This window comes from Echeneis naucrates, chromosome 16, assembly GCF_900963305.1.
Source record: "Echeneis naucrates chromosome 16, fEcheNa1.1, whole genome shotgun sequence".
In the NCBI taxonomy this organism is placed as follows: domain Eukaryota; kingdom Metazoa; phylum Chordata; class Actinopteri; order Carangiformes; family Echeneidae; genus Echeneis; species Echeneis naucrates.
Window position 1 is genome coordinate 15,188,605 of NC_042526.1, and position 70,146 is coordinate 15,258,750.

At 41.9% G+C, this 70,146-nt stretch overlaps 4 protein-coding genes and 1 pseudogene across 11 annotated transcripts; 2 read left to right on the top strand and 3 right to left on the bottom strand.

The window, feature by feature from the left end:
• The first annotated feature begins 9,362 nt into the window (after positions 1–9,362).
• tjp1b (tight junction protein 1b) lies at positions 9,363–38,060 on the top strand. 5 transcript variants are annotated; one of them, XM_029523757.1, is made up of 28 exons: positions 9,363–9,480; positions 21,567–21,623; positions 22,199–22,323; positions 22,444–22,546; positions 22,732–23,047; positions 23,422–23,528; positions 24,078–24,246; positions 24,361–24,505; positions 26,710–26,843; positions 27,468–27,573; positions 28,007–28,157; positions 28,796–28,904; positions 28,997–29,216; positions 29,458–29,642; positions 29,738–29,833; positions 29,932–30,014; positions 30,112–30,322; positions 30,416–30,516; positions 30,633–30,983; positions 31,267–31,497; positions 32,551–33,411; positions 33,927–34,018; positions 34,516–34,731; positions 34,822–34,958; positions 35,209–35,674; positions 35,822–36,039; positions 36,558–36,701; positions 37,410–38,060. In XM_029523757.1, the coding sequence occupies exons 2-28, from the start codon at positions 21,576–21,578 to the stop codon at positions 37,502–37,504; spliced, it is 5,220 nt and encodes a 1,739-aa protein (XP_029379617.1). In that variant the 5' UTR covers positions 9,363–9,480; positions 21,567–21,575; the 3' UTR covers positions 37,505–38,060. The 5 variants fall into 5 exon arrangements, with proteins under 5 accessions (XP_029379617.1, XP_029379622.1, XP_029379619.1 ...); XM_029523762.1 differs by having other exon boundaries at positions 9,372–9,504; XM_029523759.1 differs by having other exon boundaries at positions 9,431–9,508.
• A 1,620-nt stretch (positions 38,061–39,680) lies between these two features.
• Positions 39,681–45,557, bottom strand: slc27a2 (solute carrier family 27 member 2). 3 transcript variants are annotated; one of them, XM_029523763.1, is made up of 10 exons: positions 44,458–45,554; positions 43,477–43,686; positions 42,837–42,995; positions 42,607–42,731; positions 42,321–42,515; positions 41,766–41,856; positions 41,319–41,517; positions 40,896–40,993; positions 40,642–40,772; positions 39,683–40,513 (listed from the first exon to the last, which is right to left on the bottom strand). In XM_029523763.1, the coding sequence occupies exons 1-10, from the start codon at positions 44,933–44,935 to the stop codon at positions 40,337–40,339; spliced, it is 1,863 nt and encodes a 620-aa protein (XP_029379623.1). In that variant the 5' UTR covers positions 44,936–45,554; the 3' UTR covers positions 39,683–40,336. The 3 variants fall into 3 exon arrangements, 2 of the variants coding, with proteins under 2 accessions (XP_029379624.1, XP_029379623.1); XR_003841843.1 differs by having other exon boundaries at positions 40,372–40,513; positions 40,924–40,993; positions 44,458–45,557; XM_029523764.1 differs by lacking the exon at positions 42,837–42,995 and having other exon boundaries at positions 39,681–40,513; positions 44,458–45,555.
• A 3,018-nt stretch (positions 45,558–48,575) lies between these two features.
• cep152 (centrosomal protein 152) lies at positions 48,576–61,329 on the bottom strand. 2 transcript variants are annotated; one of them, XM_029522918.1, is made up of 28 exons: positions 61,007–61,329; positions 60,622–60,736; positions 59,123–59,229; positions 58,969–59,029; positions 58,567–58,881; positions 57,902–58,052; positions 57,325–57,465; positions 56,656–56,795; positions 56,297–56,497; positions 56,014–56,161; positions 55,821–55,912; positions 55,556–55,719; positions 55,206–55,407; positions 54,671–54,775; positions 54,451–54,581; positions 54,212–54,340; positions 53,997–54,132; positions 53,622–53,807; positions 53,270–53,530; positions 52,876–53,007; positions 52,128–52,781; positions 51,795–51,870; positions 51,517–51,684; positions 51,346–51,430; positions 50,844–50,926; positions 50,190–50,346; positions 50,003–50,106; positions 48,576–49,915 (listed from the first exon to the last, which is right to left on the bottom strand). In XM_029522918.1, the coding sequence occupies exons 2-28, from the start codon at positions 60,706–60,708 to the stop codon at positions 49,116–49,118; spliced, it is 5,016 nt and encodes a 1,671-aa protein (XP_029378778.1). In that variant the 5' UTR covers positions 60,709–60,736; positions 61,007–61,329; the 3' UTR covers positions 48,576–49,115. The 2 variants fall into 2 exon arrangements, with proteins under 2 accessions (XP_029378778.1, XP_029378777.1); XM_029522917.1 differs by lacking the exons at positions 60,622–60,736; positions 61,007–61,329 and adding an exon at positions 59,623–59,837.
• Positions 61,330–61,735: 406 nt separating this feature from the next.
• galk2 (galactokinase 2) lies at positions 61,736–65,611 on the top strand. Its single transcript, XM_029523352.1, is given in 11 exon segments — positions 61,736–61,924; positions 62,021–62,109; positions 62,604–62,727; positions 62,858–62,951; positions 63,039–63,185; positions 63,605–63,703; positions 63,912–64,064; positions 64,217–64,295; positions 64,298–64,426; positions 64,710–64,911; positions 65,049–65,611. Coding segments are annotated over 11 exon segments (1,374 nt in total). The 5' UTR covers positions 61,736–61,874; the 3' UTR covers positions 65,257–65,611.
• Positions 65,612–67,100: 1,489 nt separating this feature from the next.
• The window catches only part of LOC115056202 (phospholipid-transporting ATPase ID-like), an 8,540-nt pseudogene continuing 5,494 nt past the window's right edge, over positions 67,101–70,146 (bottom strand).

Sequence of the window (70,146 nt, forward strand, 5' to 3'; positions counted from 1 at the left end):
TTCAGTGCTCATCAATACCTTGTCCCATTTCTAAGCAGCAGTATTTACAGTATTTTTTATGCTCCGGAGAAGTTCATTAGTTCACAAAATATTATTTCCTGTATTATTTACAGCCCTAATCTCTAGTATCAGGCTATTCTAAATTACTTTTCTTTGTTGTTCTAAAATAAAGACATTGGGGATTATTGCTATTAATAAACAGCAATCTTTTTCCCGGGAGATTTACCATCATTTTCTTATGTGTTTTGTATGAACTAATGTTGCAATTGCTTATGAATATGCAGTTTATCCTTAAATGTATTATATTTTGTCCACGGGCTGCAGCAGACTTTTCACCGAGGCTGCTCTTTCTTTTTTACGTGCTTTGATTTTGGGAAAGATCTGGTTTTATTGCAGTATTTAGTTTTTCCTGCCCTCTCAGCTGTTTTGGAAAAATGTTTAAGGAATGTTTGCTGCAGAGGCTGTAACCAGGTGAGTCGCAGAGAAACTAAACGCGAATCAGCAGGAGCAGATGCATGTAAGCAAAGATGAAAAGCGCAATTAAATTAATTACTCCTTAACGGATCAGGATCAGTCACCAACTGGGCCTTGATCTCTGCCTTGGTCAAAGTCTTAATCTCTTATTAATTCTGCTTGCCCAATTCCACTCTGTAACTCCCATCCTTAGCTGCAGTCTGGAGCTGTGGACAGAGCCCACCCCAAAAAAAAAAAAAAAAACACCACAAAAAAAGGCCCAGCGTAAGCATTTATTTGCAGCTCAGTCTTCGGAAAGTGCTGCAGATGCATTTACAGAGAGAGCAACTGCAGCTGAATTAACCAATCTGCATATTCAGGGCCTGTTAGCGGGAGATTGTTCCCGTGTGATGAAGGCATGGAGATACACAACATAGGGAGCAGACCTGAGTGAGACACACCACAAAGGCTATGAAACAGACAGAGGGAGTACAAGGAGCAAAGCACAGAAGGGTGGGTGAAGGAAATTTATCACAACTACACACTATAGGAGGCCTTATTGGAAGGTGGAGGGGGAGGGGCCACTGTAGCGGCAACTGATTTTCTTTAGGTATGACAAGTCTGTTATATAAGAACAGAGTCGAAGGACTGATTTTTTTTGTCCTATAGGTGATAAGCACTGGGGGATGGTTGGAGGTGATGGAAGGGCTTTGTGTGCCACTGAGGTGAAGCTGGACATGTGTGCTACGTGTAAAGGTTGCATGGTTTGAGGGGATGGCAGATGTTGGGTCTCTTTCTGGAGGATTTGACTCATGAGCATGGCCTGTCTATTTTTCTGTGATGGGACATATGGCAGGTCACTGTAGGCGCTCTGCACTGTGTGCTTCTAGTATCATCATGTCTCGTAGCAGTGTGTTGATGTGACAGCTTCTGTGGCAAATTTATAAAATGTTACAGAGGAAATAACAGGACTACAAAAAGGGAAATTAATTAAAACTTGTTTTTTATAGGGTAACTACTACTGACTGATTATATTCGTGAGCCAAGGTCAAAATTTAGATTCTTTGTTGTTCTCAGAATCATAATTGGATGATTGTTCATCACTTAAAGGATGCAGGGCGAAGATTAGCATTCTTCAGTTGTCAAATAGGAAGAAAATGACTCGTACCCCTTAATCGGTTTTATGATCAAGCTTATGTCCCTCATCTACAACAAATCATTTCAAGAGTGAACACTCAAACCCATATAAATCCCAATAGCTCTATTGACTTTCCCAGGTGATTTATGACAGGAAGAGAGACCTAGACAGTGAGCACCATCAGCAGCTGAGGATTAGTGGAAACATAACACTAAACCAACAACACATACAATATTTTCCATTCTGGAAATACAGTCTGTATTCTATCAATACCACAATAGAAGCTTTCAATTATGATTTTGGCCTCTTTTCAAAGAGGGCTTGGTGTTCATGTTATCCCACCCATCTGAGCAGCGGAGCATAGGGTCAAGTGAAGGACAACCAGCAGGATGAGGTAATGTTTGTCAGATTCAAGATGGTGGCCATGGTGGGGAAGTCAAGCATAAAGAATGAACCACTAGGATGGCTGTCATAAGGAGATGTAATCATTCACTGGGTTTGATGCGTTTTAAATTATGCATAGAATAATTAGCATGACACACGCTGTATTTCTGGAGGCAATATTTATTTTTATTTTTATTTTATTTTTTTTTGGCCACTGCAACTAAAATGGGATTTTACAGTAAATAAGCTCTGAATATATTAGTTTTTATCTCCTCAAAATTAAATGTCAGATAATATTCATAATATTCAATAGCGGATATATATCTCAGTTGTTATCATCATCAAATAATGCAATGAATACTTTCTTAATTAACTGCATAGTTTGTTGGTCTATATGATTAAAAGATTAAAAGAAGATATTCCACTCCAGAAGATAAGCCAGTCAGAGCTCAAGTTGAAGTCAGAAAATCAACCAACAGACAGATATTCCATTTAAATGTATATATATTTAGGTAGCTTTAAATAACTGTAACTATCATATCAATGTATTGCATATAAACATAATGTCAGATTTAAAAAACTGATCAATTTCATCTAATTGGTTTTGGTAAATCAGACGACAAGTGCTGTGAAGTCAAAGCCACAATACTTCAAAAAAATCCAAATACAGCCAGGTTTAATATCCAAATCGCAGTAACTGCATGTTTTTGTTTTTGTTTTGTTTGTTTACGAAGGTTACACAGATTTTTACAGATAGAGGAATTAACCAATGAAAGCTACATGCTACAGTTCATATTCTCCAGATATAACCAAGCAAACATGCTTCTTTGGTACTCTCGTATCAACTAATTTCCTGATTCATATCAAATCATAAACTGTATCATTATGGTAATTATGACGATATAATAAAAAAAAGGTGGCTTTTATTCAGCCTTATTCAGTCGAAATAAAAAGCAAAAATACTACATAATATATATATATATATATATATAATTTAGCTTTCATTGCAAAATCTCATACCAAAATGCTGACTCTCTCTTTTTGAGCATGAATGAAAGCGTGTATGTGAATTTTGTGCGTTTACTGTGTTCGCTGAGTGTGTGCATGCACGCAAGTGTGTGTATCTTGCAGCCTGCTGTGTTGCTGGACATGTAGGCTATGTGTTGATGCCCAGGGAGGCACCATATGCTGTTTAGACTCAGGAGCATCCCATCACAGCGGGCCCATGGGTGAACAACCCTGGCTCCTTCTTGTGTCTCCCTCCATCAGTTCACATGTGCATCATCAGCCACCAGGGGCTGAAATCACGCATATCCGCTCTCTTCGTGCTTGTTTTCATCCCACCATGAGTAATTTCTTATACAGGGTGTCCATAAAGTCTCTTTACAATTAAAAGAAAAATTATTACAAAGGCAGATTTGTTGCATGTCCTCAGCGGTTATCGAAGATTTTCATCACATTGCATTTGTGTATTTCAGGTACCCTGTGGATGAAATAGGTACTGTAGTAGTAAATGCCCTAACCCTACCCCTTGGAAGGGATGGCCCAATTTCTGGCCTCCTCGTTCACCAGATATCACTCCCCTGGACTTCTTTCTGTGGGGTTATATTAAAGATATCGCATATTGAACAAAGATCACTGATGCCATTGCGGCCACTGATGAGGCTAAGCTACAGTGAACATGGCAAGAAATCAAGTATCGTCTTTATGCGCTTCATGCAACTAATGGTGTCCCTGTAAAGGTGTATGAAACGAGGCAAAAAAAAAAACAAAACAAAACATAAATGTCTACTCGTCATTTTGTAATAATTTCCACATATTTGTCTGTTCCGTTTCTTTTGTAATAAATGTTCTAAGTTGTAAAGAGACTTTATTGACACCCTGTACATAGATTTCCAGAGCTTGACTCACCGACACAGTTGACCAGATAAACAGTGTTCAGATGATGTCCTGCAGAGGGCAGGGTTTACTATCTAAACATGCAGCATTCACGTTTGCATAGGAAGGCAGCTGAGGAAGGAGGGGTTGGGGGTGTGTTGGGGTTGTGTTGGGTTTGGATGAATGTTTAGTTTTCTCAAGAGGTGACAGAAGAAAGGTAGCTTTTTGCCAATATACATTTTACTATTTCAAAAACTGAACACTGACACCATTGGGATGGGAAGACATGTTTGGGATCTGTTGATGTTCATGTGGATGGTGAAACCAAGATGCCAAACAGATTGTTTAACCTCCACTCATTTTATTAGATCTTTATACTTGGAGTAACCTTGCAATGTTTCCTCTGTTCAGTATTATTTAGACTTTTTTTATTGTTCACAACTAGCTTTTTCAATGAGCCAAACCGTAGTTGTGACAACATTTATCTCCAGTTGAATTTAGAAGCAGTATTGTATTCTTTGGCTTCTTTCCGCAGTGCAGTAAATTACCCCAGGGTGATCGCTCTCCCTTTTTCTCCCTGTCTCTGTTACCCCCCACCGCATTGCTAGCCCTCTACAACAGCCCCCACTCTGATCTGAGCAGATCACCTGATCCTGGACCACCAAGACCTCCAATCGATTCACACTCTTCCCAAGCTCCCTCTTTGGAAAAAATCCATGAATGGATGTCCACTTGTGAACTGAACAGTGTTTTAAAAAATGGCAGCCATTTCATTAATGATTTAGCTGATAATGCTCCCTTGTTTAGCATAACTAAAACATTTCTGCTTTTAATTAAAATAGCTTATTAATCATCAATAACCACTTCCAGCTGACTGTGAAATAACGATTGGATTCATCCTGATCCTTCTGCTTCAAAAGCATTCACCCCCCCCCACACACACACCTCTCGCCCGAGGAGATCACTCAAATTAGCTCTGCAGTCTATGTTCTGGGCATGTGTTCAAAGGCAAAAGTCATTCAACTTTCCATTTTGTTCATAAAAAAATTCTCTGCCATACACCTGCATCAACTAATTGGAACCGTTCATCTAGGGCAGCATGGCGGCATAGTGGTTAGCCCTGTTGCACCCACAATCAGAAGGTCATGGGTTTGGTTCCCAGCCTGGGGCCTTTCTGTGTGGAGTTTACATGTTCTCTCCTGCGTGGGTTTCCTCCGGGTACTCTGGTTTCCCCCTACCATCCAAAGACATGCATGTGTGAGTTAATTGGCATCTCTAAATTGCCTGTCGGTTTGAGTGTGAGCGTGGATGGTTGTTCATCTCTGAGTATTGGCCCTGCAATAGACTGGCGACCTGTCCAGGATGTACCCCGCCCTCGCCCAATGTGAGCTGGGATTGCCTCCAGCACCCCCCTTGTGACCCGGAAACAGATAAGCAATAGAAGATGAATGAATGAATTGCTCGTCTTTATTAGTATTTGTACTCCACAACCACTACCCCTCCCCACCCGGGTTATACATACTTAGGTGATTGCTTTTTGCCTACTGTGCATGATGCTGTTGTTTGATCCAGAGAGGATTTGGATGTTAGGGGACTGTCGTCACATGAGCACCAGGCTCAGGACGTGAGGTCATTTTGTTTCACCTGGTATTTCTGAGCTCTCAGCTGTTGGTGGGAAAAATGAGAGAGAGATTATAGGTTCATTTGGGGAATCTTGAAAATATGTATTTTCTCTCTGTACATGGGTTCTGATCCAAGCTCTGACATTTATCAGTAGGTAAACCAGATTTGTGATTTGTCAATCACCGCCCTTATGTTCAGGTTATGTTAGGAGGTGTGTCTCTCCTATTTTTACTGGCTACAGCTGTAAACTATTATTTGCTTACAACATTCATTCATCTGCTTTAAAGGTGGGGATGTTCAAAAGAGTATGTGATGTATGTATGTAATATACATGAATGCAGCTGGAGTCCTTTTTTTCAAATCTATTCTGCACACAAAGAAAGGTTATGGGACTGATAGAATCTGGATGCTTTGTGGATATTTTTGAATGTAATTATTCATACTGATTCACTAGTATCATTCCAGCATTTCTTATTTGAAAATGCAACGCCACAAAAGTCAAACATCCATACCCTAGCAAATATTACCAATACAATTATGAACAAAATACATACATACATACAACTCTTGTCGCATGATGAGCTATTTCTCTTTTTGTGAAACAGGTGGTACAATCACAAGCTGTAAGATTAGCCACTAATAAGCAGGCCAGAACTCAGAGGCTGCAGCCAAACTCCTATCTCCTACATGATTTAACTGCTTTTCACTGCTGCACAACTCTGCTTCATTGAGGTTACACTTCACTCTTCTATAAAGTCCCTTGTGATACATGATTTTGTATTTTTTTTTTTACTGCTGACTTTACAAGATATATCATTCTTCCTACATCATAGACCACTGTCTCTCCCTTCACTGTGCTGCACCGTGTAATCTTGTGGCATTATGAAACATTGTGTGTTGTGTGTTCGAATAATGGGTTGGCTGTCAAGTCAGAGTGTTGCTTTCTCGTGCTAGAGGTCAGTAAACTGACAGAGGACAACACAGAAATCACAGAGATACAAGCCTCCTTGCAGTGGCCAGCCCACCCCATTATGGGATTACACTGATGTACAACAATTTGTAAAACCAAACACTGGATAATAAGATAAGAAGCATAAAGTTTAAAGAGTACCACCTTGCTGCTTTGACAGGGTGCTGTCACATAATATCATTTTTTTTTTTCTCTCTCTCAGCTTCCGGAAAAATACGTTTATTTTTCTCTGCTGCAGTGCTATGTTTAACGTCTGTCATGTCATTTGATAGCTGCAGTCATTAAAGCTCATAGATAGCCACGCCAGCCTTTGCTCAGTCGGCTGTTTTCCTGACCTGTGCAGCTGAGAGGTGACTCACTCGCTGTCAGGGGTAGTGCACTCTGAAAGCCAACCTGCTGTGAATTTCTAATTTGCTTTTCCACTCGTGTGATTTGTTCCTGCAGTCATACTCTGGTTTGGAAGCTGTCTGTGTAGTTAAATGTGCTGATGGGGGAGAAGGGCTGCGTAATTCTGTTGCACGGCATATGAAACTCCCTCTGTGCTGCTGGAGCCAGCGATGTAAAGACCATCGTAGCATTAACAGAGGGTATTTCAAGGGCTTCAACAGAGATACATTAAGCAGCATGAGCCCACATCAAAGCCAATTTCATCACATGTACAGATGGTACAAAAGTTTTGGTTTTCTAAGTAGTTGCTGAAGTACTTGCACATAGATTATGTTTTTATGTTTTTGCCATGCATGACAATGACTAATGATGACAACCGTCATTATCTGAGCATCACTCATTCACAGTGGCACTCTGTATAACATGCTGACATATTGCCAAAGGTTTGTCTGTTATCAGCAATAATTTAGAGGTGCAGGTCACAGAAGATATGTTGTAAATATCGAGTTTCCTCTATATTTACAACATATCCTACTCTTCATCATATTCTGTCTTCCCACAGGATGTCCGTGACTGCCCTTGTTTGTAATTCTTATGACCTTGGCCACCAACTCACATGTTTTCATTCAAGATGCAACCCCCCTCCCAGCCCTCAACCCTACACCCCCCACCCCCATTCTCCTTCTGATCCTCCAATGGAATATGCAGCAAGTCTCCTTACGTCAGCAACATTCCTGGACCTCTGAGCTCCTCCAGCATTACATTCAGCCACGATCTTCTTCTATGTTCATTAGCACCAGAGGTAGAGGTCACAAGAACAGTCACACAATTTCAGACGGATAACATGCAAAATAGAAAGCACTGCAGAGAATTGGGTTCTTGTGAAAAAGCCAGCACAAAAACTAAAATGCGTGCAATAGAGTCCTAAGACTGGGGTTTGGTGCAGTGCACAATTTACATTCTACTGTATATTGATTAAATCTGTATACCCCATGGGAAGGAGTATTGAGCATCGTGACTGTAGGGTGGATTTTAGTTCTATCCTCTGCATTTTAAATGGCTTTATGCAGCATGTCACTTCTACTTAAGAAGCCCACTTCAGTGTTCCCTGTAAAGAGTTTATGTCCGTTATTTAAAAGTGATATCCTTAAGATTTCTTCACACAGTCTTTTGCATTCAAGGGAGTATAATTTCATAGATTCAAAAGCTTCTTATTTTCACATTTGCCAATTATTCAGCAAGCTAAGATTTTAAAGAAAATTCTTCTTCTTTATGCACCAATCCCGGAGACTGCATGGCCACAAGGTATGAAAGATAAACCCCTTAGTGTTGTCCAGTGCTTTGCGTGCTTCAACAGAGATTTGATTCAATTTGTCAAATCAATAGACCTCCTTAACATCACATGGTGGTCTCATGTGTTTTCTTGACATAATTGATAGTGTGCATAAGAATGTGAAGCTGTATGTCTAAAAGAAAAATATATTAAAATATAAATAAGCACTTGGAAAACAGTCCAAACTATTTACATTATCAAATAAAGTGACACTTATAATATAAACAAAAATGTTGAATATCCACCTCTCTAGGTGTAGTAGGTTAATGTCACTGCTCCCTGAAAGCCAACAGCTCTCACCCCTTTCGCCCATTCATTAGCTGTCTATTTGATATGGGTGCATTTAAAAGGTTTTCAAAGATGGTATGTAACAACTCAGGTCAAATGCATTGTGCACAACAGCTTTAATGGCCTACGGCACTTTACCTGTAGAAGTCTACTGAACTTCTACAGGTGGAGCAATGGCACAATTATATTACTTTGAAAGAATGGTTATTTTTTGAAGCCTAATTGGTTTCGGTCTGTTAAATAATAATAATATTAATAAAAAAAAAACAACAACTAATGGTTCAATTGCTGATCAACTTTGAGATACCTTGTTTTCTTTTCTGTTTGCTACTAGCAACAATAAGAAAAAACCTTGAAGATTGAGCTTTTTAATTTTCAGAATTTCACATTTCAAAATTTTAAAGATTACTGGCTTCAATACGTACATCACAAATAGGTTTGTCTTGTGATTTTGTCAAAACCAATAACATGTTATTTTTATGGTCTGGTATTCGCGGTGATTATCAGAGTGCCATCACTTGTCAGTGTGTGATATTATGCAGTGGGACTGTATCAGACATCTGCAAAATTTAAAGATGTGTTTGTTTGTGTGATGGCTAGTTAATGAATTTGATGAGTCGCCTCTAACCCTTCATGTATGTTGAACACTGGAGCTGCCGTTTTTACCCACCGTTCATTCTCACGCTGTTGTGATGGCGCTGGATGCTGCCGGAGATCTGCTGCTGTGGAACCTCAGCCTCTCAGCCTCTCTGCATCCCTGCTGCTCCTCTGTGCTCCCCCCGCGGACAGACCCGAATGGGTTCTTCCAGGCGAACCTGTCACTGTCACCGCGGCGGTGAAGGCAAGCGAAGTGTAAGAGCGCGGGGAGGAGGGGGGGGGGGGTTGGACACGGAAGGCTTCATCCACTGCCTGCCATTGCAGTGCGGCGGCGGCTGCTGCTCTGGAGCCATACCAGGAAGACCTTTCCACTCCTCTGTCTGTGAGATTTCCACAAGCACGCCGTCAAGGAGCATTGCTTTGGCGAAGGTGAATGGGTTTCTCCATCGGTCTGTGAGTACGTTATTTGGGAGCGTGTTTTTTTTTTTCCGCCGTGGCCCCTGGAGCCGCCGGGATGTGTGTGTGTGTGTGTGTGTGGGTCCGTCCCCCGGCGGACACCAGCGAGCGATAACGGTGCAAGCCGAGGAGACCGAGCCGCCTCTCTGCTAGCAGGCTGCATCCCCGCGCTATGCTAACGGTTTAGCTAGTTGCCCACTGCGCTAACGATGTCTTCTCGTCGCAATTGTGAACAACGACGTCCATCGCCGCCGTGTTTCGTGGAGCTTATAACAGCAGTGTTATTGAGTCAGAAAACGCCCTGAGGTCGAGCTGTCATCGGGCGGACGGGCTGTTCCCACGTAAAACACGCCGCGCATCCAGGTAACGTTAGCAAGGATGAGCTAGCCTAGCCGCTGGAACAAAATGTCGGCCAGCTAGGGATTGAATTGTGCAAGAGGGCATAACGGGGGTAAAAGATTTATTAACTGTCAGGCTGCAAGAGGGAAGTATGGGAGAGAAAACGTGACGGCAGCCGCTATGAAATATGACCCGTTTATTCTTAATGGAAGGGAAGGTCATGCGGTGGTTCACCTTGTTTTGATGGTGGTCCGTGGGCAGAGCCGAAGTGGGTCTGTGGTAAAGCTAGGTACAGCTGGCTAATGTTAGCTTGTTAGCCGACAGCTGTTTGATTTGGACAGAAATAAAAAAAAAAAAAAACAAAAAAAAAACTGCCTGTCTGTCTACACGACTGTCTGTACAACTGTCTGCCAGCTGCCGTAATAATGCAGTGTCATGTTAGGTGGGTATGTGTCTGTCAGTGGTGGTGGTGGTGGTGGTGGGGGGGGGGTTTAACTCATCTGAGCTAACCATCTCAGTATTTTCATGCCGATTACAGCGAAGGGACTGTTGCCAATTTGAGCTGAAAGCGTCACTCGCCACCTGTTGAATATTGATGCCGCGGGGCAATATAGTTGTATATTATTGTCTTGTATTGTTTACATGTGCTGATTTTGTAATAACACATGCCCTCAAGGTTAGATTATCAGTGTCTTTATCCGGCTATAAAAGTAGATATTATCACAATACACTCAATATGCTTGAACTTATTTACCTTATCATTTTAATGTCTCCTCAAGAGATAAGATAATGCACTTAATTTACTGTTGTGGATGGATGAAGACACAAACCACCTATCACATCTGCTAATATATTTCACGGCCTTTAAGATTGGATTTTGAATAAAAGCACCACCGACAATAGTCAAAAGATCAGCTATTGAATGTATGTATATTGTCAGCTTCATCCATATTCACATTCAGGTTGTCTTTACTTGTTAAGAGAAAAGTAGAAGGTCAGTTGTTTGGCGCTGTGGTGGTTGACAATTAGTTGTTTTGTCTCCACAGTGGATAACAGGCATTAACTATAAAGGCAACTCCAAATTAGTACTTTAAATGTACTGCAATGTTCCTATTCTTAATTGCAACAGATGTACTTCTACTAGTGTATCTTCCAAATGAAGCAAAAGTGTTTATCACTGCATATGTAAGTGTAAGCGTTTGACTCTCTGACTACCTGCCTGTGATGTCACCACTTGCTTCACAATGGTAAAATATCTTGAAATGTCATCTGCACAGAGCGACAGATTTGTCAAAGAAAGTGGGGAAAGTACAATACAGATGGCATGTGTGCCATTAAATGTTTCACAAACCTAGCTGTTTTTTCTAATATTAAAATGGTTGCATGCATTGTACAGGCGATGAGTCTGGCAAACATGTGGCCTGTGGATATAAGAATATGAAACTGCTCAAGGGCAGTAATACATGTTAGCCTGTAAATCAAGTTGCCCTTAGCTGTCATGGGGATGGCAGTCATCTGAATCATCTTGGTTTAGAAGGACAAATGTATCTGATGTTTTGCCTACTTAAGTTAGATTTGACTGCAGCACTGCCCTGTGTATACATGGACACTGTCTGGCAAATACATACTAATGGGGCTGGATACGTGTATTTATGTTACTAGGTTAATGAGATGGACGTTTCACTCTGGAGAAACTGAACTTACACTTAGTTATGCATGTAAGATAATGTCCATCAAATGGTGTATTTTATTGATATGAGAGAGATCAAACTAGATGGCCCAGAGACAGCTTTGAAGTGATTAATAATCATGAATTTTGTATATAAAGAGAGTGCTGGGTAAAAAAAAAAACAAACCTAGAAATGACAGGTGTTTTTAAAATGCCATGTGTTAATTAGAACCAAGAGATTACATTAGAATAAAAAGGATGGGATTTAATTAGTTTGTCAGTTCACATTTGGCTAGCTTGTGAGCTAAATTACTTTAGGACACTGAAGTTCCATACTTTCACTTACACAGTAGATTATGTTGTATTCTTCATGAAAATGTCAATAATTGTGAGTGTTTAGTGTGGGGATGGCACTCATATATGCAGTCAAATGTTTTTCAATTCCAGGAGGTTAGTTTGTTTGCAGCATAGTTTGTTTGTTTTTTTTGTTTTTTGTTTTTTTTTAGCATAGCTTTCCATGGTGTTTAATAAAGATCAGCTGTCACAAGATAAATTGTATTCCAAAGCATGCCATGGTTATGGGGGTTTTTTGTGCTAGCATAATATTTACACAGCTCAGCGTGTAATGACAGGATTCTGTAAAACTGTCATTTCATAACACATAACTATGGACAAAATACAACATAATTAAAAGTAAAACACCATAGGTGCTGAAATACCTCATCAGTAGCATTTTTCAGGTCAGGTTTTAAATGGTTTGTTAATTATCTTCTTTCCTTGCATGTTATAGTACTTGGATCTTTTGTTTTACTCAGCTCCTTTTTGGGAGAGTTGCTCTTGGTACCTGGGCCTGTTGCCCTGATAAATAGCTAAAACTGAAACTTCTTGGTAAACAAAAGATGATAGTAAAGTCTTTGTTCCTATACATCTGTAAATCCTTCTGTTACCAAGTGTTTTGTTTATTTCAAGGTTATACAGAAGCCTACATTATGTAAATCAAGTCTTTTGTGAATCCCTCTTTGAAAGGCTTGTGATACTATCAGGATGAAGAGGCTTACAGATTACTCGTCAATCACATTTTATTTTGGACATCCCTTTTGTTATAGTGCAGAAACATCCGTTATCATCACTGTTTGTGTTGGTCCTGTTGTCCTCATTTCAGTCACCATGACGGAGAGGTAGGTAGGTGCAGTTCAGTCGTTCGGCTTATCAGCACATTCCTGCCCTCTTGTGTGCTCTGTGTGGGGCACTGATAAATTCCACTCTCCACATTGACTTCAGGAGCGGGTTTCCAGGTCCATGTCTTCAGGACCACTGAGAGTCTGGTTATGACCACTGATGCAGCCAGTAAGCCAACCATAGACTGCTCACACAGAGCCACTAATATCATTCAAAAGAATCTTAGCTATTTCAAGTTGCTAGTTGATTTTTCGAATGAGTTCATAAAAACAGTGTGCAAGAAGTTTCTTGGTGGTGAATTTCAGCTCAATTAATAGTTGTCAGGCCTGCAACTTTTTTTATTTTTTTTTTGTCATGGTTCAGTCTCATTGCTCACATTGGGTTCAGCAGGCTCCTGGTTTCAGTTTAATAGCACTCAACAGCTTAAGAGAGATATTTCTCCTGTGATTTGGTAGTAACCAACTGAACTAAAGGAGACTGAATATTGGCTAGAAACATGGGTGGGAATGATGAAACAGTGTCAATCTGTGACTATTGATTGTGCAACTACGTTTTCTATACTGTCAATGTTGATGTCATGTTTGCCTCCAAATACCCAAAAAAATCAATCGTTGTACGCTATAGTTAAATATAAAATGCCTTAGTTAGAGGAAAATATTGAAAATCTGATCAGAATCAGCAAAAAGCAACAACTTTTATCACTTTTATACACAATACAGTAAATTGTTTGTCATTTTGACAAAAGCTGTGGAGAAGCAATTAAAATGACACAGCAAAATAAAATCACACCTTTACAAAGTCCACAATCGGTACGCTCTTGTAGACGACATACAAGCACCAGTATGACAGAAAACATTAAGCTTATAATGTCGTAATAACAGTTCTGAAACTGTTTGATGTTGTAAACTGATGCCTATCATTTGTGGTTTAAAGTCCTGCAGCAGTAGCCATTATGTCAGCCCAAAGCATCTTTGGCAGGGTGCTGGAGGAATGTGTGTGTTTAAGCCAGAGATGTTTTATGTTCAATATTTCATATTCAGCCGTCAAATGGACTGTCCTCACAAAAATAAATAACTTTGTGACTGGCGTTATATGAATATATAATATATATATATATATATATATATATATACAAAATGTGCTCTGTTAGAAATTTCAGTTTTTAAAATGCGCTTTGATTTTAATTTTACAGCAACAAAAACTGGCTCCCTCAATTTATTTCTTCCTTCCGGATTATAATTCCATTCCTGCGGTAGAGGATTTGTGAGAACATTTTTTTTTTTTTTTTCCCCTGCAAGTTTTCTCACTCATGTGTTCCCAAACATTTAACCTTTTCATGAAAAACATCAAATGAATGGTAAATCAGTAGATTGAGCTGTAAGGCTTGTGGATTTTTGTGTGTTTATCCCCAGTGACAGTACACCTCACATTTCTACTGCGCTCATGAGATCAGTATTAAAAGAGAAGACCTAGTGACAGGCATGACTGCTGACTTGTAGCAATCAGCAGTTAATGCTTGCTATATGCCTCATCTCGTTTATGTGGAAATTTAAAGCTGGTACGCAGAAGGTAGTGGAGAGCGCTAACTATGTGTGGAAGCTGTCACCACTGTCAGACTCTCCTCTGAGGGATGTAAATTTAACTTGTCCCCCTTTGCCTGTGGTGACTGGGCGTCTGTCAGGCTTGTCTGACTCCATCATTATCCTGACTGATATGTTGGAAATCATGACCCACATGGCCTTGGTTTGCTGATTTGTCCATGTAGTATAGTACTGAATCAGGGCTAAAATTGTGTAACTTTTTTTGAAGGTTAACTTCTCCTAAACCTTTAATGTCTCTTTATCAGATTCTGATTTTACTCTATCATAGATTGAGTAACCTGTCAGGTTTGTTCTTATCTTCAGGGAGTTTTTGCTTTTCAGCGTTTTATCCCCATTCCTATTATTGCTTTTTGTATATTATTCATTTATTTTCATCCAGTATTCTCCCTGTTACCAGCACTAACAAATCTGTAATAGTGTATGTCAATCCATTCTACGCTGAGTCACCCAGTTAGTTTTGTGGATGCACATCATGTCCATGTAAGCCATCACTGCTGATTAACCTACCCAAAGAGAGCAGGAAAACGTCAGGCTATGCAAATGAGGGCCTCACATCACGCTGTATCTGTAATAACAGTCTCATAAATGTCAGGAATATGATAAGGACAAGTTCTGTGCTACAGGCAGGGATTTTTAAGTGCATGAGACGGAGATACTATTAAACTAAGGCACTATTACTATTAAATACTAAGGCACATTGAAATGTATGCAGGTAACCCTCTTATAATGTCATGCCGTTAGGTGAAGTGGACTCTGATATGTTGCCACATTTGTGTCTAACACAGCGTGGAAGTACATTAGTTTTATTGCTGTGGCTTCACCTGTCCTCCACCTGGACTCTTGAAGAGCTTTTCATAGACAATAGTGTGTGGCTGAACACACTGCAGATGCTTAAAGTTGACTTCAGATGAATTCTTATATCTGTGCAGTCATGCAGCATGCAAAGGCTTAACAATGGCGGGAGAAATGGCTCAACTGCTATAACAAATATGAACGGTCTTGATCAGTTGTTTGACTGTGTCCTCTAAATCCTTCTTGATTAGATATGAACTACAATGAGATTTTCTATTGGATGAAACAATGTTGTTTGTCTAATCTACATTTTATATTATGATATTTTCAGAATAATACCATCTTAGTGGATGTCACTGCTTATTAAAATACTGTACTTGTGTCAAGCAGAGGTGGTAGAGTTCAGCTTCTTTGTTTACATAAAACAATTCATTGTATTTATTTACTATAAAAGTTGCAGATGTGAAGGAATGGGCTTGTGTTTCAACTGCCTCACCATAGTAACCTTTGCGTCAAGAAAATCATTTAATGGCCTTTTAATACACTGTTGCTTGACTTCTACATTATTTGTTTAGAGGACAAACTTTCTCTCGTGAGTGGGATGTTACACTCTGCTTTTCTCTGAGCCTTCCCTCCCTGGCTCAGTCTCATTTAAATCTGATTTATTAGCAGCCTTTGAACTTCTTGCTAACTTTTATGTTGGAGGTGTGATGTAATGATTGTGTTTGTGCTGTCTTCAGCTGCAGTATAAAAATGCTAATTGTAATAGCCTCCTTGTTTGCATGTTTATGATTGCTGACTGTCAAATTAACCCCTTTTATGGGATGTCTCTCACCCAGTGAACATAATTAATGAATCTAATGCAGCACAACTGGGAGGGGGCATGCATAATGCCCCAAGCACAAGGAGAGAATTGATGAATTCTCTTCAAGTTGAACACGGCAGCTCGAGGGTTAAGTCCGATACAGCAGTTTTCACTGCGGATGGATGTTCGCTAGTAAAGAGGAGTCCCATGCTGTAGCGGAACTGCAGATCCCACACAGATTGCTGCCAAGCCAGAGGGGATTAGCTTCGATCCCATGAGTGTGTAAGGAGTGACTGAAGGGACAAATAAATTCTGAAGAAAGATGTTGGGACAGGACAAAGACCTGTGCTTGGCACAAGAAGCACGAAGGTGTAGCTGCTGGGTGTATTTGGTAACACCTCACCTGTGATCGATGGTAATTTCAGTTGGTTCAGAGCTAAGGAAACAAAGCAAAGGAAGGTGGGAGCAAGTGCCTTCCAGCACTGATTGGTGCGTCATGCGCTTATGTGCATCTGCAGGAATCTCCTGTTGGATTTATTGAGGAGTAACTGAAGGTTTGAGACGCATTCATCTGTGTCCTCTGTAGTGACTAAGATGAACTGATGTAAGTATCCCCAATCTTCTATGCATCCACTTTTATCAAAATAGTTGAGCAGTGAACCAAAGAGAGTAAGGGTTGAGGTCAAGGTCTGTTCTACTGTGGCACATGTGTGTCTGCTGTGGACTTGATGATTATGTTTAATGTCTTGATGAAAGGTTTAAACTCCTGACCTTCCAATTACTTGTGTAGTGCTGCATCTGTTACACCTTCCTTCTTCCATTAGAGGTCTGCAGTACGCTGTCTAACCATGTTGTATGTGCAGAATGTCAGTTATCTCTCGGGGGACCTCCTGACCGCTGTTAAGGCGTGGGCCTTTCTTTAGTGTTTGAATATGTTCTCTGAAACAGGAGGGAGTTTGCAGTTGTCAGCAGTCTCTGGGACATCGTTTCTGAAGTGATCAGTCATCTTATTTTGCTTGTTTGCTGCTTCACTGCCAGCAGCCACAGTTGAGTGTTATCCTGTTGTTGTTTTCTGTCTCTGGTTGCAGTGCAACTTGCACACTGCTCTGAAACTTTCCTTGTTTGGAAAGCAATTTCTTTATTGCCCACATATTATTCTAGGTCAGTGCAATTTCTGGGTTGATTTAATTGATAGAAGACTGTTGACTCTGAAGCATTAGAGAAAATATGTTTTTGTTGCAGTACACTCAGTATTGTTAGGGAATGTTGATGCTTAACATCATGCAGGGTCTTATCTTCAGTTGGGTTGTTAGTACGCTGTTAGTGCTCCAGAATAGTGTTTTCCTATCTCTGATGCTAGAAATACAATATGTAGAAACAGACCAAAAAGCTTGTGGGCTATAATATTGATAACTAATACAATTTCATGCCTCATTTCTTCAAGGTAATGTTGCTATAGCTGTTTGGTTTCAGCAAACCTGCAGAATTATGAGCTAAATTTAAGACCAAAATGCCAAAATCATTGACTACCATTATGTATGATGAGAGCAACCAAGCATCAACATTAAGCATCCTCGAACGAAAATCACTTCTTTAAATGCATACTCTTTCTCTGCTCTGGTCTTGTCAATAATTCTGAATAGGATCTACCTCTGTGGTTTCCTCAGACCTAAGAGACAAATCCAGCAAATGGGTACTAGGGAGAAGTGAATGTAATTTTTCTGCTGTATTGCACCATTTGTTACAGTCACTCTGTGGCATTTAATTCAACCAAAGGTTATTAAATGTTCTCCAGTGCTCATACTGCAAGTTTCCAGCATCACAACGGCAGAATTAATGAGAGCTATATTTAGCTATTGTGGTCCCAGAGCGGTCAAAATTGAATAAAGTTTTGCCTCACCCCTAAACCATACTACACCGTAAAATCTATTCTCTTAGTCAGAGAATTGAACACAATTGACCACCACACTGCCTCTTCAAAAGAAGTGATTTTGTTTTTCTGCTGAAAAAGTGTTTGGGAGCCAGCACTCTTTAACCTTAAAAGCTACTTCTAAGTGAATACAAAATGAAACACCATCTTAGCCTCTTATTGGATCGTTCTTTTGGTTTAGTTCAAGTGAATGAGTAAATACACCACTGTTTGCAGTGCAGACCAAGTAGTTCAGCAGTTGACTGTATCTATTAGAAACTAACAATAACAATAGCAGAATTTTGAACATTGAACATTTAATTCCAATAATATCATTAATCTAGATTGATAGTGTAAATCTAAGTTCTTAACAATTGCAGAAGCAATATAGAATTTAAAAAAATCTATGAATTTCAAAGCAAAGAGACATCTTAAACAAAAAACCAGTACAGTCATTTGAAGAAAATGAAGCATTTCAAAGGTAAAACTAGAAAAAAAACCTGAATAAATGTCAGTTTTCATAGGCAAATACAGTATATGTCTTCTACTGTTGGTTGGATGGGACATTTAAATGAGATGGGCCCTTCCTGCAGATAGAGTAATTTATTTTCATTTACTAATAGTTCATTTAGTATGGATTCATCTACTGAATGTTGATTAATATCTTGGTTTGCAGGGTTTAAGGAAATAAGCACCAGATGGCAATCATAATCTCTCAGTGTCTATGAAGATTTAATTCAGCAAATTTTTTCCTTCATCAAACCAAAGATTTTTAGTTCAGTAGCAGAGAAGATCAGGCTACTGATTAATTAATGAATTGGCTCCAAACTACAAAAGTGGAACAAATCATTAATGCAGCTGTACACTTATTTTTAATTCATATCTTCAAATACTGTTCTCAAAACATTTATTTATTGAACAATTGCGTTGTTGATCATTGTGCATTGACATGAGAGAATCCATTTTGACCATAGCTTTCCTGTACTTTCTCCACTCTCAGCTGTGTGGTCCATCTGTGTTGTTGTGCTGGCTCCCAAGTTGCCTGGTTGTAATCCCCCAAGCATGACCCAACTGACATGGTGTGTGTCCACTGTGTAGTGACTGCCAGCCCTGGCCCCGACTTGTGGCACAGAGCTTCTGTTGGCACGAGTTGTTTGTGGCCATAAAGGGCATACACAACAGAGCCACAAAAACTCATCAGTCACTGGAGGCTGATGAGACTTTACTTCAGATTGTGTACAGCAGCCGTGCAGCCATCATAGCGCAGATCACACTGGGGACATATTTTTCTTATCCTATGCTCACTTGTCTCTTAAATTAGTCCCCTTTGATTCTGAATTGGCCTCTAAATGCTGCTTTTGCTGCGACACTGAATGCAAAGCAGTATTTTTTTTTTTTTATTATTATTATTTTTTTTTATCTATATTTTTATTTTTTGTGGTCTGCATAGTGTTAATTCACACAAAGAGTGGTTCTCTTGAGGTGCTCTAAAATGATAACATATTTGTGTTTGATAAATGTCAGCCCCCTGGAGCCAAGCTTTGGTACATGTACATGTTGAAACATATAAATGGCTCTGATCTAAAATGTAAAACACGCTTTTGTTTTTAAAATAATTCAGCTTAAAAAGCCTCCACATTTGAGAGGTACCTTCAGACACTGCCTGAAAATGTCAGGCCACTTGAACACCACACTGTTCGCCCTCTGTTACCAGAGCAACAAGCTCTGCAGGAGGAGCAAGCAAAATTACAACCCTTCAAAGTGAAAGGTGTTTGAAAGGGGAGAGGGAATGGGGGGGGGCACACAGTCTAAATCTGTTTATGTTTTTTCGTGCTAAATTCTCTTCAGTTTTTACTCCATTTCAGCTTCCTCCTATTTTGCTCCATTTCGGATTTTACATCCCATTAATTTTATGGTAATTTATGTGTGCTGGGTTGAGCATTGTAAGCATTCTCTAATCATATTTTCCAGACACTAAAATCATATTTCAAGCAACCCTGCTGCAACACACGGTTGAAATGTGTTTGTGTGTATGCATGTTTGTGCAATGCTGCATTAGTGCCTATAAAGATTTTTTCCAAGGGGGGATGTCAGCTGGAAACAAGTCCTAACAGTAACTTTCCAGTTTACTGGCAAACCCTTTATAAATCTAGAGGAAATGTTAAATGTGAAAGAGCAGCATTTCCACAGTGCTGATTAAGAAGACAAATAAATCCACCTCCCCAAAGAGCAAACTCTTCGGTCCAAATTCATAGCCTCTTTCAGCTTTTTTTAATTTTCTTTTTTACTTTCTCAAGTGCATTCTAGTCAGGGTGAAAGGCCAAGAGGACTTCCCTTGTCCAAACTTTTGTTCACCCTCATTGTGTGAGTCCACCACCAAGCTGCTTGAGGGGTTTTTGACTTTTGCTGCCTAGTCGAAAATGTCTGGGGCCACTTGTGGCGATTTATTCAGCTGCCTGTTTTCCCAGACGCGAGCTAACGTTTGGCACACTGCCGACAGCCCGTGACAGATGTAAGGACGATGTGTTGAAGGAAGGCACGGTGGTAGAACCAGCAACTATCACAAACAGTTTTTCTTAACATATACAATCAAAGCAGTACATTTTAATTAAAATTAAGTATCTTTTATTGAAATGTAGTTTTGTTTTTTCGTTTGTTGCCTGTGGCTCTTCCAACATCCAGCTAAAATGATCACATTTGGGAACAATTATCAGTTTGTCATACTAATTGGGTTACACATTATATTGTTTATCAGCATGAAGATGGAGTTTTAAGCTCCCAACACACTGGCAATGTCAGTTGAGTTTCAAGACATTGGAAATTCATACTGCTCTTAATATTAGACTAGTCCCCCTTTGCTCATGTGTCATACCATTTGAATGTGCTGCAACATGAGATCATTCTTCTGCATGAACTTTCTGCTGGGCCGGCCTCATTGTAAATGAACCAAAACCAAAAAAAAAAAAAAAAGGATCAGAACGCCAGGAAAGAAATGTGGTAGTCTCACCTATTTAGGCCACAGAATGGGGATCAATTCAAATGACAGATTGGAGATATTGAATTCGGTCCCATGATGTTGGTTGTAAATTGCCCCAAAGCGTTGAAACTAATAGTATCTTATATGCAGTCATTGAATGTCTAATGTATTGTGAGATTGTGGTGCAGGTGAAATTATATTATATTATAGAAGAGAGAGAAAATGAATGGTAGGCCACAGAGCACAGTGGTAGAACTTGACAGCTGGATGAGTTGATTTTCATCTCATCCCCTCTGGTTCATGTGACAGAGTGTGTGCTTTAATTTCCAACTTCACGTCAGTATGTATCTTATTATCAATGTGCCGATAGTGTTAGTATGCTGTAAACATGGGCCATCATAGTGCGGACCTACTATAAAGCGCAGTTTCTCCCTTCTGACACCAGTCTACTGAATGTAGCCTGTTTTGCAATGTGTGCTGCTAATAAATCCAAGCACAACACACAACCGTGTCAAAGTATACTTTTAAGTATAAAATTATGCTTTTCACATTTAATCCAGGAGTAGCACACACGCACGCCCATCCATATATATGCAAGCATGCATATATACAAAATGTTGCCGGAGTGTTTAGGTTCACCCTCAACAGAATACTTGACACTTTTTATTGACTGAATCTGCATGTTACACATTGGTCATAGGAGGATCAACCCATCATTGAATTTGTCTCTTTGCATCTGAAGTCTGTTGGACCTCTTATGTTAATCACACTCTGTCTCTGTTCTCTAGAGTGCAGCAATGGAGGAGACTGTCATTTGGGAACAGCACACAGTTACACTACACAGGGTAGGTGTCTTGTTATCCTTTCCCAGATGCACTTAACATCTATCTACAGGATGTTGAAACCTGGTTCTTGTCCCAGTATCTATCTATCTTCCTGTCTTTGTCCCCCCCATCCTGACATTCTTCCTTTCCTGCCCATCTCTGATAGATCACATGATTTCTGCTCAGTTTTCTAAAGAAAAGCAAAAACTAAGAAGTAATCACATCTTCTATTTGATTGTCTCCTACACCTACATCCTTGGCTGTAAATAACACACCCTGCCACATACACAAAATGCAGATGTATACATTTCTGTTTTTAAAGATATACACTGCACAGAATAATATGGGGCACAATTCACATTTGTGCTGTCCATTGAACAGTTACTGTTTCTCACTTTGTCAGTTTAGGTCCGACCAACTTTGAAAAATGGTTTAGTGGAAAACTGTACAAGGAGATGCTGATGTTGTTTCCAGCAGATTAACAACAACCCTGTAATCTGTGTTGAAGGAGCTAAAAAGATGGATCATGCCACTTTTTATGTTGTTTCCCACAGACAGCTGAATTTGTGTCTGAATGTGTTTGTTTTTTTGTGCAGGCACCAGGGTTTGGCTTCGGGATAGCCATATCAGGAGGTCGGGATAACCCTCATTTTCAGAGCGGCGAGACTTCCATTGTCATTTCAGATGTGCTGAAAGGAGGCCCAGCAGAAGGCCTTTTGCAGTAAGATTTTGTTATTTGAAGTCCAATCAGATTGCAAGTTATAAGTATCATATTACCTTGCTTGCTCCAGAGAGACTCCAGCTTGTCTGTTCTCCATGCCTGCTCTCTTCCTCTCTGCAGGGAAAATGACAGAGTTGTTATGGTCAATGCTGTCTCCATGGATAATGTGGAGCACGCATATGCAGTTCAGCAGCTTCGTAAAAGTGGGAAAATTGCCAAAATTGTGAGTCAATGCCTCGTTTTGCATACTTCCATTTTTTTATTGTTTTATTTTTTTTCCAGAAAAAGTAGTAGAATATAAAACTTGTGCACACATGTTCTGTATCTCAATAGCTGCAGCATTTAGACAGTTATCTTCTATTTGCCTTGTATGTGAGGCTCATCTCATATCTTGTTTCCCTTGGCCAGACAATTAGACGGAAGAGGAAGGTGCACGTCCCCATGGGCCGCCTAGGGGAGAGGGAAACTATGTCTGAGCACGATGAGGAGGAGGACAGCTACGATGAGGAGATATATGAGACCAGAAGTGGACGCAGTGGTGCTTACAGTGGTGTGGGCGGGGCCATGGGCAGGCGCAGTGGCCGGACCAGTGGGCGAAGGGACAGGGAACGTGAGCGCAGTGGCTCACGGGAGAGGAGCCTCTCGCCACGCTCAGACCGCCGATCACACAACCTTCCCCCACGTCCTGCCAAGGTCACGCTTGTAAAATCCCGCAAAAATGAAGGTGAGGCTCACAAAGTCGGAGATAAAATGGGCTAGGCAAAGTTTTATGTTCTTCGAACCTATTATAGTTGGTTGTAATCCAGGAAATAACCAGCTATTTTTTATATGCCTGACTGTTACCAGACTGCCAGCTTTTAGAAAAGAATAAGACCTCCCAATCAGTATTGGTTAACTGCCAGAGTAAACAAAACTTGCCAGCCGCAGCAAAACCCAAGTCAACTCAAGTAAATCTAAGTAGAAGAGCAATTAATCTTCTTTAATCGGTACTGTTAATCCCAGCGGGAGCAGCATCTGTCACCAAAGCATGGTCAGTGCGGTGCAGTCATGTGAACTCTGTGCTAACATTGTCTTTGTTGCTGTCGTTCACTTTGTAAGCAGAATATGGCCTGCGCCTGGCCAGCCACATCTTTGTTAAGGACATTTCCCCTGAGAGTCTGGCAGCCAGGGATGGTAACATCCAAGAAGGGGATGTTGTGCTGAAGGTGAGAGAAAGAGAGTGGGGATGGAGATGAAGTAGCTTGTTGGACATTTCATATTAAAAGATTGTAAAAGCCAAAGGGAAAGAGCTCTCTTTTGGTTTTGATGGAGTTCAACAAAAGAACTGATTATGTGTACAGCTCAACCAGCCCCAGTGTGCCGTTTTCTTCTACTCTATATGATGCTATGTAACATTTGCAGTTAAATCTGCTCAGATATTTTCTCATATGAAATAGCTCCATGTGAATATCAAAGGACTTGCCTCTATTATTTGTTGTCGCTGGGGCCTCTTAAGCCTTTCTGATTTGATTTCCTCCTAACACAATTAGCTCTGCAGTTAATTTGCATTTGAGCTTGTGTCCTTAAAAGGGTGCATCTGGGGCCCTAACTTATTTTTTTCTATTTTATTGTGTTTATGGTTAAAACAAAGATAATTTTTTTGTGCTTTTGCTTCTCTCTAAGTGCTGTATCTTCATAAAAATTCTTTGACCTTGGCTTTGTTGTTTGACATATCAAGGCTATTTTTTTTTTTTCCCCCACTTCAATACTTTCAGATCAATGGCACAGTGACAGAGAACCTCTCCTTGATAGATGCCAAGAAGCTGATAGAAAGGTCAAAGGGCAAGCTAAAAATGGTTGTTCAGAGGGACGAGAGAGCCACCCTGTTGAACATCCCTGACCTCGATGACAGCATTCCTTCAGCCAACGCCTCTGACAGAGATGGTGAGAGTGATGTTGAGTGTTGAATGCAGTTGAGATGGTACATAACTTAAGAGTCTGACGTCTCAGTGTGTATTTCAGACTACAGTGGTTCAACGGTGTCTTCTGTTTGATCAGACATTTCAGATATCCATTCTCTGGCATCTGACCATTCCAATCGATCACATGACAGACATCGTAGCAGCCGTTCCCGTTCTCCAGACCGAAGATCTGAACCCTCAGACCACTCCAGACACTCACCCCCACAAATCAGCAATGGCAGGTAAAGACCAAATTTATTTTTCTGGTGAATCTGGAAAATTAATATATGGGTTTTTATCACATTTGCTCAGTTTCTCCAGCAGATTTTTAAGAAATAAAAATAAATTCATTAAAGAAACATCTTAGTCAATGCCACAATATAAACTGAGATTTATAACAAATCACATACACTAGCAGTATAACTAAATAATTGTTCCTGAAAACAGAACTTAAGCAGCCACAGTTTTGCTTTAATTGTCAGATCATTTTGTTTCTTTTTCTATTGCTGATGAACTGCTGAAAAGATAAAATGATTATACAACTAATTGAAAAATAATCAATGTTTGGAATATGGACTAATTTTTTCAATTATTTTAGATAAATGCCAAACGTTCAATAGTTTTTTGTTTTTTTATTTGACTGCATAGTAGGACTTGTGTAGTCCTATAGTAATATTAAATACCAGTTGCATAACTTGTCACTTTGCCTGTGTATGCCAGTTTGTTTGGAAAGGCTTGCATCTTTTTTTGCTTGTACAGGACTTTCAATTTCTATTTATCTGGGTTAATGGCATCCATCAGCCCACTCAGCACTTCTTTGACTGTAACCTTGTGTGAAAGTACCTAATTAATTCTTCGTTTAACCTCAATAGGGCAACACAGTTGGTCCCCTCTCACACTGCTTACTGACCCAACAAAATGTCAACCGCTAAATTGTAAAAGAGTCACACTTAGTCAAAGCTGAGACAGAACAGCAGGTGCAGTACTTAGTGTGATAGTTCAGTACTCTGCCGTGTTGTTTTCTATTTTGACAAAGGGTTTCAGATACATCAACTTCAATCACTGCAAAATAATAGTACATAGCAATGGGAAATGGCATACAAGTATAGTTTCACTGACACTGACACTTAATTTGCCTGCCTTTTTTATTCTTTTTTACACAGCTGGAGAGTACCGTAAGTCATCACTAGTTACCAGTAATTGTGTGGTACAGAATAGATTTAAAGTAGAATAATAGTAAACAGTTCTAGATCTAGAGTCATGTGTGAATGCTTTGACAAAGTCACGGTCATTCTTATAAAGTGTTGATTCATTCATCATATACTCAGTGATATCTCTTGTTTTGACTTAAGATGACAGATTCCTGTGAAAGTGTCACAGTATGCCTGTCTCTCAATGTTTTGGGGCACAAACCACATGTTTAGCTCAAGGACAATATTGTATCCACCACTGAAGAAACAAAAAGCCATCCCTCACAATCAGTGTCAACTGTTTCCTTGTGTACATGTGGCTTAGCGTTTGAACTTCATCTTTAAAATAGATTGGCGTTCAGGCAATAAATACAACTGTATGGGTGTGCATTTTCAGCAGATATTTTGATCACTTATATTAAATAACAGAAAGGAGATATGGGAACAGGTTAATAGTATTAAGCTGAACCTTTTCTGTCACCATTGATCTTTTCCCTTAGTTCAGGAAGTTGGCCATTAAAAGCACAGCCTCCTCCAGGTTCGATTGAAAAACTATTTCCTTCCTTTGTAGAAACTTCAAACAGGGCCCTTCATGGTTTCTTTGTTGAACAGGCTGTGAATTAAGCTGGATTTTGCCAGTAAAGCTGTGCCAGTGAACAAGCATGTGACTAGGTCTCAGTCAGAGTCACAGAGCAGTACCACTGGTCAATCTGCTTCTATTCTGTTCCCCTCTGATTTGTCATTTTAAAAACATTGGGAATGTCAGCATTTATCAAAACACAGGCAGATTCTGTCATTATATAAATGATTACCCCAGTCATGATTGGCCCTGATTGGTCTTCATCAGTCTACGTGGTCTTAATGTTTTAAAAACTGACATCAAAGTCAACCCTTGCAGGTCTTGAGCCAGAATCACACAGTGAAATTCACATGGAAGACAGAATCCACTCTGATGCCTTAGATAAACTGTTCTAAAAATAGGCCACAAAAGAGTAGAGAGACAAAGCGGTGACCTTCAAGACTAAGATGCAGCTTCAGACTTGAGCCGAACTTTTCCCCTGTTTTACTTTTCTTTGCCAGTGTCCACTGCAGTGAAGAGTGAAAAGTCTGACTCTAGATTTGGCCATAGTAATGTAGCTGAGATGTTGTAGTCTCAAACCTTTTCTGTTTTTGACATCACCAGTGTACACTATTTCTAATCTTATGTCACTTTTTCTGAAGATAAACTGCACAAAAGCAACAATTTTTGTCCACAGTCACAGAAGTCGTGATGACGAACGGATCTCAAAACCGTCATCAACACCAGCGAAGCTGGCAGAGGAGGTTCCTCTACCAAAGCCGAAGGAGTCAGCAATTGGTAGAGAGGAGAAACAACTCCCACCACTCCCAGGTAAGAGATTACCCATCTTCCTTTAAAACAGATAATTGCATGTACATGTAAGAGGATCACTTGCAAATTGAATTTGTTCCCCATCTACACTTTTATAAAGGACCACTTGTTTTGTTTTTTTTCCTCCTCATTTACAGCGGAACAGTAAATGGCTTCATGACAGTCAAATGAAATTCTGTTTGGACCAGTCATTTATGCCCTTTTTTAAAGCATAACAACGAAAAACTGTGAGCTCTAGACGCCTGCTGAGCCTGGCTCAGTTTGCCTAGAGCCAAGTGAAAATAAACCATATGAGTTGATCAAGTATGACGTTCCTCCCCAGCCTGCAGCACTCTGCTGCTTCTGTTTGACCTCCCTGCTCAGGACACTCTGTGCCTTGTGTGTTTATGTATGTGCTTGTGTGTGTCTTTGTATATATATTTTTTTAACAGGTTTTTTTTTTTGTGTGTGTGTGTGTGTGTGTGTGTGTGTGTGTACACTTGTTCTCAGTTAACCGTATATATCTGCTGTTAAGTTGTCTCAATTAGTGAGAGAGTATTCCTTTGTTTTAAACAGCTACAGTGCTGCTCATCATCTCTCTGCCTGAACAACGTTTGTTTTGTCGGGGGGGGGGGGGGGGTTTAGAGCCCAAACCGGTGTATGCTCAACCTGGACAGCCAGACGTAGACCTGCCAGTCAGTCCTTCTGATGCCCCCGTGCCAAGTGCTGCCCATGACGATAGTATCCTACGGTAATGTTGATATATATGTATAAAATATAAAAGTCTAGACCTTTGACAGTGCCTGACTTTTGCTGACTTCATTAAAAATCAGTGAGAAAATCATTTTAATGTGCAGTTTGGTGTTCAGTTGGAAATGAAGTTGACATTTTCATTAGTGCTCCCATGCACATCTTTCCTTCAGCTTTTTACACAAAGTGCTGCAGGTCTTACAAAGCAATTCTATGTAGTGTTGTTGATTACATGGCACATAATGGTTTGGTGGCAAGCTGAATAAGCAGCTTTGAATATTATAGGTTTCACAACTGTTTGTGCACTAGATAGTTTACTGAGGTTTTTTTCTTTTCTTCTGAGAGCAAGAATTGTAATGTTTCAAGCAAGAGTCACTTCAAATAATATATAGTAGTTTCAATGAAATCAGCCTAACACACATCTTTGTTCTCAGACCGAGCATGAAGCTGGTGAAGTTCAAGAAGGGGGAGAGCGTGGGACTGCGTCTGGCTGGAGGGAATGACGTGGGCATCTTTGTAGCCGGAGTGCTGGAGGATAGCCCAGCTGCTAAGGAGGGCTTGGAGGAGGGTGACCAAATTCTCAGGGTGAGCTACCTTATTTCCAACACAGCATGACAGTGTTTGGGCACTTGTTTTTTTCATTTAAACAAGCTGGTGTAAAAGAGATTGCAAAAATGTTGTATGTTGAAAACATAGAGCTTTTATTCTTCTCTACAAAGGATTGTCTTTGTTTCACCAAATGTGCACATGATCAGATCTGTAAATGGGCATGTTTTATGGGGTATGCATCCTCAAGCTTCTCTTTCTTATTCAGGGCTTCACACACTAACTGATTCAAAATTCCTGTGCCTCCTGGCTGGTCTCTTAGCAATGGCCCAGAGGGAGCACACACAAAAAACAGTTTCCTCTCACTGTTTGTCCCATTTCCTCACAGTCATATATCTCGCAGTTTGTACCTCCTCCTCCTTTTTCTCCAAATATACTGATGAATGGCCTTAGTTTTTTCCAGTGCAGTAAAACCTGCAGTCACCCAGGCAATGCTTAGAACAGGAAAGGCAATGTAAACCTTTATCTTAATCGAGATCTACACTTTGTCATGCATTCAATACTCTATATGCACTGTACCATAAAGCCTTCTTATCGAATTAAACATACAGTACAAAATACTAATAATTTATTCTGAAAAACCGAAACCAGTAAATCCCTGTTTCCCTGAACTCCAGGTAAATAATGTAGATTTTGCAAACATAATTCGAGAGGAGGCGGTGCTCTTCCTCCTGGACCTCCCTAAGGGTGAAGAGGTCACCATTCTGGCCCAGAAGAAGAAAGATGGTAAGTGAAGTGAGTAAGGAGAGAAGACAAGAAATACACTTGATTTAGTTCCATTGGCTTGTGTGTTTAACTTGCTGCTCCTTCCTTTTCAGTTTATCGACGGATTGTGGAGTCAGATGTCGGTGATTCCTTCTACATCCGGACACATTTTGAGTATGAAAAGGAATCTCCGTATGGGTTAAGCTTCAACAAGGGAGAAGTTTTTCGTGTGGTCGACACTCTCTACAACGGCAAGCTGGGGTCCTGGCTGGCTATCCGCATTGGCAAGAACCACCAAGAGGTGGAGAGGGGCATCATCCCGAACAAAAACAGGTGACCACATCACATGACCACATCACAATATTCACTTACCTCAAAAGAGTCATGCAATAAACAAATGTTTGTCATTGCATTAGCCAGCAAGTCCCCCCATATGTATTAGATTTGTTATGATTGTCATTGCCTTGTAATATCCTCAGGCATTGACAGTTTTGAGGTTAGTCATGCCAAGTGTATGACACATCTATTAACTTGTATTACACTGAAAACTTGTCTTTCTGCCATTTGTCAACAGAGCAGAGCAGCTCTCCAGCGTGCAGTACACTCTCCCTAAAACAGCAGGTGGTGACAGGGCCGACTTCTGGAGGTTCCGTGGTCTTCGCAGCTCGAAGAGGAACCTGAGGAAAAGCAGGGAGGACCTCTCCTCACAGCCAGTCCAGACAAAGTTCCCAGCTTATGAGAGAGTTGTACTGCGAGAGGGTGAGGAATCCAACTGAACTGCGCAGTGTGTCAATGTCAGATCATTGTATATTTATTTTATTTTTATTTTTTACATTTTACATTTTTCTGCACAGCTGGTTTCCTGAGGCCAGTTGTCATTTTTGGGCCCATTGCTGATGTTGCTCGTGAAAAACTATCCAGAGAGGAGCCAGATCTTTTTGAGCTTGCAAGTATGTTTTGAAGCATTTTATTTTAAATTTATCGGAAATAACAATAACCATTTTCATAAACATGTTTCCTTAAAAATCTCTTGAATTATTTTTTCCAGAAAGCGAACCCAGAGATGCAGGAACAGACCAGCGCAGTTCAGGAATCATTCGTCTTCACACCATCAAGCAGATCATTGACAGAGTGATTATGTCTCCCTTTTAATCATACAATATGAATGTGGAATGCTTAAATTGTTTCACTCCTGATTTTTGTTCTTTCCTGTCTTGATCCCATGAAGGACAAACATGCTGTGCTGGACATCACCCCAAACGCAGTGGACAGGCTCAACTATGCTCAGTGGTACCCTATTGTAGTCTTCCTAAATCCCGATAATAAACAGGGTGTAAAGAACATGAGGACCAGACTGTGTCCAGAGTCCAGGAAGAGTGCCAGGAAGCTGTATGAGAGAGCCATCAAACTGAGAAAGAACAACCACCACCTGTTCACCAGTGAGTGGGCGCAGTCAATTTAAAGTCTATATTGCCTCTTTTATGTGTTTTATTCCCACTTAAGTGATTGTAACTTGATATTTTCTCCCTCAGCCACCATCAACTTGAACAATATGAATGACGGCTGGTATGGAGCTCTGAAAGAAACAATCCAGCAACAGCAGAACCAGTTGGTCTGGGTGTCTGAGGGCAAGGTGAGAAAAAAACTAACCAACTGCTTGTTCTATTCCACTGCACTGCACAGCATTATATGAGTCCCTTTAGTCTGACTTTGAGAGCCATGACGGTACTGTTTCTCTGCTCTGCTCAGGCGGATGGTACTACAGAGGATGACCTGGATATCCACGATGACCGGCTCTCCTACCTGTCAGCGCCAGGAAGCGAATACTCCATGTATAGCACAGATAGCCGCCACACTTCTGACTATGAGGACACAGACACAGAGGGTGGAGCGTACACAGACCAGGAGCTGGATGAGACTTTGAATGATGAGGTGGGTCTGCCCACGGAGCCCGCCATCACCCGCTCGTCAGAGCCTGTGAGAGAAGATCCACCCGTAATTCAGGACACTCCTGGTTACCCTGGATACCAGCACCCCGTGCAACCCGACCCAGCAAGTCGTATAGACCCTGCTGGGTTCAAAATGGCTGCACCACAACAGGTAAAGTATATAAAGTATATGCATTGCAGAGCAGAGGAGGTAGATCATTTGTGTTCAGTGTCGTGTCCTGACCTTTGTTAAGATTAATGTCCAGTGTTACGTAATCAAGATCCTTTAGAAGCTACTGGTATGTTATCTATTCGAACCACATTTTTCTAAGTGCATTCTCTGCCTGGGATAAAACTGATGAGTGTAAGGAAGAAGATCATGGTGTTGGGGTGATCTTTGCTTTGTGTGCCCTTGGTAGGCTGTGTTATAAATGTCTCTTAACAATACTTCACAGCAAGATGAGGCTGCTCTTCCCATGCCCTCGTTGCCTCCGCCGGTGGTAGCGCCCCCTGCTGTTGAGCAGCCTGTACAGCTAGAGGGTATGCACCTAGAGGAGCCGCCTGCTGCAGCCGCAGCTCCTCAGGCTGACTCAGTTAGCAGCCCCAGCCCTGCCCCTGAGCTTATTCAGCCCCCACCACCACCACACGAACCCCACCCGTCTGGACCACCTGGTCCAGAACCAAAGGTACCCGCTGTTTCACCAGCCACTCGGAACCGGGCCTGGGCCCCAGCCTGCTGTTTTAACTGCCTGTCCTCTCGCACATGCTTTCCACTTGCTCTCTGCATGAAATGCCCACACTGTGTGACTCACTGAGCCCACTGTGTGTCTCTGGCTCCCAGAGACAATGTGCGACAGACTAGTCCACATGCACCACAGTGGGCTGGGAGACCAGAAGGACTGGTACATCTGAGTCTTTGACCAGGGTGAAGATATCCACAACCAGCCCTAACTGTTGCCTCTTACTTCCTTTGCATGGCTCCTAATGTTTTTTGGGTTCCTTTCAGCTTTGACTCTCTTCTGTAGATAAACAATAGTAGCAATTACAGTGGCATCGTAGTAGTAGATGTGTCGTCTGTTGTAGTGCCAGTAGTTTGACGTTGCATTAGATGCAAACTGAATGTTGGTTGCATGATGAAAGCTAACCTGCAGACAGTACTCTTGAAAATGAATACCATCAAGGAATTCTGCTTATGGAAAAACAAACTTACATCAACAAACTGCATCATGTCTTTGTTCAGTAGTCTGTCCTGCGTACCAGCCAAAAAATCAACCTTCTTCCATAGGAAGTACTGTGACTATATTTGCTGTCTCCAGGCTACACATCATATGTTTGAAATGAGGCCTTTCAGAAATGTGCTTTTGTTTATTATTTATGAAACATGTTAAATCCAGTTGTTTACATGGATTACTATCATTCTTGAAAGGCATCCTGTCAAACAGGCATTCAGGTCTGTTTTTGAATAATGTATTAAGATTTGCTTGTTTAATTGCACTTTGACATTGATGTTTGTTTAATCAATTGATAGTGAGATGGTCCGAATGATGGGGTTGATAATATTCAGTTCCTTACAATTTTGGTTAAATTTTCAGTATTGAAATTAATCTTGAAATAATTTGTAATCTTGTGATGGGGAATTATTTTTCCCCAACAGCTTTCTGTCCTTCAACATGGTGGTTTGTTAAAAGCACAAAACTGTTTTGTGATGAGTGTATTAATTTAGTGCTGTTTCTTCACAGATGTACAAGAAAGATCTGTACAATATGGAGGACCCTGTGCGCATCAACCATGGCCTGAAGCAGTCAATGAGCTACAGTCACCAGCCGCCGTACCAGGACAAACAGCCATACCGCGAATATGACCACCCGCCTTACGGATATGATGGGGGTGGCTACACAGAACCAAAGCCTCACAACACTGACTCTCACCTACACTACGACAACCGTGTGCCTCATTACAACGAACAGTGGCCCCCCTATGACCAGCAGACCTCGTCCTCACAGCCCGCAGGGTACCAGATGGGCCATCAGCAACCCATGGGCTACAACCCCCGGTCCCCCTATGATGAGGGGCCAGGGAGGGACTACAGCCCCCCTCAGCCACGCTACGATGAAGCCTCTCCAGTGGGCTATGATAACAGACCACGCCACAGTAAACCTGGGCCCATTCGTTACGACGAACCCCCACCCCCACCTCCAATTGGCTATGATGCCCGCTCTCCTTATGAGACAGAACCTCACGGCTTCCCAATTAATTCGCCTCGATCACCAGATCCTCCAAAGCAGTACTACGGTGACTCTGGTCTAAGGGCCACATATATTCCTGGGCCTCCAAACCGGGGATATAAACCATTGTTGCATGAGCCTATGATGACCTCTGATGCCACCATGACCCCTCCAAAACCAGAGACCCTGCCCTCCCCAGGTGAACCAGTGATCCCTCCAGGCCCCAAACCCCTCCCTCCTCCACCCCAAGAAGACCTGGATGAGGACCCAGCAATGAAACCACAGTCAGTGCTCAACAGAGTCAAAATGTTTGAGAATAAGCGGTCTGTTTCAATGGACAGGGCGAAAGAAGGGGCAGAGTCGACGGCAGTCAGGGTATGTTTCTCAAATACCTGCATATCTGTCACCTCACTTTTTGCCACAAAGTGTGACTGTAATTAAGGTAGTAGACAAAGCAGTCTAAATATCTCTTAACTCTACAGCTCAAAGGCTTAAGTGCTTTCAACAATGTCTTAAATATTGCTCACAGTAAAATAAACTCAAGTGAGAATCAGTCATAAATTGCTTAATTGATCAAAATCTGACTACTCTAGTAGAGTAGTAAACTGCTCTATTTATTTCTGATTTGTATACATTAGGCTAAATATCAAATAGGTCTGTTTTTATACATTTGGCAAAAACGACTTTCGCAAGGTATGCAGGTGTCAAACAAAAAAACTAAGATGGCTGCATATGTACCAAAAAACCAAAAGATTTGAAATGCTTGTCTTCCTCTGTATATGTCAGTCACAATATTGCATCCTTTTTTTCTTTGTGCAATAAATACATGTGAACAAAACTTGGACCAGATGCACAAAGTGCTAAAGAGACACGCTCTTCTTGCCTGTCAGTCTGCAGATGTTCCTAAACCTGTGAGTGCACCTGGCCCAGTACCCAAAGCCAATTCCCTCAGCAACCTGGAGCAGGAGAAGTCCACCTATAGGTACGTAGTCCTCATTACAGCACCCCAGGGCTGCAGAGAAGGTGGGTGAAGGACAAGTCATAAGATCGCTGCAAAGGTGTCACAATAGAATTAATTCACTGATGTTTGAGCACCATCTAGTGGAGTGAATCACTGAGTTGTAAGTCAGATTGTGATGTGATATGCAGAGACAGCAAAGGCACTCTGTGGGACCTCTATGGACTGCTTTAAGGTCAGAATTTCTGTGCTGAGCTTCTTACTCTGTCCAGGCTATCCAGAAGTCCTGAAATTGAGCATGTTTGAAAACAATCAGGACGTGTGCAATGTCTGCTGTCGAAATGTTCACAACAGTAAGCGGTAGAGAGGCCGTTGGGAAATAAAAAGACGTGCACCATATGTCCCTGGGTTGGAGTCAAACCTGGGATGCTGCGATAATGTGGTGTATGCACTAACCAATTGACCACCCGCTCTGCGCCCACAGCAGTTTTTATTGTTTTGGTTTTTTTTTTTCTGTACAGGGCCCCTGAGCCACAGAAGCCCCACACTAGACCCGTGGATGATGTAGTGCGTTCTAACCATTATGACCCAGATGAGGACGAGGAGTACTATAGGAAGCAGTTGTCCTACTTTGATCGGCGTAGTTTTGACAGCAAAGCTATGGGCCAGCCTCCTCCTGGCATGAACCGCTTCCATGATCTGCCCAAACCAGCTCAGCTGTCCTACCCATACAACAGGTACACAAAGAGGCACAACATTCCTGAGCTCTTCACTCAGAGCAACTGCAGAATCATGTTTATTGCATTATCTCGGTCTCCCCTTTGCAGAGTTGAGTCTGTAGAGAAGGTGAGTCCAGGGGAGAAAAGATATGAACCCCTGCCCCAAATCAGCCCCTCCTCTCAGTATGGGCCCCCAGCTTCTGCCATCCCACCCAACACACTGCCCAAGCTCAGCCCCACTGATGGTAAGCTCTCCTGTATTTCCTGCCTCTTTCTTAAGCCAAAGCATGCATTTTAAATTAATATAATCATAGCTGTCATCATCAAGCTACAAAAACTGGGCAGAAGATTCTTTTTGATAAATTGTTTTGGTATATAAAATGTCAGAAAATTAAAAGGTTGATGTCACCAACACAGCCCAAATATGCTAATTTACCAAAAGCAAACATCAATGTAGCTTATTCATAAGTTATTGTATCCTTGTTTCATTTCCAGCTAACTCCATACCTGAACCGTTGAACTCTCCCAATCCTAAACCTGAGCTTGCAGCTCTTAGGCCGGCCAGCAGGGACGAACCTACCCCAGGTGGCTACTTACCCCCGAGGGGCCTCCCAGACAAATCCCCAGTCAATGGTACTGATGCAGCACCTCCAAAGACTCTTGGCACTCCTGCTCCAACTAGCTACAACCGCTACGTCCCCAAGCCTTACACCAGCTCAGCCCGGCCTTTTGAGCGCAAGTTTGAGAGCCCAAAGTTCAACCACAACCTGCTGCCCAACGATACACAGGTGAAGGCAGACCTCCTCCCTAAACCGAGTGTGGTTAGCGGTGGCAAGCCTCAACTGTCACCACAGCCCCTGGATCACGACAGCGGCCTGGACACCTTCACACGCACTATGGACAACAGGCCAAAATACCAGCACAATAACATTAACACCATCCCCAAGGCCATCCCAGTGAGGTGAGACACAATCAGCAGCAACATGTTCTCTGAGGGTAATTGCTGAGCTGCTGATGGATAGAAATGTTTGTTCTCAGGTCATCCTCAGCTGCACACTACTCTCTACCTGGACTGTTTTGACTGATGATGCTATCTTGTGTCCCTCAGCCCCAGCGCACTGGAGGATGACGACGAGGATGAAGGGCACACAGTGGTGGCCACCGCCCGGGGGATCTTCAACTGTAATGGAGGGGTCCTTAGCTCCATCGAGACAGGCGTCAGCATCATCATCCCCCAGGGTGCCATCCCCGAGAGTGTGGAGCAGGAGATTTACTTCAAGGTGTGCCGGGACAACAGTATCCTGCCCCCCCTTGATAAAGAAAAAGGTGAGTACAGCACTGCTATACACAGTGTCTACATTTCCTGAATATGTCAACAAGACTCACTACACTGAGAATAAAAAACCCACCACCTTAGAAATACAACTTTAAAGGGCAATTGTACTTTAAAGCAAAGGATACAGAGCAACAACAGTGAGCAAGTGAAATTGTGACATTTTTGCGTGTATATTAAAACACCAGCAAGCTTTCACAGCACCTTTGCCAGCTAAATCATTGCTGGCAAAGATCTTGGTGATTCTGGATTTGTAAGTAAAGCACTAAAGATGTCTTTATTTTGAATAGTGTAAATATAAATCATGTGCTCCTGCACTGGGACAAGATCCAAGTCTGCATATTTTAAAAGAACATGTAGTGCCTGAGGTGTGTGGATAATTTATTCAATGGTTACTTCTCATTCATCACAAAGTCCTGGCAGACGACTCAATTTATCTTCTCACTGTGTAATAGATAGTCCTGTGTGCTAATTGTTTCCTGCATATTTAATCATTTGTGTGTCTGTGCAGGAGAAACGCTGCTAAGTCCGTTGGTGATGTGTGGCCCTCATGGACTCAAGTTCCTGAAACCAGTGGAGCTGCGCTTACCTCACTGTGCGTCCATGACCCCTGATGGTTGGTCTTTTGCTCTAAAATCATCCGACTCCTCGTCGGGTACGCTGTCCTCTCTCTGTCCTTTTGGGGTCTGTGGGCAGGCTTTGGTGGTTAGAGAGGAGCAGTTCTTGGTGTCTCCGTTTCATGTGTCCTATTCCGAATCACTTCTTTGTCCTGCTTGTGCTGTTTGGGCAGTTACATTCCGTGGTATTGGGCTGCAGTTGAAATTAAGATTAAAAAAAGACTCACAGATCAAACTCCACTGTCACTCAAACTATCAGTCAAATGCTTGTGACTGAGATTTTAATGTAATAAGTTGAAATACAAAATAGTCAGACAGCGTTTATACCAAAAACCTGTTTCACTAGAGCATGATGTGTGATGAGCCACCATGAGTGTGATTAGTTGAATATTCATCACATGATCTGACTCCAGTTATACAAAAAAGTTCTTTCAGACACACATTTGATCAACCTCTGAAGCAGGCCACCACCACCACAGATGATACAGTAACATGGTTGTTTACATCTGAGAACCTGAACCAGCACTGATGGGCCTTAACTCAAGTTGAGCAACAGAACTTCATGGCATGTCCTGAGTGTATTTGTACATGAAATCATCAAACTCATCAGATGTCTGTTTTCCGCAGTAGGAACTGAAACTGCCCCTGTTGTGTTTTGAGCTTCTTCTTTGTTTCTTTCTTTTCTGTGTTTTAAGATGAGGGGAATTTCTCCAGCAGCTGAAGTCTCATGTCTCTGTTTCCCTCAGGTGATCCCAAAACCTGGCAGAACAAATCTCTCCCTGGAGACCCAAACTACCTGGTGGGTGCAAACTGTGTATCTGTGCTCATTGACCACTTCTGAAGAGGGCAACAGCTGGTCTGTTACTGAATGTGTTTAAACAGGGGACCTGGGTTGCCCCTGCCGTGCTCCCTGCACTGTGGCAGGTTGCACAACGCTCCATGAAGTATGAACTTGACACTCTCACATTGTTTACTGTGCCCAAAATTAAAAAAAAAAAAAAAGAGAAGAAAAAGAAACACACACACACACACAAACAAGGAGAGTCGGAAGAGCCCATGATCTCCAAGGCTGTACTCTTGTTTTGTTTCGTTTTGTTTTGTTTTTTTCATATATATATCTATATCTATATATAGATATGGATATATATTTTTTTAATTATTATTTTTGGGTGCTTTCAAGGCTTGCAAAAAAAATTAAAATTAAAAGAAGTTATTTAAACAAAGGAACTGAAGTTGGAATGCATGACCAGTGCACAGACTGAATAATCTCATTTTGACATTTTTAGCTACTTTTGTAAAAAGGTCAGAGCAGTGCGAGACAAAGGAGAATTTTGGAAACTTGTTTAATATTGCCATGGGATTTTTGTGTACTGTAATGATATACAAAAAAAAAAAAACAAACAAACTAAACGCTCACAAACAGTAAGGTTGGTAAATGCAAAACATTTGTTTGTGAGTTCTGTGGTCATGTGTTTCACTCATGAAGGATCTCTGAAGACTTGAGAAGTGCTGAACCTGACCCATGAAAGAAGACGTAGGTATCATACAGATAGAGAAAATAATGTGACGAATGAAGGATAAGTATTAGTATCAGACACCAGTTTGTTCTAACGGGGCCGTCTCTGTTTCGAACTGATGTTTTGTAGCAATGTTTTACCGTAGATAAATGTACTGACTTGATTTTACAAACTCCTGCTGTCTAGAGATCTATGCATGTGCTATGACTCAGGTCCAGAAGCCTGCTACTACTAAGTTCAACACATGAAAATCCCATCGTACACTGCAAGCAGTGATGCCTTATCTGCATATTAACTTTTCAGTGAAAACTTTAAAACATCAGATCCTTCAGTTATAGCGATCACTACGGAAGAAAAACTTGTCTCCGCATTTTCTCATAACCAGTCAAATTGGATTTAGCACACGAGAATAAATGAGGCTGATGAAAAGGTATGCTTTCTTTTACTGCTATGCATATGAAGTCTGAGGAAATACAAAAAACTAGAAGATGTTTAAATTGTGGCTGTACATACTGCTAGCATATGGCCTTGGTTCTCTGTAAATCAACTTTTGTACATCTTTGTTATTTTGTATAAAAGAGAAAATGTTTGTTAAAAAAGACAAAGCGGTTACATTGGTTATGTTTGTATTCTGGTTATACCCCTGAGCCTTGGAACTGACATAAGCAGTAATAAGTCCGTCTTTTCTACCAACATATACACACACTACTTAAGGCATTTTTAACAGTCAGAAAACTTTTTATTCTTATTTACGAAATAGAGAAGTGCTTGCTTTAAATGATTTTAAAAGATGTACTTGAGGGGGTCTGCTGTGAAGCGTGGTCCCTTTCATTATTTGTGATACTGGATGCTGTATTGTGTGCCCTGAAATGTATTTTTGTACTAATAGACAATTTATTATGGCACATCAGTACTATTTTCTTTTGATATGATAACACTGCTTCAACCCAACACTAGTTTATTCTCCTGTGTGGCTGACATTCTTTTATTTATTTTTATTTGTCTTTTGCTCAACTTTTTTTTTTCCCCCCCCCTTTGCGGCACATTTCTAAGTATACCACTGTATTAATAAATAAATTCATTTTTAAAGTAACGGTTCTGTAGATTTCAGTGGTGTGTGTTGCTCCAAACTTCCACATTGTGTGGGTTGTGATGTCAGAGATCAGAGGGTGTCAGAAGGTGATAGGCCTTTTATACCGCACGGTGAAAAGTGGGAATAAATTGATGCAAACACTGCATGGGTTTCCTATTAAATGTTTTCTGAATGTTCTGCGAACAAATCTGTAAACATTTTTGTGAACATCAGCAAGTTTTGTGCAAACTAAGACTTGCCTGAATACTCCCTAAACAGGAAAAAACATATTGTGACATGTTTGTCATGTGGGGGGGGGGGGGGTGATGTTGCTTCTTCATCTCAGAGGTTGTGTTGGTTAATCTCCCCAGCAGAGTCCATAAATGTGATAAGAGCACATTGGCAGCTTGGAGATAAACAACAGAGTAAAGTGACGTAAAGATCTCCACACCTCTTATGATAAATGATAAAGATCGCAGTATCAGCCCTCAGCACAACCTGACACAAGCTGACTGTACATAGCATCCATGCAAAGATTAACTGATGTTTGCACAATAGGCGGCAGAATGAGGGTTAATAATTAATAAAAAAGAAAATATTGACTATTATTTAAATTGTATAAAGTAGTGAATCTATCACTGAAAACAAAAATATATATTGGTTAATTATACACTGAGAGGGGCAGAACAGTGGACATAGTGGTTAGCGCTGTTGTCTCACAACAAGAAGGTCGCAGGTTCGATTCCCAGGTCTGAGGCCTTTCTGTGTGGCTTTTGCATGTTGCATCTTCCATGCATGTTTGCATGGAAGATGAATGAATATAAACTGAGATTCAGAGGAAATGATGATCACGCTTTAATTGTTAAAGGTACAGTGAGACAATCCTGTGCATCACATTATGGATTATATGTACAAAATATGTTGAGATGGAGAGCAGCTGAGTTTATTCGAAAAAGTGATCCCTTAAAATGATGTGGAATTTCAAAGCACGTCTGCCCCTGAGATTAGTTGGCGGCAAAAAAACCTTCACGTGTGTTTTGTCGAGATTTGGTAAACAAAGCACTTGACTACATTTGTCTCTGTGTTAGAGTTTGATTTCCAGAGACGCGATCGCTCTGTAGATCTCGTCAGTGAGGGGGACGTATGTCTTTTTCTCAGTATCCAGGAAGTATAAACGGTCTCTGATGTGAGCTGGGTTGAATCCCTCCTCTACCAACCTGACTTTCTTCATCTTGAATGTTCCCGTCATCTCCAGGCAGGCCTAAAAGAAAAAACCTCTTAGTCCAAGTCAAGGCTTAAAAACGTACAAATGAGGGGACTCCGCCCAGGCCCCTGCTCCCCCTGACACCGGAGCCGAAAGCCGAAAGAGGAAAACAAAGGCTTTGTTACCTGAATCCTGATGAATCGAGGTCTTGCGTACGCTGGGAGGTAGCTGACGACCTGTTTGTAGGTCCCTGAACAGTCAAAGTGTTCTCCTTCTTTTATAGTGACGGCTGCCATGCCAATCCGCCCCTCGTGGCCTAAACAGTGTTGGATTCACACACAGATTATGTTACAATGCACAGAAAGCTGATTCATTATTTGTTCCCCTTAATAAAACGTACAATAGAACTATCTCTACAGGACTATTACAGCACTTCTACCTTCAACTTTAACACCATAGACATTTGCCTCTAAAATGCCAGGAGCCATGGTGAGAATGTCCGCAACTTCCGACGTGGCGACGTTCTCTCCTTTCCATCTACAACAAACACACAGACGCAGTTTTTTTTCCAACAAACACACAAAAACCTAGTGTGTCATCTGGCCCCATTCGGCCTGCAGTGTTAGGCCTAATGACACCAATCTGAGAGCTTACAGCGGATGAAGTCACATTTTTTGAAGCATCCCTAAAAATGAAGAGAGTCCCCACTAAGCCACCAAATCTGATCCGATCACAGTGACACTTCACTGTAGCAATCTTATTAACTATAGATTTAATAGATTTAAACAAAACTGGATCAAGTGAGTTCCTGTTTGAACATGAAAAAACAACAACAGATATGATAGATCAACACCAAGCTTACCTGAAAGTGTCACCGACTCGATCCTGGAAGTACACAAAGTTGTCGCTGTCCAGCCGAAGCAAATCGCCCGAGTTGAAGTACAGGTCACCTTTCCTCAAAACGTCTTGAAGCCTCTTCTTCTCGGTCTGTTGCTTGTCACCTGCGTAGCCAATGAAGGGAGACCTCCAAGTGATCCTTCCCACCAGAAGTGCCGTCTCGCCTGACATAAAGAAACAAGAAAAATATCCATCACAACTACCCAGAGGAGATCTTTCTCTTCGGCTTCAAATTGCTTATTTCGCACAACCAGCAAAAGCCCAGTGATGTAAAAATGTACTAAGTAAAACAAGACGAAGCGGCTTTTACCTTTTACCAGTCCACTTTCAGTAACAGACCGTCACAAACCTTTACTTACTCCTGGTCTTAGGTCAAAATGAAAAATAAAAAGGAATAAATGTGCTGCTTCACCTTTGGCTGCTTTGATGCACAGACCCTCAGAGTTTCTGATGGGCTCCTCCTTGTCAATGTCAAACTTGATGAAAGTGTAGGGAAAGAAAAACTGGAAAGAAAAAAAAGAAATGGTTAAAGTCTCCAGCTGCTAATGTATAGTTTTCCCAGTTTGGTCCACGGAGCCGTTCAGTAGATGTTAATGTTAAAAAATGTCTCCTGTTTCAGCTCCGTGTGTTAGCTGACTGCTAATGAGAAGATACGACTAAACACACTAAACACAACCGGCACTGACTCATTATTCATTTTTGCAGTCAAGCCAAATGAAAGTTTGCTCATCGGGGTCATCACACAATATTGAAATCTGTATCAAATGCCATGCTCATTTTTAGTCGTCGTCGAGACATTTTCTTCTCAAAAACCCAAATGTCTTCCTGCTCAGGAGTCACCAGAGGAAAGGTCAGAGGATTTGGGATTTCAGTGTCTGCAGAAGTGTGTGTTAATCCAGCCAATGTTTGCTGAGACCTTTGTGACTGGTGGACTGACAGACTGACCCTCAGACTTTGCCCTACTCACCCGATGGACAAAATTGGCTCTGCCCACTGCGCCGATCTTTGAAGTGTAGTTTATGAAGCCAATGTTTCCTTCAGTTGCAGCGTACAACTCTCTGACATGAATGTTACCAAAACGATTCAGAAACTCAGACCAAATGTCACTCCGGACCCCGTTTCCGATGGCGATCCTGACTTTGTGGTTCTTGTCATTGTCTTTCTGCAAACGGTGAGATGAGTTCTGATCAGTAACAGAGACTGTTAGAGCAGTAAATATGTAACCTCAGCAGAGACGCGGGGTGATCTTTTACCTTGGGCGTGTTGCAAAGGTAACGCATTGTTTCTCCAATGTACTGCATCACTGTCACGTTATGTTCCCTGCAGTCCTCCCAGAACTGAGATGCCGAGAACTTCCTCCTCAGAACAATGGTTATACCTGCAATGACAGACCGTTTATCTTCCAGTAAACACAATCGCCCTCTTGCCTGGTGGCGCCAGATGTGTGGATGATTTGTCTTAGAAGGACGAAGAGGATGGTCACCGCTATCCAGGGCTCCAGCCATTCCGATGAGGAAGCCCGCGCTGTGATACAGAGGCAGGTTGACGTAGAAAACGTCGTCTGCTGTGATTCCACACAACGACTGGATGAAGCAGCCGGCCCAAACCCGTTCATGGGTGACAACTGCTGCTTTGGGCAAACCTGTCAAGGCATGAAAAAAAGAATAAATAAATAAATAAATAAATAAATAAAATGAATAATACACAAGTTAATAATCAGTTATTTCAGGTTCTTGAGCACAAGAAAGGGAACACCCGCAGATCAACTCCCCACCCCCCTCCCAAAAAAGAAATAAATCCTAGTCTGAAGATCCAAAGGGGTTGAAATGTCAGATGGACGTGCGGTTCAACCAATCTCTCGATAAATTGGTGTAATATCGTAGCAGTATTAAACCAACAGGTATGCTCTTACATTTCACAGACTAAATCTCCAAATATAGAGGGGCTAGTTGCAGTACATGAAAACTGCCTGTGTCATGCAGGACCGAAAAGAAATTGGTTCAGTAAAAAGGTCAGTAAATGATGTGGGATCCAAAACGAAATGAAATCAAATTTGAGACTTATCTCCATGGCGATGTAGCTTTTCAGTGCTGTTCTGTTTTCACAGAGGCTTCCTCGTGTACCTGTGGTGCCTGACGTGTAGATATACAGAGCTGTGCTCCTGATGCCGACGTTGGCCCTGAGGTCCCGGGACAGAGGCCGGTCTGAGGCCTGGGAGATTTTGTCCGACAAAGAACTGATACCCTTGATGCTGCAGCTGTCAGACAGGAGGTACACGCTGATGCCCTGCTCTCTGAGCGACGGGAGCACCTCCTCCATGGCGTCCTGCAGCTCTGCAAACGCACAAAAACTTTCAGCTCCACACAGCTCGGTTGTGTAACTGTGTCCGTGCAACACATGCAGGCCTGCCTCGCGTTACCCTGTGGAATGGCACATGGTCGACAACCTCATCCCCAATGTATGTATTTCTTAGGAATGAGGTTTCAGGCTATAATGGGAGGCCAGCAAAGCCGTCCTGAGAGCAATATGAGCTGAATGTGGAGCAGACCGGCTGAAGCCACGGGGGACAGAAAGGGAGCCAAACTTTCTGAGGAAACCGTCGGATACAATTCAGCCATTATGTGAATCTTACAGATGCTTACCGCTCTGCTTAGATTCATTTAGAATAAACAAAGCAGAAGTAAAATAACAACAAATGGGAATCTCATTTCTCCTTTGGCTTTATTTTTAATCACCGTTTCTTGTGAAATGTCGGAGTTTTTTTCCTGTTCGTGCTTTGAAAGGCCTTTTGAAGGAACCATCAGGGAGATGAGGGTGGACAAGGGATGCAAAGAGAGCTCTCTGGACCTACCTGCTGTTTAATGTCACAGGATAATCGTAGGATTGGGTGAAATACTCAAACTGCACTGAGGTAGAAATTTAATGAAATCCAGTGACTACTGGAGTCAGAGTGCTCTCCTTTACCACACATCATAAACTCAGCACCGAGTCACCCCTGTTCTCTGAACTGAGGAATAAGCCTGAGTGTGGGACAGTGTGTGTGTGTTTGAGGGGGGGGGGGGGGGGGTTCTCCTGACACACACCTTCCCGCCTTTCTGTCCTACCTGGAGACACGATGAGGACTTTGGCCCCGCAGCAGGAGAAGCAGTGCAGCAGAGACTTGGACCTGATGTTGAAGTTGAGCAGGGCGGCCGGACAGCCCAGTTTGGCCAGACCGAGCCAGATCCACACATAGCAGGGCTCATTGGGCAGGAACAGGGCCACCGTGTCCCCCTCCCGGAGCCCGGCCTCGGCCTGCAGGGCCCGGGCCACCTTGTTGCTCCGTCTGTCCACCTCCCCGTATGAGTACTGCCGACCCTCGAAGATGATGAAGGTCTTGTCCGGGTGTCTCCTGACCCGGTCCAGGAAGCGGTCCAGGACGCTGTAGAAAGGTTTGATTTTTTTGTATCTGAGCAGCCTGAAGCCCACCCCGATGCTCCTCACGATGTGGATGCAGTCCGCCTTCAAGTAAGGGAAAAAGTTTCTGAGGAAGAAGCAGCTGAGGACGGCCAGGCCGACCAGCACGGAGACGCACAGGTCCATCTTTCCGGTCGCACAGAGCTGCAGGCACCGGCCGGCAGGGAGCCGGATCAGCCGGGTCGGAACAGCCGGGTCGGATCAGCCGGGGTGGAGCAGCCGGATCAAATCAGCCGGGATGGAGCAGCAGGATCAGCCGGGTCGGAGCAGCCGGATCAAATCAGCCGGGATGGAGCAGCGGGATCAGCCGGATCAGCCGGGTCGGAGCAGCCGGATCAAATCAGCCGGGATGGAGCAGCAGGATCAGCCGGGTCGGAGCAGCCGGATCAAATCAGCCGGGATGGAGCAGCAGAATCAGCCGGGTCGGAGCAGCAGCTACTCTGCTACAACTCTCGGATATGTGTGGCAAAGTTCAGCCTGAGAGTCCGGGGCGGTCCTGGTCCGGCCCAGACACCCCTCCTTCATTCCGCTGGCGTCCTGGTTGCCAGATCGGGTGTTTCCTTGGGACTCCCTGACTCATTTTCCCATCCGGATCCATGTTCATGCTGCTCCCTGATCCCAGGTCTGCCGGTCTCACGAAAGGGATTCAACAAACAGACGAAACCCGGCCGAGTCCAGAGAGTCCTCCACAATGTTCATGTCCTCCGTACTCCAACAGACCGATGTCCCAACAGGGGCGGAAATCTGCGCTCCTCCTGTCAACATGTCTTTGCGCGTCATCGGCTTTAACAAAAACTGGCAACTCTTGTTTTGAATCCGCAATCTGGGCAAGTAGTGGGCTGGTCCTCCTCACACTGAACTGTTTGTTTAGTGATTTATGGAGAGGAGCGCACACACACTCACACACAGGTCAGAAATAACAGCAACACTTCTGCTCCCCCGCAGACACGTTTGGTAAAGCTGGCTGATGTGAGTTAGTTATTTGTGTGAACAACATCCGTTCAGCGAGTCGAAAACGTGTGTGGTGTGCTGCAAATCAAAACCAAAAACCTGCAAAACGATCTGAAAATGGTCAAGTGAGAGGCGTGTTGATTTGCTGCCTGCTGCTTCCTTTGGTGGGGGCAACATTTTGCTCCTGATTCCTCGGCACTGACTGACCATGATGGTCCTGGTGGGGCTGCTGCCTGCTAAAGGCCTTCCGTTTCAGATTGCTGCTGAACTGATTTGCACGTCACACCACCACCAAACATAGCTGTTCCCAGAAAATATGTGGCAGGACAGGTGTGTTTGGCTATCGCCCTCACTGCCTGGCCATCCTTAGGCAGCTGTGACAGCTGAGGACGAGCTAAAGGCCAGGATGAACCCCCTCACTCCTCCCTGGTCTGGTCTCACACAGTCTATTACGAAAGATGCATTCGGACGGTCCTTGTCTGCTTGTGAAGTTGAATATCTGTCAAAGTTTATAAGCAGGACAGGACATTGACCTCAACCAGTGACATGTTTACACAGTGACACGGTGAAGCGCAGGGAAGGTCCACATTCCCGTGCTTCTTATCTGATAGCCAGTCTTCACTGTGCCATTCACCAAGAACAAAGGCAAAGTGTGTTTGTTTAAGGTCACTCTGCATTTGCTCCCTGCACTGGTTTCAATGAGTCCAATCCAAGTGATAAACCTCCATGTTGCTATAATGAGTGCAGTGAGACAGAAGCACATCTAGCACTGGGCCCAGGCCGGACTCGGCCCTAATGAGGTGAATCTGAGGTTGCTGTCGAAGCCTTCTCAGGTGGTCCTGAGCGCCAATCTTTGCCATCCTAAGTGTTGTCTAAAACTGGCCATTTATTTTCCAGGCTATTTTTTGAGGTCAATCCGATGTGTTAACAAGTCTGTTTTGGAGGATTTGGTTATATTTGGAATGAGCCAGGAAGCTGTTTCCCTCAGTCTCCAGTTTTTGAACTGGCTGTTGGTTTAGCTTCATATTGTGGACCTTTTTTTTTTTTTTTTTTTTAAACTCAAGCGCTGCAGTCCAATTCAGAAGCCTAATTATTTAGAAGACAGATTGTTTCATAGAGAGCATCACTAGGCTGTCCCTTTCGAAGGTCCTTTCATATGCTGCTAATAAATGTGTCCGGATTTTGCCTTCAAATAAAGGCTTCAACAAGTCAATCCTAACCTATCCAAAGATTCATTTTCAGCGTGTGAAGACATTAACATGGCAGCAAAAAACACCAGGTTTTACACTTTGGTACAAAACTGATGGTACAACCAAAGGCCTTAAATCACCAGGTTTACGTGAAATAAAAGTTATAGGATGTTGGGGTTGCTGGGCAACTAGAGCAAGGTTCTTGTATGCAAGAGTAATGACAGAACCGCTGGGACAGCATCCATATTAGATCAGACCGTCCTCTGCCTTCGTGGTTTACAACAGCTATGACAGACAATAACTTGATAGATGGTGTCCTCTGACTGATGAATCAATGAGAAAAATACATTCATCAGTACACTGTTGTCGCCACGTTTTCTCCTTTCCACCTTTCCACCAATAAAAACTAATCTTAAGGGCTGCAGGTGCTCGGACGTTTCGGCTGAATTTAGCTGAAACATACCTGAATGTGCGCATCAGGTCTCCGCTGTTGAAGTAGGCAGAGTCCCTTTCCGGTGGGACCATGCACATGAGCACCTGCAGCAGTTTACCTGTTCTCCTGGACATGTATGTGTAGGCTGCTGGACTCTTCAGGGTTAAATACGGCTTTAATTCCCTTGGTAGAAGCTCTCTCCTCCAGCGGGTTTGGATGTAAACAGTGACCTGCTGCTCCACCAGACTGGGCAGGAACCTCCATCACAGCATCCTGGAGCTCTGCAAAACAAAACATGAACATGATCTCTGCAACTGAAGGACTTCAGACGAGTAGACGGTGCTACTTGCCCCAAAACAAAATCTCTAGGAACCAGTGGTTTAATCTTTTGATCCCGTATCATACATTTCATATCAGTAATACTTTTCTGAAGTAAAATCTTAACATGCATGCAGACAGAACTACAACTACACTGGAGGACACTAATCAGTCATAACAGACAGACCGCCTGACTCTTGCCACCAAAGTAGCATCTGGACCAAAGACATGAGCAGCAGGTCCTTTGAAAGGTGGAAAGTGTGATGTTGTGGATCAGACCTGATTGTCCAGCACCTAACACCGATGTTGAATTGGACTGATTTGGACTGGCACATTAGGAGCCAAGCCAACGCCTTGAACTGGTTGTTGTTATTCAGTCCAATTCTGAAGCATTGCAATCAGCTGACTGGGATTCACTGTAAGTGCAAATGGAGCTGACGTTACATGCTGAACTGTGGATGACTGCTTTATGCTCAGTTCACACTTTAAATTCATCAGCAGCAGCGCCCTGGCTGGAAGCGGCGTGACAGATCAGCCACAGCAGCATGTTATCTGTCAGGACCCCCCCAAAGCTGTTCAGTTTTATACCCCTGAGGAACAAGGAGGAGACACAGAGCTGCTGACAGACAGATTACAGACCAACAGGAGGATTTAGGATCTCTGATTTCCTGTGCGATTTCCAACTGCCTACTGCAACTGCTTGTTGCAGAACACCTTTGCTTTACACTTTACATATTTCTGGTTGCACTTTAACCATGATGACTTTTTTCAGTTATACTTCACATGATTCAAAACAGGATTTGCAGTCCAAAACGTAGCTTTTAGAACACAGGAACTGTTCGCTTAATTTGTGGTATTTATTCAAATGAATTAAGGCAATGTATAAAAAACATTTAAAATTTATACATATCTCATAAATGTGAAAAATAAAATATTAGAACGAACAAACACAAACACACACACACACACACACACACACACACACACACATCTAAATGCCAGATAACAGAGCAGTGCTGAAAGCATTTTCACTTTGGAGGGGGGTGGAGTTGGGAGCCCTAATAGGTAGATTTTGTTACCTCTGATCATCAGGTCAGGTCAGGTGGTCAGTTTGGTTACTAAGCTGCTCACTGTAGCTTCATAGTTACCATACAAACAGACTGTAAGAGTGGGCACGTTCTTATCCAACTCTCAGCAGGAAAATGAGTAAAGACATTTGCCAACATGTCAAACAATTCCTTTAAGAATTTCAACACAACACAATGCAAGCAAGTCTGAAGGCTAAAGTTCAACATGCTGTAAATTTAATACGTTGTATTAAAAGGGCACCTTTTGGTAATGTAACAAAAACTGTCACGTGAGTTTGAAGTTCCTCCTCTACCGTCACCTCATGCCTGCTCTTCATTCATCATTTCTAGAAGGGACTGTCAAAGCCGCTGTCCTGCTGCCGCTGCCTCAACTCAGAGAACAGAGGCCTGGAACAAATCCCCTGCTGCTTCTCAGCCTCAGAGCCGGGGGTTGGCTCCCTGTGTGTGCTCATCTTCACTGTGGGAAAGTTCAGTGTCTGGGTGTGAGGTGTCTTTTTGGCAATCTCATTATAAATAGTCAGGTCAGATGAATCTGGGGTGAGGCCCCGGAAGTCAAAGTCAAAGTTGCTGGTCGATGCAGCAGAGACAGAAAATGGCTTCACTGGTTCTACTTTCCTCCAGGAGGAGGAGAGTCTGGGCACCTGGAAGCTTGTGTCTGGATAATTCGCGCTCCAGTCAGTCGGTTTCTCATCTCTGACAGGACCCTCGGGGGAAGGTTTGCTCTGTCGGTCTGAGTACAGGTGGGCTTCTGATTTGGTGGAGTCATGTTCCTGCAGATACAGCTCCCTGCTCTTACTCATCACAGGCATGCTGACAAAATCTAGCTGGGATGGAGAAGCCATGTGGTGAGAAGACGCCATCTGTTGAGAAAGTTTGTGAACAGCATTTTGGGGTTTGCTGCCTGCCTCCACTGAGGCCTCCTCCTTTGCAGATGTAGAAATGCCCTGGTGGCTCAAAGGCTTCGTCCTGGCTGCAGCAGTCGCTTTCTGCTCTGAATCAGCAGTTTCCCCGTGGGATCTCGCCTCTCTGATCATGTCTGGATGCTCAGGGAGTTTGGACAGGTTCTTACTGAAACCTGCATCTCTACTTGAAGGGCAGCCAGCGGTAGATACAGCTGTTGAACAATCTGCCAATACAAAATGTAGATGACCAACACATTAACATTTTGTTCAGGAAACTCCACAGTAGTGCAGAGCTGAACTACAGCACTCACTAGATAAACCGTAGTTCTTTGCAGATTTACTTCTGATAGGCGTCTCTAGCACTTTGGCCATGGCCACCAGCTTGCTTGCAGCATTCATTATTTTCTTTTCAGCTCTGCAGAAGATTGTTACAATTAGAAGGAGGCACCAAGATGAAGCAAGCAAACAAACAAGTTTAAGGCTTTTAAAGACTCTTGCCCTGTTGTCTTTCCTCCATCCTCCAGCAGCTCCTGCAGGCAGGTCAGAAAATAACGCCGCATCTTTTGGGTAGTGTCCTGCCTCTCCCTCTGCACCGCCGCACGGATCACGTTAGCTGCTCGCTCTCGGCTCTCCTGGAGGTAACGCAGCATGTCGTCTGTCAGGGGGGAGAGAGGGAGAGAGAAAGAAGAAAAAAAAAAAAACCCAAACTATTCCAGTGAGTCTGTAGTTTACCACGTCGAAGCCAAATCGAAGCCAAATCACCACCAACAGTGTCTTCGTTACTCAGCACTAACTCCTGACACTGACGTCATAATTCATCAAGTGTATAAAGCCTGACCTCTGGTTTTTGTAACATTGAAAACTGCAAATCCACACAGGTATTCTACCTACAAAAATTAATTAATCAATAAAAGCTTTAACAAAAGGGCTGCACAATTAATCAAAATCTCAATAAGGACCAGTTCAATAATGCAGAAGCTGCAAAAACAAATTGGCAGGACCAGAATTTTTTAATTAATGGAAAATGTGTCCCACAATTTGTTAGCAGGTGCATACTTTATCACAATAAACATTGCTGCGCTGCAGAGACACCTCGAACAGCAACAACAGCAGACATTGTGAGCTTTTTTCCGTGTGCAGCTTATCACTGACCTCTGATCTTTTGGACAGTCATCAGGTACTGCTGCTTCATCTCGTCGAGGCATTGCTGAAGATTTTGCCGGTCCTCAGAACTCCTGTAACCAAAAACATTCAGTCTGGTTGGTATTATGAGTGAAATTCATTGACTCAACTAATGTGTCTGTGAATATTTACTGACGCTCATCTCTCAGTTCAGAGGGTACAAAAGAAATCCATATATCAGATATCCGGCCAACAATTACATTGAGCGCAACTGGACTTAGGACTCAGGTTTCTCAAAGACGTTTGACCTCTTAACCAAGGGGCTTCATCAGTAGTGTAATGGATGTTGCAAAAATCTATAGTAATTAACATGTAAATATGTCCCCCAGGGTAAGATACCTGAATGTTAAAGGGTGATTAACAGTGATAACGTCTTTGCGTGGTGTATGTAAAAGCAAACAGTAACAATCGATGAGAGCAGCTCTTCACCAATTATATCAAATTAAAGAGATGATAAAAAAAGAGCACATACCCTGAGGAAGCTTTGGCCTTCTTTACTTCCTCTAGCTGCAGCAGATGTTCTTTCTTTAGCTTTTCTAAGCTGCTTTCATGCTCATCTACAAGACGCAGGGTTGTGTCCCGTCAACACAGATGCAAATCTCTGTTAAAATCCAATTTTAATGAGTGCATAAAAGAAATATACCTTTAAGTTGCTGTATGGCAGTTTTGTGTTCTCGAACGCTGTGCTGGAACTGACGGCAGGTTTTCTCCAAGTGTCTCTGGAGCTCCTGATTCTTCTTCTGCAGCTTAGCCAGCGTCTCAGTGCACGCCTTCCTGCAGTGAGGCTGCTCTTTCCTCTGGGACAAAGAGTCTGGAAACAATGGACAGTGTTGGGCAATCTAATAAAGTCTAATACAATCCATCGTAAACTAAACTGAGAGTTTGAACAAGTACTTAATAATAAACTGTGCCATTACATACTTGGAATTTTGCCCAATTCTCTTTCATGTTGCTTCTGCGTTTCCCTCAACACATGGCTCAGTCTCTCCTCACTTATCTAAAAAAGGGGCAAAATGAAATCGTGGCATGACATGAAAAGAAATTCAAGCAATGCACCACATTACAAAACACCAGAATAAAGACAAATCCTAGTTAAATACTAAAGCACTTTATCATAGTTAAATGTGGCGTATTGAAACACTCTGACCTTTGTCATCTGTTGACTAGATTAATAATTAAACTGAGTTCTATATCACTGACAGATGAGAGCACTTACTGCATCCTCAAACAACATATAATCCAATAACAACTCACTTTCGTCCATTCTGCCTTGGCCTGTGATATTGCCCTTTGGACAATGTCTCTGCATGATGTTTGGATGATGTGTGTTACTGTTGACTCTGATGTGGCCCCACTGGTCTTCCTGCTGTTTTCAGTTTCCTGCTGATCTGTTTTGGGGTCTCCAAGAAGTTGTGCCTGGACCTCTGACAGTCCGGCCTCAAGCTCTGCCAATAGCTCGTCCTTCATCTGTTGTCTTTGGGCCAGCTCTTTCTCTGCATGCTGACACCTCCACCCCTCCTCTCGGGCCCTCACAGTCTCCTGAAGCTTGGCCTCCATCTGCAGAAGCAGCTCCTTCTTCTGGAGATCGGCATCCTCTGTGGCCTGTTTCAAAGCCTGATCCAGCTTTTTGTGCTGCTCATGCAGCTTGGTTTGGTACAGCTGCTCACCGCGGAACTGAATGGCAGAGATCTCCTGCTGTTTATCTCGGTTCCACACTGTTCGAGCTTCAGCCAGCTCAGCCTTTAAAAGAGCAGCTTGATCTTTTCTCGTGAGCTCCAACTGACTCTGAAGAGTTGCAACCTCCTCCTGCAGCTCTTGTACTCGCTGCAATCCAGAGCTCTGCTCCTCCAGCTGGTTCTTGTGTTTCTTGTGCCAGTTGTCCTCTGCTTCCCTAAGGGCCTGGGACACCTGAGACATTTGAAGAAAAATCCATGACTACAACAGAAAAGATGGATGATGACAGTAATGCTTTTAAACGCAAAGTAAATAAAAAAAGTCATACCTGTTGTTCTGTACATTTTTGTTGTAGTTCTTCCCATTTCCTCTTTTCTGCTTGGAGAGTTGCATGGTATTCTGGTAACGAAGTCAAATCCTTAATCCAGCGATTGTATGCCCTGGTCATCGCACTCTCAACCTGTGACACCAACACATACGTCCATTATTAAATTTGAATCTTACAGTTAATGGAGGCATGAACTAGAGGGAGGATAATGGGAAGGTTTAAGTGTAAAGAAAGTAAAAGAAACCAGAATTACAGCCAACCAGTTGTCAATCCTGCTACTGAAAGTATCTTGAGATTACGGCCATATTAAACAGAAGTTTATGTAAGCCACAATTGAGAACACATGAGTTACTGTAAATGTCAAATGGTTTACAAAGAAAGATAATCCAGTGACCTGATTGGCCATGTCCTCCAGATATTTCTCTTGAAGTTCTCTCTGGGCTTGTTTCCTGGCTTCCTCCACAGCTTTGTATCTGACTTTATCAGCTTCCAGTTGCAGCTGCTGTTTCTGAGCGCTGAGCCTGGAATCTAGCTCCTCAGCAGTAATTGTGACACTGCTGCTGTCAGTCTCATCTGTCTGACAGGTTACCTCAGCAGTCTCTCGGACATCTTCCCTCCTAGCCTCCTCCAGTCTCTGAGTCCAGGTTGTCTCCATCTGCACAGAAGAAGGAAAAACATTCCGATTTCTAGACTAATTTCTATTTTGGGAGTTTATGCAGCGTGACAGTGATAATGAGAAATCACACCGTTAGCAGTTCCTCCTTCCAAGCAGCCTTTGCTGAGGCCAAGTGGGAGTTCACCTGCTGCTGGATCTCAGCTTCTCTCTGACTGGACCAGAGAGCTTTCAGCTCGTTTATTGAGGCCTGGTGCTGAGTCTCCAACTCAGCCCTGAGATTCTCCAAAGATGTACCGCTCTCCTCTTTCATTTTTTCCTGGGAGTAAAAACCAATCAATCAATTAATCAGATTTCAGTGATTATGGTTGCTCTAGCCAACATATCTTACAGAAATAAGAAAATAAGTTTTGCTTCTCTGCTGTTTCGATGTAGAAAATTTACAAAACTACACAATTGCATTTTTTTATAGTTTGAATGTTGTTTCAAATTTGATTTATACACATACCTCTTTTTCTTTGATAAAAACCATCTCCTTCTCCTTGTTCTGTATTCTCTCTTCTAGCATGTCCTTCTCTTTACAGACAGATATGTAACATTCTTGCACGGCGAACATCTTATTGTTGACTTCAGACAGCTGGATCCTGCAGAAGTAGTAGTAAACACTCTTAGTAGTGAAAGTTTTCAGTAAAAAATTCCCAGTGGCAGGTGCTGAGGACTTACTCCAACTCTCTGATGTGCTCCTGGTGCTGCGCAGTCAGCTGTTCAACATGAACATCATGTTCCAGCATGAGCTCAGTTTTAACATGGTTCACCACGTCATCCCTGTGTTGTTGATGAATCCGTTCGGCTCTTCGTGAAGAAGCAGATGGTATGTATGAATCAAGAATAAAAAAAAAAAAAAAAAAAAAAACCTTGCAGATGCATCAGCTATAAACTTATTACCATCCTCTATGCATTACCTCTCAGCCGCTTCCTGCTTTTCTTGGTCCAGCTCCTGGATCATCTGCCTCATCTTAGTGCACAGCTCTGAGTTTGCAGACCTCACCTTCTCCTCACTCTGTTTCAGTTCCTTATTCTTTTTCTCTAGCTCCTATAATTATGGATAGAATGACAATCTTTTATGATTTAATCCAAAAACAAAAAGAACATCAATTAATTTGACAATGAACTAGAACCAACCTCCACTTGTTCCTGCAGGTATCGCTTGTCTTCCTGAAGACTCAGCAACTCTTTCTGAGACTCACCAGTCAAGTCTAGATGTTTCATCTGGCTTTTCTCTCTCACCTGCACACACATATTAGAAGGAGTTTTTCCATTATGACTGTCTGTATTAGGGGGCCTATTAATTTCCTTCAGTTTAATTTTAGTTATATATTTTATTTGTGGTCTACTTTAGATTTAAAACAATCTCAAAGTTCTACAGTATTTCAAAAAAGGAAATTAAAACATTCAATAAGAAACTATCAAAATGTATTCATAAATTACTATTATAATAAGTCATTTAAAACTAAGTTTAGTAGCATGGCAGCATAGTGGTTAGCGCTGCTGCCCCACAACAAGGGCCTGGGGCTTTTCTGTGCTGAGTTTGCATGTCCTCCCCGTGCTTGGGTGGGTCTCCTCCGGGTACTCCAGTTTCCTCGCACCATCCAAAGACATGATGTTTAAAATCTATTGTCTATTGTCTGTTGTAGATGGGTAGATGTGGGGGCCTCACCGAAGAAGCGAGTCTAGCTTCATCCAACTCAGTCTGCAGTTGGTTCACTTGGCTCTGACAGTCCTGGAGCTCCTCCTGCAGCTGAGTGATCTTCTGTCGCTTCCCCTTCAGACTGCCCAGACAGCGCTGCATCTCCACTCGCAGCAGGCGTAAAACTTCATCCTGAGGCAGCTTGGAGTCTGACAGGTGAGCCATTGCAGTGCTGGGACATCAATAACAGTTTTAATGAGTATTAATGAGAAGTTTCAAAGTATATGGTAGCACTCATGGTCCAAACAAAAGTAAAGGACCTGAACTGTGAAAAGAGAGTCAGATGATAACAGCAAATGTGCTCTTCTATCATGGTGTACCTGTGTAGAGGGCCATTCTTCCTGTTTGTTTTTTTCAATCCTAAATCCATACAAGAATCGGACAGCTGGTTCTCCCAGCCACTGCTCAGGTCTAATGTAATGACACCGTGCTTCAGAGAAGATTCATACAAAGTGATCTGCTCCTTCAAATCTGCAAGATCCTCCTACGGAGTCAAATTTGAAATCAAAAATAAATCATGAGTTGAGTTTGACTGTGTAATCACACTACTAGTATCTGGGGGGGCGGGGCAAATTCAGAGCAAACCTGTAAAACTTTGTTCATGCTGTCACTCAGTGCCTTGGCTGATTGACTCTGCTGTAGTTTAATTTGCATCTGACTCATCTCCTGCACAGAACCTGAAGAGGGTGGAACCACAGTGGATAAGAAAATAACATTCAAGTTAAACGTGTGCAGGGAAATTGTTCATTAACATCCAAATGAAGCCTCTGTCACTTACTTGTCTGCAGTAGCTTGGCACAATGTTGTTGACTCTCCTCCAGGCGCTGAGTGAGGGCATTGATGACTCTGGCCTTTTCCAGTTGCTCCTCTTCTCTCTGGCGCTCCACCTGCTTCACTTGTTCCTGTAACCTCTGACTGACCTCCGTCTGGAAGCAAATGTACAACAACCCTGTCAACATATACTGCAGGTGACATGTTTTATGATTAAGCCTGATGAATAGCCTGTTCACATATTAATCACACTTTCTACTCGTGCATCCTGTTAAAGAAAACATACAGACCTGAGCAGTCAGAGCCTGAGCGGCTGAGTCAAGCTTTTGCTCAAGGGCCAACAGTGCAACCTCATGCTGCTCCTGAATGATGGCAAAGTCCCGGTCATGCTGCTCCCGCGCTCTGGACAAGGTGTCAGATCGACAAAGCTCCAACATCTGCTGCTTCATGCTATCCACTGCAGCCTCTGCCGCCCTCTGCTTCTTCATATTCTGCAAATACAAACCTTGGTTCGATTCGCAACTGAGTCATCTCCTACACTGAACTTGATTAAATTATATGTAATTTAATGTTTTGTATACACTGTCATATTTTTGACAATAAAGGAGGTGTGGGGGGAGGGAAAAAAAAAAAAAAAAAAAAAACTTACCTCATGGTCTTTCTCAGTAAGCACCTGTATTTGCTTCTCCATGGCCTTCACTTTTTTTTGCATTTGAACCTCTCTCTCTTTGGCCTCCTCCACCAATCGACTTGACTCCTTCAGACTTACTGCTAAGCCATCCTTTTCATCTGTAGATAAAGAAGAAAAGATGACTGTTATTGTTTTGAGAGGCTGCATGTCTGAAAAATAAAATAAGGGAGCAACAGGTTTGACTCCCCATTTCTGCGCTGCATGCCCTGCCAGCAGCCACAAGGGGGCAGCTATAAAGTTTCTATGGTCTCTTTTATCCAGCTCAATAAATCATATATTATATTAACAGTCTACAATGATAAACAACCAGCCCATAACTTACTTTGATACTTATAAACAAACTAAAACAAAGTTAAGCTCTAGGGATAAAAAACTATTTCCTCATAATTTCGAGACCTGAAGTGAGAGATTTATTCATTTAAAGATTTAGGGGTTTAAAAAAAAAAAAGGCATCTAAAAAATTTAATTAATGGACCAACACATTTCAATCCTTCAAGCACCACAAAAATCTGTGTAATACCTCTGACAATACATTTCTTAGTAAAAAAGATAAAAATAAAGAAAAAAATTAAGAAAAAAGGCAGATCGAAGCCTTCAACTTGAAGTTACAGATTATTTAAAAACTACCTTTGACAATTGCAAACTGATGCTCGAGGTATCTCATCTTCCGTCTTGAATCTTCCAGCTTTTGCTCCAACTCCTCAATTTGTCTCTGATGAGCTTGGTTTAAGATCTGCAGCTGGGCAAGCTGCTCTCTATCAGCAGTTTCTGTGGTACAACACAGTGTTTCATTCAACAAATCAGTTACCTGTACTCAATTTTAACTATGTGGAAACATGCTGATTTTCAGCAAAGCGGTTTGAGAGGGTGCATACTGTACAAAAGCACTTTAAGTCTCCTATTTGAAAGCAGTAAACTGGCATAGCCAACACAGAGATTCTTGTCTTTTGCAGCTTGATGGATGTCATTATTAAAAAAAAACAAAAAACAAAAAACACTGAGTATTAAGACTATAAAAAGGTACTTAACTATGGCAATCAATTGAAGATTTTCCATGTAATGTGGCTAATACAACTCTTCATGACACAGTAATGTCACTTTGACAGACTTTCTTGGTCAGTTGACAAGGTCAACTTAAGATCACTTTATACATTATATTGTAATACTTCTAATACAGAAATTAAATCAAGATTGTAAGACTCACGTTGTGTTGAATCAAGGAATTCTCTTTGCAGATCGTCAAACTGACCAGCATGGTGAGCAGCCTGTGAGGTAAATATCTTTGGCTGGTGGGCAGGATGGTGAGGGTTGTAGCTGGCCTTGTATTGGTTTACAACTTTGTTTCCAGCTCCAGGCTTTTTATTCCGAGGACCAAGAACAAAAAGGGAAAGCGTGTTTGAAATGGAAAAAAGTAGTTTCATGAAATGTAACACGATTTAGCAATATCATAATTCCTACATAAAATAGAGATAAAATACAAATATAATACAAAAATATTGCCATTGTAAATTAATATTATAATAATATTTATGATGATGATTAGCAGTAGAAATAGTAGTAGCAGCAGTGGTATCGAAAAGCTGAGAATTAGATATACAACAAGGCTAAGTGTGTTTCATTTGAACAAAATAAATATAGGGATATGGCTTTAAAACTGTTAAACAAAATATATGTATTCCAATTTTATTAAAATCAGTCATTCAAATAATTTGAGGCATAGGAAGTGATAGCAGATTCTATTTATTTAGATAACAGACAGACAGCTTGTCAAGTCACACCAGCATCACTGCGTTGAATGGACCAATATGCTGAGGTTTGTGAGACTGTCTGCAATGGTGAAAAAAAAATAAAATAAATAACTGTACTCACTTGATAATGAATTCTGGTATGACTTTGCTTGTGGTTGTATCCTTCCTCTTCATTCTGCTCCAAACGGTTATTAGCACCTTGAAGGCATGTTTTAGACTCATACTCAGCTGTGGAGAAATCATTGGTCTCGGTAGAGTTTTCTGTGCCCATGCTAGTGTATGGAAATTCTCCCTGTCTGAGATGGTGATCCTCTGACTGCTGGTTCCAGGTTTGAGGCAGTGGTTGACTCTGAGGACTCCTCCGGTGTCCATTGATCTGAACAGCACCATCCTCATAAGTGTACTGGTTGCTGTGGCCATAGTCAACTTCACAGTCCTTCAGAGAAACATTAAAAATAAGTGAGTTTTTTTTCCTCTTTGGAAGTTCAGAAGATCTGTCAGCAAAAACAAACGAAGACTTTACCTGGTCATGAGAGAACGGCCTTGGATGATTTGACCATTGCTGAGTCCATGTGGACTGTGGACTGAGTAAAGAAAATCATAAAAATTATAATCCTACCACGTCTTGTGTTCCAAATTTGAGATTATTTATGTGGCAACAGCAACACATTTTTCACCTGTTGCCTGTGTTTTTATTGCTGCAGGTAGAGTACTCCAGTTCTGGGGAGGAGTCCCTGCTGTCCTCCAGCATGTCATCAGGCAGGTCTGTGAGCAGTTTATGCAGCTGTGGAAACAGCACATGGAGGTGAGTCATAGATGTTGCCTCGCAACCGAGTTATAAAGTAACACAGATGTCAAGGAAAAAAGTGACATAGAAAATATTATGCGTTATACTAAAAACCTGTTATATTGAGAGTAATGTACATAAATATACTGTCTAAAGATCCGTACACTCACTTCGCTGTTGTGTGTGTCAGAAAACCTGTTGCTAATGATTACGTTTCAGTGATATAAAGCCACATTTGCCTTTGGAAACAATATATTGTGCTCTCCAAATAACAGCTTAGCTCTTTTTGAGAAAAACAAAATGGAGTTAATCTCTGTCAGTAACAGATTGACAAAGCTTGCTTTTCAACCAACCCTGTCAGATGGAACAAGCAGAGCCAGCTGGACTTACTTTCAACAAGGACCATTGAATATTCCTCAAATCCTCAAGTGTGTCCACAACCAACAGACCCATATTATCCCAGTTATTTGACTGAGGAGGCTCTTCTGCTTTAGCTGTGAAGCCACATGATAAGCTCATAGCCTAATCTTTCTGCAATGAAAATGCTCTGTGTGAAACATCCAAAATGTGTCTGGCATGCCGTTGGCTCCCAGCAGCCTTGTCGTGGTTTGCTCCTAAAGAACTCCATTGTTTAGACAAAACATATAGCAAGATTAACTGGAGCAGAAACATTCCAATTACTGATAGAAAAAAAATGTTCCACTTGCTCAGCTTGTGCAAAATAAGGCTACACCAAAGTATGAAATCCATTTAAGAATCAAAATTCAAAGTCCAGCTCATCTGAGTCGCTTCATGCTTGCTCCACTCAAGCACATGTGGGGTCAGACGTAATTACAGTAACCTAAATGGGGTGAAACTAAGGAAGCCAGAGGGCAGACCTAGTTTCAGTGAGACACACCTGCCTTTTCCTTGAGCCAATAATAGCCCAGCTCCATGTTGCAATTTATTGCAGGTATGAGTAATGACACAGCATGCCTGTGTATCTATGAAGCTGGCAGGGTTTGTCAAATTCAAATAGCGCAGACCTCAAACACTTCCCTGCACAACAACACTACCGCATAGAAACTAATAACAATCTAACAAACCTATAGCTATCAAAACAGAAAATACCACTTTAGTGACTAAATGAAAATAAAAACGTACATGATCAGCAAGCTCGATATCATTTAAGCAGAAGCAAATGAGGCTTTGGGAACTTCATATAACAGGTTTTCTTACCATTGTTCTTTCATCCAGTGCATATATATGTCATCTAATGTGTTGTACTAATGTCTAACAAATATAGCAAAAATCAAGAAACAACCACTGCTGATGCAATCTGGATAGATTAACCAATTGTAACAAATATCATCCCAGAACTTTCCAACAATGTAGCCGTGTGTGTTGCACCTCTTGCTCTCTTGCATAGTCTTCCTGGTCAAATTCTTCTTCTTCGTGTTGAGTTTGAAGAGCAGCACTGTCAAAATCAATGGACATGGTGCACAGCCTGCCAGTGTGGGTTTTGCTGGGAAACGATTTAAAAACAAACTTAACTTTATGAAAGACAAAACAGGAAACTAAACAGAAACCATGTGCAAAGTTGTTCTAAATATGAGATTGTTGCTATCAGACAGCATGGCTCGGGATCAGAAGGAGAGCAGTTTGAGCATCATGAGATCAGACAGGTTATTGTGACGAGAAACAGACATATAGACAACAACCCCTTCGGTCTTACATTCACCAGTAATTAACGCTGGTCGTTAATTGTATCAGTCAAACCAGACGAATGTCTTACCTTCGGTAAAAACAGAGCAGACGCTTCCTTTGTTGAGCTGCCTGTCCTTTTACTATGTTGACGGTGGGCCACTTTAATGTTTACATGGACGCCGGCTAACTAGCGTTAACCTGCCCATGTTAGCTTGTCTGAGCAAAGAAGCCACAACGAGCCAGAAAAAACACCAAAAACCATTCGTTCGAGCTAAAAACAAAACGCTCATATCCAACTCACTTAATCAAGTGTCTGTTAAGAAGTCGAGAAAATTTAACAGCACTTTGTGAGGAAAAAAGTTAGCCGTTAGCATCAGTTAGCCGGCTGCGCGTTCTTGAAGATCAGGGGACGGCCCACTTTGAAAAGTCGCGCGCGTTAGCAGCGACAAACACTCGTTAGTCTTAAACAAACACACACACACACACACACACACACACACACACACACACACACACACACACACCACTGAGCGGCAAAGCGTGTCTCCATGGCAACAGCATAATCAGTAGTGAAGTCATTGTGGGGTTTTTTTTCCCCCAGTGAACACTTTTAATAAAGTTGTGTTATGATTATGATTGTTTTAATATTAATAGTGTAGGAGTGGCAGCAGTAGTTTTAGTCCGATCCAAAGGGGAAGTGCTCATCTTGATGTGTACGCGGGTGTTGGCCACGCCCCCTGCTCTCCGGGGTCTTCCGGGTTTCTGCCGCTGCAGACCCAGCTGGTTCAGAGTCAGCTCCTCCTGCACAAACTGACGACTGATCCTGGAGCAGCTACTCTGCATCCGGGATCGTCCTGTGATCAGCTGTCAGCTGATCGAAGCCAGGACATATATGCAGACACAAGGTTTGTTAAGGCAACAGTGAATCCGTTCATCGTGACTTTAAAACGACAGAAATGGCCACGAATCCACCCAAGTTAAAGACTGCGATAACTGCAAACGAAAGGTGAGAGTTAGCCAAATGTGCCGATCGTTGGAGAGAGAAGTGTTTTCTTTGTCTGTCTCTGAATGGATGACTTCGTTGATGGTTTTGTCTTTCCAGGTTACACAACTTGAAAAAGACTTTTGAGGCAAAGTATGGGGAATCTCCTCTCTTCTATGCGTGTGCTCCAGGAAGAGTGAATCTAATAGGTAACCTCATGCGATACTAAGTTTGAGCCGGTTTGGTCAATTCACCGACCCACTGTTAGCACAGCCTACAGGACTGATGGGGACTGACTAATAGCACATCAAATTAATTATAAGTCAAAGCTGATGACTTTATCAGTAGTTAAACTGCTATTAATGCTTTTAATTAGTTTTAACCCAAACTCTTTTTAATTGCTTGAGTTTCCATTTGTAATAATTAACAAATTAACATTTGAATTGTACAAGTTAAAGCTTTTTTTATATATATATATAATCAAGTCCCAGAACTGTGCAGAAAGGATTAAGTAAACATATCTGACAGTCAGTAGAGAATATTGTAAATGTAATTTCATAGTCCAAAATAAAGAAATTGAATACTGCCTATTAGCATAATTATTTGCCATATGATGCCAAGGCAATTTGAATTGAAACGTGTAGTTTAATCTGAAGGTTGAATTTCACAGATCTCTTTTCAATGTTTTTCTCATATTTAACAGGAGAACACATTGATTACTGTGGATATTCTGTGCTGCCAATGGCTATTGAACAGAACATCATCGCAGCTGTGTCAGTAAACAATTCAGGGACGATCCAGCTGGCCAACACAAATCCTCAATACAAGTAAGACTCAAGCACTCATGGCCTTGCCTCAACGTTCACATATCCTTGGGGATTTAATTAGTGCCTTAAATGCATATAGAGTATCCATGATCTGTATGTATGTTCTCTGAATGTTTGTTTCCCATTGCAGGGATTTCACTGTGTCATGTTTTGAAGACATTGTTGTAGACAGAGACAATCCAAAGTGGTATTATTACTTTCTCTGTGGCGTTAAAGGTATTCAGGTAAGACATGCCCTCTGTTCTTATTCTTCATTTCAATAATGTCGGTTCTGTGTATATGAACCTCCCTGGTGTGTTTTGCATCACCAGGAGAAGTTTGGGATTGCTCATTTATCCGGGATGTTGTGCGTTGTCAATGGGACCATTCCTCCAAGCTCTGGTCTGTCCAGTTCTAGTGCCTTAGTTTGTTGTGCCGGCCTTGTAACAATGGAGGCCAATCAGAAGTCCCTGTCCAAGGTAAAATGTGTTTTCACTGAAGCATTTCCTTTCAAAAGACATATTTGCACTGAAAAAATTCATGTATATTTTATGTCAATGTAATTTCAATGTTGTATACCTACTTCATACATCGAGTCGTCCATTATCGCCTGTGAGTGAAGGGTTTTGGAAGAACTGGGACCAACCCCTGTGAACACTGGACGAGGGCATCCTGCACCCTCACCAGCTCACTATATTGCTGGTTGTAGGCTATCTATTAACCTAACATGCCAATTCCAAAACTTATTGCTGTAAGACAACAGTGTTAACTGTTGTATCACTGTGCCACTCTAACTCATACCATCCAATCCAGTTTAATGTAATCAGTTATTAGACACGCTACAGGTGTGTATGCTGGGAATATGTAACTGTATATTTATCTGTTGTTGTCATTAAAGGTGGCGCTTGCTGAGATATGTGCCAAATGTGAGCGCTACATTGGCACAGAGGGAGGTGGCATGGACCAGTCCATCTCATTCCTGGCAGAGAGAGGAACAGTATGTATCTTCCTTTTTTCATCCAGAAGGCCAAACAAGTGATAGAAGCTGATCACAGCCATTTCTACCTTCATGCTATTGTGTGCTAAGGTGCAAACTACCTACCTAAATAATGATTTATTTACATAGGTTTGTTATTGATTTCATGTGTAGGCAAAATTTGTCATCTTTGTTTAATAATTTAGAAACTTTTGACATTGTCCATCAGGCAAAGCTGATAGAGTTCCAGCCTCTACGGGCCACTGACGTCACGCTCCCGGATGGGGCCTTGTTTGTGATCTCCAACTGCTGCGTAGAGATGAACAAAGCTGCTTCTTCTCACTTCAATATCCGTGTGGTGGAGTGTCGAATCGCCACAAAGGTACAGTGACCTCAACCACTGTTTCTAAACCTCATTTATGTGAAAGGAAAATAAACATTTCAAAAGGGGTAAAAACTACTTTGTATGTGAGCAGAAAGTGAATAATATGCCATTAAATTTGACACACCATGTCCTGGCTGACGTGGACTCAGATGTTGGCCCAGAAGAGGGGTCTGGACTCAAGCAGGTTGCTGAAACTGGCTGAGGTTCAGATGGCGCTGAAAGCCTCCCTGGGGAGATGCTGGCTCTGGTGGACGAGGTGTTGCATCCTGAGCCATACGGCCGAGAGGAGATCTGCAAGGTTCTGGACATCACCTCTGAGCAGTTCTCCACAGAGCTGCTCAGCGCTAACACTCAGCATGGTGAGCAACAGCAAACAAAGAACTATCACCATCTGTGCAGTTCTATTTTTCAGAACAAAATTATTCCATATGTTGCAACCACCAGTCAGCTAATACATTTAGAAATAGCTGAGATCATTTTTATAACTGGCTAATTCAAAGAAATTTCTAAAATGATCTGGTCTTAAAATTATTGTTTTTGGCCTCTGGTGACTTGTAATCTGGTTTTGAAGTTGTCGTGCAATTTTATGATCTTGTATTTTAAATTAAATAAGAGATATATATATTTAACTAACTCTTTCAGTGACACAATTTAAGCTGCACCAGCGAGCCAAGCATGTGTACAGCGAGGCTGCGAGGGTGCTGCAGTTTAAGAAAGTGTGTGACTCCAAACCCACCGGATCCATACAGCTGCTGGGAGACCTGATGAACCAGAGCCATGCAAGCTGCAGAGACCTGTACGAGTGCAGCTGCCCTGAATTGGACCAACTGGTGGACATCTGCAGGTGAGCAAAGAAGCCTGCTTTCTTTGCCATGTTTCCTTTTTTCCTCATAAATCCACATTCATCCAAAATTTGTGGTTGTGTTAAAGGGTGGACTTACTGACGCTGACCTGTGCTGTTCTTGTTTCTCTCGATTACAGGAAGTCGGGGGCTGTTGGCTCCCGACTGACAGGGGCAGGTTGGGGCGGCTGTGCCGTCTCCATGGTTCCCTCTGAGACAGTGGAGTCTTTCCTACAAGCTGTGAGAGAAGCGTACTACCTCCCTGACGCACACAGAGCAGCCATGGAGAAACAAAGTCTATTTGTGTCAAAGCCAGGAGGGGGTGCTGCAGTTTTCCTTGAGGAGTGAAAAGAAACTCACTAATCCAAAATTGTTTCTAGAAACGTGAGTCAGGTTCAAAGACACTGCTGCAAGGGAAAAAGCGTTGTCTTTTTCTTTGACATTTTCTTACTGAAGGCCAAAGGCACTTATCAATGACAAGATGATACAAAATGCAAACTTAAATAGTTGTTTACAACCTGTTTCTTATGAAGGGAATTTTTTTTGTGGATGATCTTTGTTTTTAAATGATATTTGTATCACAATTTTTTTTTTTTTTTTAAATCATGAATCTTTTGGATATTGGCATGATTTTGTACACCCAACTCACTGTACGCTCTGATTTTTTTTTTCTCTTTTTCTTATAAACAAAACAAGATCACAAATAAAACATTCAATTTCATCATGTTTATTTTGTGCTTAAAATACATTCAACCATCTTATTTTAACATTTCAGATCCAAATGTAATGAACAAAAAGAAAAAACTTATAATAAAAAAGGGGGATTATTATTTAAAAAAAAAACAAAAAAAAAACAGGGGCCTAACAAGGCACAGCACTGGGAAACAGACTTCAGAGTGATTCTTGCACATCCTCATCCAAAAATGCTTGCAGCATTACATATCCTATATTTGAGATTCCAGTTAGTTTGATGGCATTCTGGCAAGTTATGGAGTCAGTAAAGTATAAATCAGTGATTAAACTGGGCTTATCTTCATATTCAGCATCTTTTTTATTTACAAAACATGCATTTCAGCACTTTGGATGGAGGTTGAGATGAAAGCTTTAATACATAGACTTTCTCAGACTTTAGTCTACTGATAGACAAACTTTACTGGCGCTTGGGATTACGTTTCCCTTTCCTCTTTTAAATGTTGGCATTACACTGCTGTTTCAGATTTTTTTGTTAATTTTTGTTAGTTAGAAAAGGGCACAACGGTACAGATCAGTCATAGTTCTTTATCTGCTTGCAGTTTTTCTAAATTATTCCTCCACGTGATCATGTTTTAACAGGCTTTGAACATTCAACCATTTCCATGTGAATTGCACTAATAAAAAATTATGTATGTTTGTGTAGTTGGATTTGAGTAAAAACTCACCCAAATGAAGGACACTCATACGATATGCTTGGTCTGTGTGTCCATGCATTCTGCCGTATGTATTGACCCTGTTAGAGGTCAGGCTCAGCCTGAGTGCTGATGCTTTGGGGGCTGCATCTCCGTTTTGATGCTTTCTGGTGCTCCCGTACTTTCCGGCACGCAAGAGACTTCATTCCTCTTTTTTAGGACATTTTCTATCCACTTAGGGCTGCATGGTGTCCTTTCAGGGGAGTGAGCAGACGACACTGTTCTCACCCTCATGTTTTTGGCTGACAGCCCTGTTGGTGGGAGAAAGCATAGGCAGAGCGACGGGAACTCGTCTTGTGTAGTCGCCTCAGGCTCTGCTCCTGAGGGTCCTGCCGCTGTCTGGACTGTTGTAGGTGACAAAACTGTTGTAATGTTGCAGGGGTGGAAGCCCTTAGATCTTTAATAAATAGTACCAAGGCCACAGAAGTAAAAAATGTGTAACAATATAAATGCCACTAATACTCACTCTGAAAATCCCAACGACTGGCATATGATTACATATGACATTCTTACATTGTTAATTCTGATAAAGCGGTACGGGGTTGTCAGTGACTACAGATCATCACTGAAGATGATTAATGACTTGGGAAAGTCTTGTTTCACAGACATATATTCATTATTTTGACTTCGACTCGACAGTTTTAAGTTTTGAAGACTGACCGATACTGTACCTTGTCTGTTAAAGTTGGGAAGAGGTCAACCCTCAGGAAGCAGACGACTAAACCAGGCACCACACACACCACACACTCATCTCCTGTAGACAGTTGGGGGCTGCGCCTGAGGAAACGCACAACAGCATTAATTTGTGCTCAGTTTTCCAGGCAACAACATTATTTCCTTACACATAATTACACAAATCAAAACATACCTATGAACAGAAAAGCGCTTGGAAAAATGCCAAAAATGCCATTCCTTTGCATTGCAAATAAAATGACAAAGTACAGAGTTAGACTGCCACATATGAAAAGTTGATTGACAGCTGTCCAATAGTGAGTGTCAAGTGCAATCTAGAGGATAGATACAAACACCGTGAACGGTATTATAGCATTAATTGTTCCAAACATCAGGGATGTTTTTCCTCTCTTTATTATCTCAACTGCACACTTACTACAATAACCAAGGATGTAGCTATGGTAACAGCAAAGATTTGTTGGTCAGAGAAGTTGGAGCTGTCGTCCTTCACCATGGAAGTGAAGGTTCCACAGGGAACGAACAAGAGCAGGAATGATGTGGCCATCCCATGCAGTGTGCACAGGAAAAACTGGCGCTTGTTGAAGAGAAGGTTTTGTTGCCTGGGCTTGTACAAGCTCGGGTAGTGAGGTCTGTTCTGGTCACTGACGTCCTGTAGAAAACAGACAGCACGAGGGTGGTGCATTTTTAATTTACAAATATCCTACATAATAATGGGAGAGCTATACTGAGGTTAGTTAGTGCTTGGTGAAAATGTTAAATTAACAGTGTACGATGGGACACTGATGGGAGTTAGGGTTCATTAGGTTGATTGTTCAAGCAACAATTAAGTTGAATTTGAAGTAAAAACACACTCTTTGAATATGAACAACATTTATACAATTCATGTGGTTAAAAAAAATAAATAAATAAAAATTAAAAATGGTTTTATGCCCATGAAGGTCAGAGTGTCTGTGAAAAAGCTGCTGATGACAAAAAAATTTGTTTCAGAAGAAAGACAAACTGTTATTTATCCCCAGTTATCGACTTGCAGTTATTGACCTTCGATCATGATCTTAGTGTTGTCTGATGACACAGCTTCAAGTCAAAGTCAACTCACCTACTTCCCAGTACTCCCAGTTTGTGCCAATGTGGACTGGAGTGAGAGAACAAGCCATCTGATTTTCTATAATACATCTGCAAAAAAAAAAAAACCCAGGGAGTCATTTAGCAGTTTTTCTGCTCTTCTGAAGGTAATCAGAGATGCATCCAAGGCTTTTCTTACAATCATCATTATTTCCTAAAAATAGGGGAGTTTGATAACGTTAAGAATCTTACATGCGGCAGGAGTGTTTTCAGAGGACTGTTTTTGATTATAAAATGAATATTAAGAGAACATTAAGAGATTATTTCGATGTGCCACAGTCTTGGGGTGATGACTTACTCTTGATCATGCTGACATCATTGGCTCCATCTCCTATGGCCAGGATGACCGCCTTCTTGTGCCTCTTCACCAGCTTCACCGCCTGAGCTTTCTGCATCAGAGTGACGCGGCAGCAGATGACCGTTTTACACAAACAGGCCATGTCCAGCAGGACGTGCTCCAGCTGTGGCTCCAGAGCGTGAGCCTGCAGGGAGAACACAGACATCACACCTGCTCAGTCTATTATTACCTGTAACATTAAGCCCCAGCAGAGGCAAAACAAAACAGCTGCTCCAGGTATCATTTCCACTGAGCTGCAGTGCACAGTGGGGGAGCAGCTCCCCTGTGAGGAAATGGATGTTAATAAAAACCTCAGCAGTACAGCAGACTCAGCAACCACAGACATGAAAGAGTCAGCAAAAAACACAACAACACAACCACTGTTTGGTATAATATTCAGGCATTTATACCATTAGAAAAACTGACATGGACAAAAAAAACTAAACAATAATTACATATATGATAATAATTACAGTTATCATTTCATTTAGTGTAACCTTATAGAGTATCTTACCAAACTGTGCCCATTAATGTCTAAGGCATACTCTTCAAACACAGAGTCATCTGCACATGTATCAGTCTTCTCAACATCTCCTGCACCACAAACGTGACTAAGGCTGAGGATGTGCTCCCAGGCACCCCTGTAAAGGCAGAAAAGCATGTCAACATACATCTTCAGTCACTTTCTAAACTGATTGGTGTAGATTCACCAGGATAAAATATTATCCATAGGCACCAATTTTTTTATATTTTAGTCACCCAATGGAGCCATAAATGGCATAAACAGCACAGCAGTTTTCCTCCATGACTTGATTGTTGTTAAAAAGAAAAAAAATCAACCTGCTGTCTGAGGGGAGGTGAAAAGGTGAACGTATAATTTGCCACCTGAGTTGTTGCTGCACCTCCAGCAGTGAGTGTCCTGAGATAACAAACACCTTACTCATGTCATCTCGCAGCATGTTGCAGGAGTAGCCGATGTTCATTGCAGTCTCTGAATGCTGGTATCAGACCTATTATCAAAGCTCCAGTTTCTGGTAAAAGAGATCATTTACATGGATTAAATTACCTAGTTTGTCTCCTGTAAGGACCCAGATTTTGATGTTGGCCAGATTTAGACAGGCCATGGTCTCTGGGACTCTGTCCTGTAGTTTGTCCTCTATTGCTGTGGCTCCTAGAAGCTTCAGCCAGAACAGCAGTCAGACTGCAGGGGGGCCCCAAAGGAGGTTGAGGGCTTCGAGGATGAAAACAAAAGGATGCAAGTTGTACCTTCAAGCCCTGTTCAATCTCTTCATAGAGCACAGCCATCTGATCCTTACGGTTCTCAATTACAGTGCTGGCAAGCAGGAGCTTCTTCATCCAAACCTCATCATAGTTTTCATCAAGGTCTTTGTAGGCCAGAGCTAAAGTTCGAAGCCCCTCACCTGCAAATTTTTGCAGAGGGAAAAAAACTAGTAACGGAAATCTAGTGTTTAACAATATGAAGCATTGGCTGCCATTTTGGAATAAAAATAATAGTATCTACATCTACAGAGTTGTGCTATCTGATCAGGTAACACTTACACTGAGATGCTCTGAGGTGGTGCACAAGAGGTCTTCAAAGGAGGGATCCAGACAGTCAAAGATATTGCAGTAAAGCTTAAA

Bases quoted from the DNA above. Each gene is read 5' to 3' on its own strand.
- tjp1b (XM_029523757.1), top strand. From the start codon at position 21,576: ATGGAGGAGACTGTCATTTGGGAACAGCACACAGTTACACTACACAGG. The intron at 33,412-33,926 runs GTATGTTTCTCA...CTTGCCTGTCAG, and splicing joins CAGAGTCGACGGCAGTCAGG to TCTGCAGATGTTCCTAAACC. The intron at 34,959-35,208 runs GTAAGCTCTCCT...TTTCATTTCCAG, and splicing joins CAAGCTCAGCCCCACTGATG to CTAACTCCATACCTGAACCG.
- slc27a2 (XM_029523763.1), bottom strand. From the start codon at position 44,935: ATGGACCTGTGCGTCTCCGTGCTGGTCGGCCTGGCCGTCCTCAGCTGC. The intron at 41,518-41,765 runs GTGAAGCAGCAC...TCTTTATGTCAG, and splicing joins GTGCATCAAAGCAGCCAAAG to GCGAGACGGCACTTCTGGTG. The intron at 40,773-40,895 runs GTAGAAGTGCTG...AACACTGTTTAG, and splicing joins CTATGGTGTTAAAGTTGAAG to GCCACGAGGGGCGGATTGGC.
- cep152 (XM_029522917.1), bottom strand. From the start codon at position 59,751: ATGAGCTTATCATGTGGCTTCACAGCTAAAGCAGAAGAGCCTCCTCAG. The intron at 58,882-58,968 runs GTAAAGTCTTCG...GTTTCTCTGAAG, and splicing joins GGCCGTTCTCTCATGACCAG to GACTGTGAAGTTGACTATGG. The intron at 51,431-51,516 runs GTATATTTCTTT...TGCGTCTTGTAG, and splicing joins TGCCATACAGCAACTTAAAG to ATGAGCATGAAAGCAGCTTA.